This window comes from Rhinatrema bivittatum, chromosome 2 (assembly GCF_901001135.1).
Source record: "Rhinatrema bivittatum chromosome 2, aRhiBiv1.1, whole genome shotgun sequence".
Lineage (NCBI taxonomy): Eukaryota > Metazoa > Chordata > Amphibia > Gymnophiona > Rhinatrematidae > Rhinatrema > Rhinatrema bivittatum.
In genome coordinates this window covers 11,293,641-11,365,729 of record NC_042616.1, presented here as the reverse complement: position 1 = coordinate 11,365,729, position 72,089 = coordinate 11,293,641, and the positions used below count along the sequence as shown (strand labels likewise).

The 72,089-nt window shown below is 46.6% G+C and overlaps 1 protein-coding gene across 1 annotated transcript; it reads left to right on the top strand.

Annotated features, from left to right (window-relative positions):
• Positions 1-19,053: 19,053 nt before the first annotated feature.
• LOC115086122 (oocyte zinc finger protein XlCOF6-like) lies at positions 19,054-71,422 on the top strand. Its single transcript, XM_029592642.1, has 5 exons — positions 19,054-19,324; positions 20,274-20,284; positions 20,616-21,101; positions 45,578-45,701; positions 69,079-71,422. The coding sequence occupies exons 1-5, from the start codon at positions 19,054-19,056 to the stop codon at positions 70,821-70,823; spliced, it is 2,637 nt and encodes an 878-aa protein (XP_029448502.1). The 3' UTR covers positions 70,824-71,422.
• Positions 71,423-72,089: the final 667 nt, after the last annotated feature.

Sequence of the window (72,089 nt, the reverse complement as noted above, 5' to 3'; positions counted from 1 at the left end):
CTAACCCTAAAATATCCTTTAATACTCTCACACTCATCACTCTACTCCTCATCAATGCTCAGTCTATCACCAAAAAAATCCCAATCATTCATGACCTGCTCTCAGACCACCAACCAGACATTCTCTGTATAACTGAATCATGGCTCAAACACACTGACACAGTCCTACTCAATCAACTGCCCAGAAACACATACAACATATTCTCCATACCTAGAAGCAAAAGAAAGGGAGGTGGACTACTATTCCTAGCCCATAAAAAACTTAAATTCTCCTCCTTCCCCCTAAATTTACCTCCTCCATTCGAGACCAACCTATTTAAAACGAAACATCTTCAAATACTTCTCCTCTACGCTCCACCTGGCTGCCTACAGCACAACCTATCCCCCCTGGTCGAAGCCATCACAACACACATCAACCTACAAGAACCAGCCATCATACTAGGAGACTTTAATCTCCACATTGACACCCACCCACCATCTCCCACCTGCGAACTGCTCCTATCCACCATGACTGCCCTCGGATTCTCCCAAATCATTAACACCCCCACTCAGAAATCTGGGCACACCCTTGATTTAATCTTCATTAACAATAAAATATCTACAACTGAACCACCCACTACAACCCCAACTCCATGGTCCAACCATTACCTCATTCAAGCCAAGCTTCAACATCAATCGACCACAGCGAAAGCAGACTCTTGCTTCATTGAATACACCAAACCTTGCTCCAGTGAAGACCTAGCAGAGATGCTCCCGGAAGCACTAAAAGCAATTAACCTACATGATGCCAACTCAGCTACAAACTCATGGATCTCCATCAACGCTGACATAGCCAACACATTATGCCCCACAATAAAAAAGGAAATCAGACCATCTACCAAACAAAATGCTCCTTGGTACACCCCTGAACTGAAAACATCCAAACGAACATTGAGACAAACCGAAAAACAATGGAGACGAACACCTACACCAAACCTGAAAGACAAATACAGAACACTACTTCACAAATATACAGCTGACCTCAACACAGCAAAACGCAATTTCTACACATCTAGAATTCACGAATACCAATTCAACCCGAGGACCCTCTTCTCATACGTCAAAGAACTCACCAACCCTATCCAGAATGACACAACGCCAAACTCCAACAACATCTCCAGTGACAAACTAGCTCAATTTTTCAAGGACAAAGTCGACATCATCATTGCCAAGATTCCCCAATCCCACAACGACTCAACAAACATCCCTCCTTCCACCCACACATGGACCCAATTCACACCCGTTGCATCTACAGAAATTGAACCCATCATCAAAAAAACCAAACCAGCTTCCCACCCCGTAGACTCCATCCCCATCAAAACCCTAAAACTCATCAAAGAGATTATTGCCAAACCTATAACTCAAATCATCAACCTATCTCTCGAGCAAGGAATCTTCCCAGACAAACTCAAAAATGCCATCATCAAACCAATCATCAAAAAACTGCAACTCGACAAATCAGATCCTGCAAACTACAGACCAGTCTCCAACCTCCCATTCCTAGCAAAAATCATCGAGAAAACTGTCAACAATCAACTCACAGACCACCTTGACGCCCACAATTTTCTTCACCCAACACAGCACGGCTTCAGAAAATTCTACAGCACAGAAACTCTCCTCCTCACCCTCACTGACACCATCCTCAGAGGTCGTGACAGTGGCAAAACATTCCTCCTGATCCTCCTCGATATTTCAGCCGCCTTTGACACCATCAACCACAGAACTCTCCTCACCAGGCTTAAAGAAATCGGTCTGCAAGACACTACACTCAATTGGTTCAAATCTTACCTCACTAACAGATCCTTCATTGTCAAGACAAACTCATCTGAATCCTCCCAAGTGCCCCTCACCCATGGCGTCCCTCAAGGTTCTTCACTATCCTCGACCCTCTTCAATATCTACCTCCTCCCACTATGCAAATACCTCTCAGATGCCAACCTCACCTTCTTCGTTTATGCAGACGACATTCAAATTCTACTCCCCATAACCAAATCCATTGAACTCACCATGGAAAGATGGAACAAACTCAGTTCAAAACTATCACAACTGCTATCCCAACTATCACTCTGCCTCAACCAAGCTAAAACAGAAATCATTCACATCCAGGACGACCGTCCCTCTTCCCCCCTCGAGAGCACCCCCTCAAACGATCCAGGAAGCTCAAACAACACGGGGATGCCAAACTCATCAAGAACCTCTCTCACACCATCCACAAAAAACCTAGGAGTTACCATCGACAGCCAACTCAACTTTAAATGACACATCTCCAATACAATCAAAGATGGATTCTTCAAACTTCAAACACTTAAAAAACTCAAACCTCTCCTCCAACCGCATGATTTCCGCACAGTACTGCAATCAATTATTTTCTCAAAACTCGACTACTGCAACTCCCTCCTCCTTGGACTTCCAGAAATCCACATCAAGCCTCTCCAAGTCCTACAAAACGCCGCCGCCAGAATCATCACCAACCACAGAAAATCCTCACACATCACTCCCACTCTCAAAGACCTCCACTGGCTGCCCATCGCACAAAGAATCCAGTATAAAACACTCACCCTTATACACAAAAAAATAAACAACAACAAAATGGTCTGGCTAAACAACACCATCCAACCATATATCACACAAAGAACTCTCAGATCCTCCAACTCAGGTCTCCTCTCCATCCCAAATCTCAAAAATGCCTCACCTCAATGCAACACGCAAACGAGCCATTTCAATTGCTGGCCCTATCCTGTGGAACTCCCTCTCCACACTTCTCAGAAACGAACCCTCACCCCAAGTCTTTAAAAAACAGCTCAAAACATGGCTGTTCTTAAAAGCCTTCCCTCCTGACCCCAACATCCTAAAATACATGTTCTTGAAAGCCTCTCCTCCGCTTGACTACTACCCTGCACTAAACGCATAACCACCCCCCCTCCCCCCCTTCAACCTCCCCCTCCCCCCTCCTTCCCTCCCTCTCCCCCTCCCTGCACTCCCTCATCCCTGTCCCCTCTCTACTCGTAACCAAATCATATTGTACATTTTGTATATAGGCTATAGGCCATTTCTCTATACCCACATTTAAGTATATTCAGCTGTTATAATGTTTCTTGTATTAATTGTTTAATTAATTGTTATCTTGTTACAATGTAAAATAGGGCAGTTCTCGCCCTATTCAACCTGTTATCTGGAAACCGATGTGATATTTCGATCGAATGTCGGTATACAAAATAAATAAATAAATAAATAAATAAAATATATAATGCTCTCCTTTACGCTTTTTTGATGAAACTTGAAGAATAACCTTGTTCTAAATCTATTGCCATCTTCTTAGAGTGATTTTTATATTCAGAAAGACTGGTGCATATCTTTTTCACACGTAAAAATTGTGAAAAAGGTAGATTATCCTTTAGAGATTTTTGATAATGACAGTCATAATGAAGATATGTGTTTCTATCAGTGCTTTTGATATATAATGTATTTATTTATTTATTTATTATATTTCTATACCGATATTAGTGTGGACATCATATCGGTTTTCATCAAACAAAAATTATAGAGTGGAAATTGCATAAAACAGGGAAGAGGGGAGGGAGGGAGAGGAACTAAGAGAACTTAGATTGAAAGTACATAGGAATCAGGCTACTCTGTAACATAAGATAGCCAAGAGAGTTAACATTGAGCATAATAATTGTAACATAAAAGAACTAAATACATGGGTTCAGGGTGGGTTTGCATAGTGTTCAGGTGTGTTTGCGTGGATCAGGTGGGTTTGCATGGAGGTGACTAGGGTAATTATTGTTGATAGGCTTGTTTGAAAAGCCAGGTTTTTAAGTTGGCTCTGAATTTAGAGGTACAAGTCTCAAGCCTGAGATTGGGGGGTAAAGAATTCCAGAGTGTGGGTCCGGCAATAGATAGGGCTCGTTCCCTTGTGGAAGTAAGGTGTGCTTTTTTTAGTGAGGGTACGTGGAGGGTTCCATTATTGGAAGCTCTGGTGGATTTGTTAGATCGTACGGGGCAGAATGGTTCAACGAGCCAGTTTGGAAACTGTTTTTTATTGAGTTTTTTTCAGGACATGGTAGCCATAACATACAGATAACAAGTCAAAACAGAGTATACACAGTGGTAACACTGAGTGCATCATCAATACATTGAACAAGTATGAATATCAACTTCAAGTAACTCCAGTAAAACCACCGTATAAGGGCCATGCTTATTAACAGATTGGGCTAAACATGTCCGTTCCTGTAAACATAGAATAAACCCCTCCCCCCTCTTTGTATTCCCCATTCCCTCCCCCCCCCCCCCCCCCCCCGCTCCATCCGAGACACTGAAAAGCAATAAAACAACTGTCTGCATCTTTGGTCAGGTTTTCAGGCATCACCCCACATAGTCACGCACCACAACCGCCCACAGGTGGTAACCACAACATGTAAGTTAGTTTCGTAGTACAACAACAACACAGCAGGGTACAGCATCACAGAGATTCAATACAACAGTCAGAGTAGTAGCAGTAAAATAGTAAAACTGATACAAAAAATGTCTGCGAGGCATCACGGGCTGCTAGAGTAGGAGAAAATAGTAGGTGAGAGGTAGTCCGTCAAGGGTGACCAAGTAGAAGATACTAAGGCTGAGGCCTTACTAGACAAAGTCCGAGCCACTGCAAGTTCCATTGCACATAAACGTATCAGTTGTTTAAACCATTGGTCGTGACGTGGTGGAATGGTGACTGTCCATTGTTGTAGTATGGATTTTTTCCCCAGAAGGCCCGCTTTGCGTATGAAGAATTGTGCAGAGTCACTTAATGAACAAAGCTCATTCGGCATTATCCCAAAAAGCCATAAGGTAGTGGTAAGGTGTACGCGTTTATGTAACAGTTGAGAGCATGTATTGCCAAGTTGTTCCCAGAAGTGCTGTATATCCTTGCATTCCCAAAAACAATGATAATAATCACCTTCTGTTGCTTTGCACTTGGGGCATTTATTGGTAGGGACAATGCGCATGTGAAATGCTCTAGTGGGTGGTATATACATTTGCCATAAAAATTTGGAGTGAGTTTCTCGAAGCAGTATGTTATCTGAGACGTCATATGTAGCCGCCATACTTCGTTTGAAGTCATCCAGTGTTATCGTGCACAACGTCCATCGTTTCCACTTAAGGTATAGCCCCTCGAGGAATGTTGCCGGTAAGATGTTTAAAAGGGACTTAGTCAATTTTGATATAGAAGATTTTTTTGATGTGCCTGGTTGTATTAAATCCTGTATCTTTTGGGAGGTCTGAAGAGATTGTGCAGTAAATCTGAGATTTCGGATATAGTGGTTTAATTGTTGATATGCAAATTGATCCGACTTGGTAAGTTTGTAGGCCAATTGTAATTCTGGAAAAGTGAGAAGTCGACCAGTGGCTACATCAAAAAGTTGATAGATATAGGTAAGTCCAGTTGCCTGCCATTTATGGAATGTGCCTTTGCAAAATCCAGGCTGGAAAAGTGGATTCCCCGTTATTTGCAACAAAGAGTTCAATCGTGTGTGTTGTTGGAATTTAGTGCAGATTATAATCCATGCTTTTCGGCAGATACGTAGGAGCACATACTTTTGGATACGGGTGGGGATCGAATTAGACGGTAGGTGCACTAATGGGTTTAGAGACGTCACTCCATACCATTCCAACAGATGTTTAGAAGGAACATATTTGGATGTGGAGAATAGCCAGTCATTTACGTATCGTAATGTGCAAGCTAGATTGTAGACAAGTAGATCTGGACAGCCCAGTCCCCCATTGTCTGTTGATGCTAATAAAGTTGCCATAGATATGCGCGCTTTTTTTCCACGCCAGAGAAAAGTCCGTAATTCTGTTGTGAATCGTTTGTGATCCTGCTTGGTGAGCCATACGGGAGTCATTTGCAAAATGTAGAGCCACTTAGGCAACAGAATCATTTTAACCAGATGAATCCGTCCCGTAAGCGAAAGAGGTAAAGATGTCCATTGGCGTAGTTTTGTCGTAGTTTGTTCTAATAAGGGTTTAATATTGGCTGTATACAGGTGTTGTATGTTAATAGGGATCCGGATGCCCAGGTATTTGAGTTCCTTTGTCACCCACCTAAGTGGGAATTCTCCGTCCCATGTATTCCGAACTGTACCCGTTACATCTATGACCTCTGACTTATCCAAGTTTATTTTAAGACCCGCGAATAAGCCAAATTGGGTTTGCAAGGTTAAGACTTCCGGTAGTGAAATCTGCGGTTGAGTGATGAAGACCAATACGTCGTCAGCAAAGCTGCAATGTTTGAAGATTTGCTGAGGGCCTCCAAATCCTTTAATAGATGTACTCTGAGCTAGCTTTCGCAGTAAGGGATCAATAGCTAGAATATAGAGCAGAGGGGAGAGCGGACATCCCTGCCGGACTCCACGCGCCAGCGGAATCTCATTTGAAAGGTATCCATTTGCTAAGATACGTGATACTGGCATTCGATATAGCAGCTGAAGATATTGCAGAAATTCCCCAGGATTCCATATCGCTGGAGCGTGGAAATAAGTATGGCCATGCTACCCCTGTCGAATGCCTTTTCAGAGTCAAATCCAATGGCTAACGCGGGGATATGTTGTGATTGGCAAATTTCCATAGCGGATACTAATTTTATGATGTTTGCATGCGGAGATCTGCCTTTTACAAATCCCACTTGATGCGGGGAAATCAAAGTGGGGAGAAGAACGTTCAACCGCTCCGCCAGGGCTTGGCCAGTATTTCAAATCGCAGTTAATAACGAAATTGGTCGGTAAGAGGAGGCTGTAAGGGTCTTTGCCAGGTTTTGGTAGGACCGTAATATGGGCTGTGTTTAAATGATGGGGGAAATTCCCCTTTGGTAAGTCCTGCGGAAATATTGGGTAAGAGGAACTGTAAGAGACACCTGCAATATTTTGTAGAAATCATACGACAGTCCATCTGGTCCGGTGATTTCCTCGCTTGAGTAGTGCGATTGCTTGAGATATTTCATAGGTCTGTAACGGCCGATTTAAAAATCCCGTTGGGGAGCTGTGAGCGTTGGGAGAGGTAGGTCCTGAAAAAATTGTTTCCTTCTACTTCCCCTCTGCTATGGTCTGGGGTGTATAGTTGTTCGTAGAATTTCCGCGCGCCTCGCAAATTGCACGTGGCTTCCGTAGTGATGGTCCCATTTGAGCAGGTCATCCTGTTTATAAAGGTCTTTTTCCTTGTCGTCCGAACTAGATTTGCTAATAGCTTACCCGATTTATTTCCGAACTGGAATAGGTTTTGTTCACCTTTCTGAAGATAAGTTTGGGTTCTCACATGTAAGAGTGCATTGAGGGTCCCCAGGAAACTGTAATATTCTGTCCTGTGATCCGTGGATGGATTATCGATCAGGTTTCGCTTACATTGAGCAAGTTTGGTTTCATAGCATAGAATGCGGTAGTTTAATTTTTTATTACGTGTGTGGACATAGGAGATTATGTCTCCCCGAATCACTGCTTTCCCCGCCTCCCAGAAAAGTTGAGGATCTGACATATGCTGTTGGTTATGATCGGCATACTCCTTCCATTTTATCTGTAAATAATCCTTAAATTGGTTATCATCTTTTAAGTAGCTGGGGAATCTCCATAAGCGGTCACCTTGGGTAAGTTGAGATGGAGTAAGCGACACCATTATTGGAGCATGGTCCGAAATTACCTGTGATTCAATGGTTGCTTTCTGTATCCGGAAAAATAATGATTGCGGGACAAGGATATAATCAATACGTGACAAGGATAGATGAGAGCGAGATACGTGAGTATAATCTTTTTCTCCTGGATGTAGTATGCGCCAGATATCCAGAAGTTGTAGCTGATGGCAAAGAAAAGCTATACCCTTCTTATGTTTTGCAGGGGTCTTCAGTTGCGGTGGGTTTTTATCGGTGGTTCCGTCGTGCACACAATTAAAATCCCCCATCAGGAATAGTTGACCCTGTACATGTGTATGCAGCAGATTACATAATGATTCCATAAAAGTATGCGAATACTCGTTGGGGGCGTATACGTTACAAATCGTAACCAATAAATTGTTCCAGTGACCAATTAATAAAATAAAACGACCATTGGGATCTACAACACTTTTGATAGTTTGAAAATTTGCCGTTTTGTTGATTAGGATAGCTACTCCAGCTTTTCGGTTGACTGCTGCGGAAAAGACACACGATCCAACCCAGTCTCTCTGTAGCTTTTGACTTTCTGTATCGGTAAGATGAGTCTCTTGTATTCCCGCAATGTCGATATGGAGACATTTAATGTGGTCTAGCACTTTCTTTCGTTTAATAGGGGAACCCAGTCCATTGACGTTCCAGGATAATAGATTATGCATATGGAGATCTGGGCTGTCGGTAGGTCAGGTGTGTGGAACTCAGAATCCATGCGGAGGTAGGGGCTCCCAGCCTAACCCCCATCTCCGGTGCCTGGGAATACCATGGTGCTATGTCCGGAGTGAGCACTATTTGTTGTTTGTGGCCCGCTAGCCCAATTGTGAATATGTGGCGGTATGAGCCTTGTGCAGATAAGGCTAGTAATACATGGTTGGAGCAGTATTCGGATGAAGCACCCCTCCCCTCTCCCCCCCTTAATTCCCCTCCCCGTCTAGTCCAAAATGGATAGAGCCTCATTCTTGGAGGCATGGAGGTCATATGATTCGTGTACAAGTGCAGTAGCTCCGAATCGTGGCCGGAAAGCCTTAAGAAATGTTGGGTTATGTTTGAGAGAGGGTCAATACTTGTTAGAGCAGCTTTGAATTTAGCAGGTTAGGATACATGGAAATACCTTGTCCTGTGTATCAGTACCGTCTGCTCAGGCCCCCTATGAGTCTCAGGTTTCAGAGATAGACTGTAGGAATTCAGTTGCCGCTGCAGGCGTCTGAAAGATATGTTGTTTTTCATCATGCCAGACTCTGAGCTTGGCTGGATATTGGAGAGCAAATTTAATTTTTTGTTGATACAGTTTAGAGCAGATTTGTGCAAACCCTCTACGTTGTTCGGAGACCCGGGCTGAATAATCCTGGAAGATCCGTATAGCGTGTTTCCCATAGGAAAGGTTTTGTTGACGTCTATAGGCCTTCCAAATTTCATTTTTATGTGTAAAGCTGAGAAATCTGGCAATAATTAGTCGTGGGCGCATGCTGCCTGCTGTTTTTGCTCCTAATCTGTGTGCTCGCTCTATTTTTAGGGAGCCTTTGAATTGCTGGAGGTCTAAGGCGTCTGGGAGCCATTGTTCTAATAGGTCTCCCATGCTGTTTTCTTCTAGGTCTTCTGGGAAGCCTAGGAAGCGCAAGTTAACCCTGCGCTCCCTATTTTCCAAGTCATCTACCTTATCTCTGAGCTGGGCTATTAGTTTCCCTTGATTTTCCACCTTAGCTTCAGCTCGTACTGTGTCATCCTCTAGCACTGAAATCCTGCCTTCAGCATGTTCCAGCCGGGGGGGATAATTCAGCTATTGCTGTTTTTACTTCTCCTAGTTGGGCCTTGAGCCCTTCTAACTTTTCATCCAGGGCTGCTTTGATGACCTGCTCGATCGCCGGCAGCGTGAGCCCGCCCTGCTGAATTTCCCCAGCGATTTCGTTCGCGGCGGCCATTTTGGCTTCGGCACCGCGCGTTTTTTCTTTCTCTTTTTTGCCGGATTTAGAGGCCATCGAGGGGGAAGCCCGGTTCATATATCGAGCAATGGACATATGCACTCACGATTTGTTGTTGTTTGCTGGGGTTTAATGCTGGAATTTGCGGTGTGAGACGCGCTGATGGAGCTGTGCACTCGGAGCTCAGGGGTTTTCCGTCCGCCCTGGCTCACCACATCACGTGACCTCCAACGAGCCAGTTTGAATTGTGTGTGTGTATAGCTTTGTGGGTCAGTGTTAGGGTTTTGTATATGATGCGAGAGGGGATTGGAAGCCAATGCAAATTCTTGAGGAGGGGCGTAATATGGTCATATTTGCGGGCGTTAGAAAATGGTTCTTGCTACTGCATTCTGCAACATCTGGAGGGGTTTTATTGTAGAGTAGGGGAGGCCTAGGAAGAGGGAATTACAGTAGTCCATTTTTGTTGAGAGAGTGCGAAAATCACTGGCATGAAGTAAGGGTTTCAGTTTGTTCATGACATTAAGTTTGAAAAAACCTTCCTTGAGAATAAGATTGATATGTTTTTTTAGGTTTAGTTGTTGGTTTATCTGAACCCCAAGATTTTGTGCATCGGGCTGCCTTATGAAGGTATCATAGGCGGGATCATTTGCGATGGCTGGTTTAGGGGGTGATTGTTGGGAGATGAGAAGCAGTTCGGTTTTTGATGCGTTTAGAACTAGGTGAAGGTCTGAGAGTAGAGCATTGATGGAGGCAAGACAGTTTCTCCAGTGGTCCAATGCGTTTGTCAGGGTATCCTGAATGGGTATGATGATTTGTACATCATCAGCCTATAGGAAGAATTTGAGGCCGAGGTTGGATAGGTGTTGGCAGAGGGGGGTAAGGTATATGTTAAAGAGGGTGGAGGAGAGGGAGGAGCCCTGTGGGACTCCCTGGGAGAGTGCGTGGTGGGCGGATTCTGCATTGCCTATTTTAACTGAGAATTTTCTATTGGTGAGATATGATGTGAACCAGTGGAATGCTGTGCCTGAGAGGCCAATATGGGCTAGGTGAGTAAGGAGTTGCTTATGGCTTATAGTGTCAAAGGCAGCAGAGATGTCCAAGAGGGCTAGTATATAGCAGGTTCCTTGGTCCATGCCTCTGAGAAGGAAATCGGTGAGGGAGAGAAGGAGGGTTTCTGTATTAAGGTGTTTGCGGAATCCAAATTGGGAAGCGTGCAGAATCTTGGTTTTCTCCAAATAGTCTGAAAGTTGATTGTTGACAACCCTTTCCATGATTTTTTAGATGAAAGGGAGATTGGAGATGGGGCAGAAATTGGCTGGGTCCTCTGGGTTCAAGGATGGTTTTTTTATGAGGGGTTTTACTGCAGCATGCATGAGAGAGTCAGGGACAATGCCAGTTGATAGTGAGCAATTGATAATGTCAGCCAGAGGTTTGGCTATGGTGTCAGGAATAGAGGGCTTTGGTAGGGACAGAGTCAGAGGGGTGGGTGGCTAGTCTAATCTTTTTGAGGATTGACGCTATTTCCATGAAGGATGTAAGATCGAAGGAACTGAGGGAGGCAGCAGTAGGGTGTGGGCAGAGGGAGATTGGTTGAGGGTCTGGAGTGAATCTGAGAAGAATGTTTGCTATTTTGTTGTGAAAGTATAGTGCCAATTCTTCACATTTGCTGCCTGCCTCCTTGTCTGGGATGAATGGAGGGGCTGGCTTAGTAAGCTCAGTGACATAGGAGAAAAGGGCTTTTGGGTTGTAAATGTAGTCGTGAATTTTTTTGTTGTGGAAGTCACGTTTGGCATTGAGGGTGGAGGTTCTGTATTGATGCAGTGTTGATTTGAAAGCGGATGTCTTATGGGGCGATGGGTCTTTACACCATGCTCTTTCCTTTTGTCTGAGGTTGTTTTTCAGGTGTTTTAATTCAGTCGTGTACCATGGTTTTAGGTTTTTATTGGAGGAGTTAAAATTGCGTGTGGTAATGGGGCATAGTTTATTTGCAATTTCGAGGGTGAGGGAGCTCCATGAGTTTATTGCATCATCAGGATTGGAGCAGTTGAGGTTGGATAGGGCTTTGGACAGAGCAGAGCTAAGGTCCTCACTGGGGCAGGAGTTTCTGAAGGTGATGGTGTTGGTGGCAGGAGGGTGCGATATGGGGGTTTTGATGAGAGTGTGTGGTCAGACCAGGGAACTGGGATGCATGTGGGGGTGTTGGGGGGAGTTGATGAGTGAGTTAATGAATAACAGGTCAAGCGTATGGCCTGCTTTGTGGGTGGGGGAGGAGATGATTTGCTTGTAACCAATAGCCTCGATAGAGTTTAGAAAGGCTTCACAAGATGAGGAGAGGGGGAAGGCGTCGACGTGGAGGTTAAAATCTCCTAGAATGACGGCAGGGATATCAATATTGATGTTGTCATTGATGAATTAGATTAGGGGGGAAGGGTTTAGCTCTAGGACGTTAGTGGGGGCGTAGACGAGGCAGATCTGTAGTTCTTGAGATTTGTAGAGCCCTATTTCGAGTCTGGGGGGGTGTTCAATGTTGATAGGCTTAAGGTTTAAGCGCTTTTTAACTGCTAGGAGGCCTCCGCCCCGTTTCTTGGGTCTCGGAGTGTTGTAGATGTCATAGATGTGGTTAGAGAGTTGGTTGAGAAGGGCAATGTCAGTGGCCTTGAGCCAGGTTTCTGTAATGGCGCATACGTCTGGCTTGCAATCAGTTAGTAAATCATCGAGGATGATGGATTTTATGGAGATTGATTGATCATTGAAGAGAATTATGGAGAGGGTTGCGAGTCCTATGAGTTGGGTAAGCGGGGAGATGAGGATGGGGAGAAGGGACTTATGTTGAACGGGAGCATACTGAGGGGGGGGGGGCGAGGCGGTCTGAGGGAGGGGAAGTGTATGCAGGGGATAGGGAAGCTTAAGTAGCTTGTCATAGCGGGAATGTAGGGGGTCTGCGACGGGTGGTGTGTAAAGATGTCCGTGTGGGTTTGGGGTTACTGTAGGGCGGGGGGGGGGGAGTGGATGAATGGTGGAGCGGGTCTTGGAGCACCGTGGGTGGAGCAATAGAACGACTATGTTGAAGCATGTGTTATGTAAAATTAAACTGTACAATAGACGCTGAGTTCATTTACAAGGTAAAAACAGTAGATAGAGTACATACAGTATTGCTGAGCAGGTAGTAGCTGGATATGTAGTCAGGAAGCAGGATGGAAGCGATATAGTATGCAGTTTGCTCACTTTGGTAGTCCAGCTTTGGAAGAGCTTTACTAGTCCGGGTTGGACTTTAAAAGCTTGCAGCAGGAGGAGCTGATTGAAGTAGAGTTGAGGGACTCCAAGTCGGGACGCACTAAGGGGCAGGCCCCTTAGGTCATGCTCCTTCGTGCGCACGGTTGTCAGTGGCTGTTCCTCATCAAGCCTTACTTGAACGGAATCTCTATAAAACTGTACTGAATTGAATAATTGTGTTGCAAGTATTGAGCCACAAATGGAACTGGTTTAATTCCATAACAGTGCCACGCCACAAGACAAAGATGTCATCTATATATCTGTGCCAAAAGAACATCTTTTCAGAAAAAGGATGCTGATATCCACTCTTTCTCAAAAAGCTGACATGTTTGAATTGGCTATCGATGGGATACTAGCCAATCTCACTATGAAAGAAGATAGATGTCGATCTCACACAGTTCTATCTCGTATGACATCTATCGCTTCATCTTATGGTATGTTGGTATATAAGGCATTCATGTCAAAAGTGGCCAAAAGTATGTATCTCGGTAAATCTTGAAGATCTCTAAATAAACTAAAAAGATTATCTGTGTCACATATATAGGATGGGATTTCCTGGATGAAAGTTTTAAAAAATGTATCTACATAAATGGACAGACATTCTCGTACAGAATCATCAGCTGAGATGATAGGGCGGCCTGGTGGATGTTCTAGATTTTTATGAACTTTGGGTAAATATATGTGGTTGGTATTCGAGGATGCTGAATGTTCAACAATGTAAACTCCTGTGTAAGGACCCCAGCTTGTACTGCTGTGTCGGGGTCTAGCATAGAGACTTTCTCCATCAGCATGGGAACGATGGCCATTTTAAAATCCCTTGCAGGGGAGGCAGGGGAATCCCCACCTCAGTTGTCGCTGGCAGTACCTGGCCCCAGGGAGGTGCAGAGAGCCTCTGGCACAGAGGAAGATCCTCTAGATCTAGTTTCAGAGGATTTGCAGGACTTTTCTTTGGATTTTGTATTACTTATGCACAAAACTTATTTAACAAAAAAGGCAGCAGGAGATGTTTGCTCTCGGCCCCAGTCTCGGTCCATCAAGGATTCTCAGCCAGTGAAGAGACCTGGGCTGGCAAACAGGAAGCGGTCCACAAGCCTTCTGCGATGTTTGAGTCATTCCCCTCAGCCAGAGAGACCGAGAGAGGCACAGATGATTCAGAGGATGGTGCAAGTGTATTAACAGTTGGAATTGATACATAGAATGGAACATCTCACCGTTTAATAGGAAGAATAAAATGAAGATTTTTACTGCCATTTGGAAAGCTTATGAGAGCTGGCGGACCTAATTTGGGGGGGGGGGCGAGGGAGAAATGGGGATGGGGAGGCAAAATGGGATCTGAGGAGGAAACTGTTACGAGTACTGTAAGGTGTGAGATGTACAGAAACCTATTATTATTATTCTATTTGTCTGATTTAACTGTATACTATTTCTTGTTATTGTAGTCTGTTCCTCAATAAAATATAAATGATAATAAAAACAAAAGGTGATGTTTCAGCCAATTTTGGATTACAAGAAGGTAAATGCGGCTCTCAATGTTCCTGGTTTCCGCAAGGAGACTCTGAGGCCAGTTATAGCGGCGGTACACAAGAGGGAGTTCTTGGCGTTTCTTGACTTGACAGAGGCATATCTACACATAGCTATAAGGTCGAAGTATCAGTGGTTTCTCCGATTCATGATCCTAGGGGAACATTTTAAATTCCAGGCCCTTCCTTTTGGACTGGCAATGGCGTCGAGCAACGTTCACCAAAGTGATGGTGCTAGTGGCGGAGGCCCTCAGATGAGAAGGTGAATTGGTGCATCCGTACCTGGACAACTGACTCATTTGGGCGAAGTCGGAGGACCTCTGTCAGCGGTCAGTAAAGCAGGTACTCTGCGGTTAAGGTCTCTGGGCTGGGTTGTAAATCTAGCGAAGAGCCTTCTTGTCCCTCAAACTCTTGAGTACCTAGAGGCTCGGTTCGACACATGGGAATGAAGAGTGTTCCTCACAGAGGAGTAGATACTGAGGTTACAAGAGCAGATTCATCATCTGCTACAGCATTTGGTGCCCAGAGTCTGGGACTGTTTGCAAGTTCTGGATGGCATCAACATTGGAGTTAGTGCCTTGGACATTTGCGCATATATGTCCTCTTCGAGAGCTCTTCTCTCGCTGTGGAATCTGTTATCGGAGGAGTTTCATCTTTCTCTCCCACTAGAGGGGAAGGCAGAGATATGGTGGCTTATTCATGCTAGTCTGGGGCATGGTGTGGAATTGGCGATCCAGCATTTGGTGATAGTCACAACTGATCCCAGCCTTTCTGGATGGGGGGCAGTCTGACAGGTTCAGTTAGCACGGGCCAGTGATCTAAGAAGGCATCCTGGTCTATCGATATGTTAGAGACAAGAATAGCGTGTTTCACATGCATGCCTTTCTGCTGCGATTACATGATTGTCCGGTGTGGGATCTGTCGGACAGTGTAACGATGGTGGCCTACATCAACTGGCAGGGTGGAGCTAAGTGTCAGGCAGTGGCTTAGGAGGCCCAGGACTTGATTCTCTGGGTGGAACAGCACTTAGAGTGACTGGCAGCATCTCACATCGCCAGGGTAGGAAATGTTCAGGCAGATTTTCTCAGTCAGAGTAAAGTAGACCCTGGAGAGTGGGAGCTGTCAGCGCCTGCATTGCAGCTCATTCACAACAAATGGAGATATCCCCATATGGACTTAATGGCAACCAGATAGAACGCCAAGGTATCTCATTTTTACAGCTGCTGGAGAGAACATGGGCAGAAGGAAGTGATGCTCGGTTTCTCCCATGGCTTCGAGGCATTCTTTATCTTTCCTCTATGGTCACTGGTGGGCAAGGTGATACATCAAATAGAAAAACATCCAGGCAATGTGATTCAGGTGACTCCAGAGTGGCCATGTCAACCATGGTTTGCAGATCGATCAACATGGCCATAGATGGGCCGCTGAGGTTCGGCCCTCTGTCATATCTTCTCCAGCAGGGCCCAATATTTTTGGATCAGGTTGCTCACCTCTGTCTTGTGGCTTGGCTTTTGAAAGGAGACAGATGGATTATTCCAAAGATGTTATTACCACTTTATTGGAAGCCACAATCCTTAGGATATGTGAGGATTTGGAGGATATTTGAGTTTATTTATTTATAAACTTTTCTATACTGATATTAGTGGGGACATCATATCGGTTTACAGCAGAACGGCAAGTGGAAATTACATCAAAACAGGTATCAGGGGAGGGAGAACATAGGAACATAGAATTAGCAAAGAAATGTAACCAGAACCAGTAAAACCAGTAAAACCATCAACTAATTGTATAACAATTATGACAGAACTATGTACAAGGATTCAGCTAAATGCTGGCATGGCGGGAAAGAGGAGGGGGAAAAGAGAAGGGGGAGGGGCGGGGAGGTTATTGAGGGTACGCTTGTTTGAAGAGCCAGGTCTTTAAATTATCTCTAAATTTAGAGGGGCATGTCTCGAGCCGGAGGTTGGTAGGTAAAGAGTTCCAGTGTGTAGGTCCAGCGATGGAGGTGGCTCGTTCCCTCGTGGAGGTGAGGTGTGCTTCTTTTAGAGCGGGCACATGAAGGGTCCCATTATTGGAGGCTCTGGTGGGGCAGTTGGAGCGTATGGGTCGGAATGGCTCCTCAAGCCAGTTGGAGTTGTGAGTGTGTACGGCTTTGTGGATCAAGGTGAGGGTTTTATAGAGGATACGAGAGGGGATCGGGAGCCAGGGGAGTTAACGGCATGCAGCCTATACAGACAACAGTGTTGCATATTTTGGCTTTTCTGCAGGAGGGTTTGGTCAAAGGTCTGGCCTTTAATTCTCTGAGAGTGCAGATAGTGCCCTTGGGCTGCCTTTGAGGTTAGGTGCAGGGATATACTCTGTCCACGCCGGATGTGGAGTGCCACAGGGATCGGTTTTGGGTCCAGTTCTATTCAATATTTTTGTGAGCAACTTGGCAGAAGGGATAGAAGGTAAAGTTTGTCTCTACGCAGATGATGCTAAGATCTTAGCATCATGCCTGAAAGACTACAGAGAATGAAAAGTGATTTAAGAAAGCTTGAAGAGTAGTCGAAGATTTGGCAACTGGCATTCAATGCCAAGAATTGCAGAGTCATGCATCTGGGGTGCGGCAGTCCAAAAGAGCTTTATGTGATGGTTGGTGAAAGACTAATGCGCGTGGACTGGGAGAGGGACCTTGGTGTGATAGTGCCAGATGATCTGAAGACAGCGAAGCAATGTGACAAGGTCATAGTTAAACCAGAAGACTGCTGGGCTACATAGAGAGAGAAATAACCAGTAAGAAAAATTGAGGTGATGATGCCCTTGTACAGGTCCTTGATGAGGCCTCACCTGGAGTACTGCATGTATTTTAAAAAGGCTAAAAGACTTATGAGGAGAGGCTGAAGGATCTGAGTATGTATACCCTAGAAGAAAGGAGGTGCAGGGGAGATAGGATACAGACCTTAAGATACCTGACAGGTTTAATGATGCACAATTGTCAAACCCTTTCCTTTGGAAAGAAATCTATAGAACTAGGGGTCACGAAATGAAACTCCAGGGAGGATGACTCAGAACCAATGTTAGGAAATATTTCTTCACAGAGAGGATGGTGGATGCCTGGAATGCCCTGCCGGAGAAGGTGGTGAAGACGAAAACAGTGAAGGAATGCAAGGGGGCATGGGATAAACATAGGAGATCCCTAAACACTAGAGGCTGAAAATAAAGAAGAATGCATAGGAGTAAATGGAGGTAACTTGCTGGTGTGGCAGTTGCTACCCATAACAAATAAGCCTTGATACTGTTAATGCAACTCCAGCATTGCTCTCTGCTTCAATGGCAGAGGGAAAAGGGGAAGTGGAATCAGACAGCAACTGAGGGCCTGGACTTTTACAGTTTGGGGAACAAATAAACATGGGGGTAACTTGCCGATGTGGCTTTTTCTCCCTTAATCACTAACGGGTGCACTGTTAACCCCCCATTGGACGCGCGTTTTCGACGCGCTAGTGTTACCCCTTATTCAGTAAGGGGCCGAAAACACGCGTCCAACCCCCCGAACCTAATAGCGCCCGCAACATGCAAATGCATGTTGATAGCCCTATTATTTTATTATTTCATATACTGACATTTGATTAGGTATTCCCGCGCGATTCAGAAAACAAAATGTGCAGCCAAGCCGCACAGTTTGCTTTCAGAAATTAGCGCCTACCCAAAGGTAGGCGTTAATTTCTACGGGCACCAGGAAAGTGCACAGAAAAGCAGTAAAAACTGCTTTTCTGTGCACCCTCCGACTTAATATCATGGCGATATTAAATCGGAGGTCCTGAAAGTTTCCAAAAGTAAAAAAAAAAATTTGAAGTCAGCCCACGGCTGTTGGGTCGAAAATCAGACGCTCAATTTTGCCGGCGTCCAGTTTCCGAGCCGTGGCTGTCAGCGGGCTCGAGAACGGAGGCCAACAAAATTGAGCGTCGGCTGTCAAACCCGTTGACAGTCGCCGCTCCGGTCCAAAAGGAGGTGCTAGGGAGGCACTAGGGACACCTGTTTTTACCGCCAGGCCTCATTTGAATAGAGAATCGTGCACAAGAGAGTGGCCTGTGCGCGTGCCGGGAGAGCGGGCATTCACAGACTTTACTGTATCGGCCCTTAAGCCTGGTGCTTTTGATGCAACTCCAACATTGCTCTCTGCTTCCACGGCCACAGGGAAAGGAAATTGGATTCCAACAGCATCCGAGGGCCCTGAATTTTACGGTCTGGGAAACCGATAAGCATGGGGATAACCCGCAGTGCAGCAGATACTGGCATAAGTTTGCTGGGCAGGGTCATTTCGTCCTTTTCTGCCGTCATTTCTGTGTTTCTTCTTTGCCTTTCAATATTAGTCCAGGTGTAGTTTTGTCCAATATAAATTACATTTTTTTAATGTGAGATTTTCTAATTTCTTTTTGCATATTTTCTTTAGCAGTAAGTATAACTTCTAGAGACTGAGAGGGGAATCCCTGCTGTGTTCACTTGCAAACGATTATGGCCCCACGGTACTTCGAGCGTTGTTGCCAGATTGGGTTATTTCTTTTCCAGTTCTGCAGGAAAAACCCATTGAAGCGGGTCGGGGTAGTGCTGGGTTGGCCAACCTAGAGGCAGACTGCGGGCAACCCTCGGTCATGTGGGCGCCTTTCTTCTTAGCGGCAGGGCAGAGCTGCCAGGAGTCGCGGAGTGATGACGTCGCAGCAGCCGCAGCACAGCCAATAGTCTCAGTGATGACTCAGCAGCAGCAGCCAATCAGAGGCTGTAGGTCGGCAGAAGGGAGCGGAGCCTGCAGAAGGTGGAAGGGGAAGCCGCGTGCGGGGAGGCAGAGGGCGAGCTCCTCCCCCAGCAATTTCCTTTTCCTGAGCAGGAATAAGCGATTGCAGGGAAGCTCAGCCCCGGAGCCGGGTAAGCGGTGCCTTTCCCTCCTCTTCTCTTCTCCGTGTCCCTGGGACATTTTCTAGCAAAGCAGCAGCTCGGAGTGTGAGGAGCTGCAGGCAGGGAGAGCAAAGCGGGCTCAGGGCTTTGCTTCGCCCTGAATTCAGGCCTCCTGAGGGGCTGCTCTCAGGATTCCCAGCAATTTGGCTTGAATAGGAACTGACGGGCCGATACAGTACAGTGTGCTCCGTTATCCCGCTATTGGACGCGCGATTTTCCTTACCCCTTATTCAGTAAGGGGCCAAAAACGCGCGTCCAACCCGTCGAACCTAATAGCGCCCTCAACATGCAAATGCATGTTGAGGGCGCTATTGGGTATTCCCGCGCGATTCAGAAAACAAAATGTGCAGCCAAGCCGCACATTTTGCTTTCAGAAATTAGCACCTAATTTCTTCGGGCACCGGGAAAGTGCACAGAAAAGCAGTAAAAACTGCTTTTCTGTGCACCCTCCGACTTAATATCATGGCGATGTTAAGTTGGAGGTCCCAAAGGGTAAAAAAAAAATAATTTTAAATGGGCCGGTGGCTGTCTGGTCGAAAACCGGATGCTCAATTTTTCCGGTGTCCGGTTTTCGAGCCTGTGGCTTTCAGCAGGCTTTAGAACCGATGCTGGCAAAATTAAGCGTCGGCTGTCAAACCCGCTGACAGCTGCCGCTCCGGGCCAAAAGGAGGCGCTAGGAACGCGCTAGTGTCCCTAGTTTCTAACAGTGGGCCTGTTCGCGCGCTGGGAGAGTGGGCCTTCGCCTGCTTTCCCGCAGACTTTACTGAATCGGCCCGTGAGAGGGGGCTAAGCACGACCCCGGTGGAGAGAGGAGTTAGCCCACGAGAGGCTCCTCTCAGAGCTGACTATTTTACTGAGATTTGTCTTTTGTTTTCTCTTTAGTGTTATTAATTTGTAATTTTTATTACTTTTTTTTCAGTTCCTTATTGGGTGAGTGAGGGTCTGTCTGTCCCATGTGTGACTGAGGTGAGGGATTCAGCTAATGTGTAGTCTATGTGTAAGGAACAAGCACTCCAGCTTGTTTTTGTTTTCCAATAGCTTTTTTATGTCACATATGACAAAAAGCACATTGTACAGCTGCTCTAGGGCAAGCTGCCTTATTTCCAGTGTTACTGTTTCATAGTTTAGATTCTTGCTGTGTGATTTTTGTGTATTAGTTCTGTTTAGGTGTGATAGCTTTGATACAAAGGTACTGAGTGTGTTTTCTGCAGGATTTTGTAGGGAGTTAACTCTCCAGATTCTCTTTTTCTCTTGTCCTCAGCCTGACCTGTATCTGCTTACTAAATCGAATAGAAAAGGAAAATCTCAACTGTCTCTTACAGCTGTTCCTGTCAAACCAATGGATGGTTTTGTTGGTTCTGGGACTTCAGTGCTGGGGTCCAGACCTGCCGGGGTACAGCGGTCACAGTCTGTAGCTCAGACACCTCGCCTGGAGCAGTACAGGAAGGTTATGAAGACAGCATTGGGAGTTTTGCCTTCTCCAGAGCCCGATCCCTCCTTGGTGAAGCCTCTGGCTGATTCCCCAAAATCAGAAAATGTTACAGGGGTGGCTGTGTTCCCCTTCCCAGATCCATTGCAGCCCAGAACCTTGGACTCTTTGTGGATGGTTCTGGTGCGTCTGGAAGCGACACTTAGCAGCAAGTTGGAAAGGATTCAAGGGGAAATCTCCTCGCTGGAGCTGCGCTCAGTGACCCAGGAGAAGAAAATCTCTGCTCATGCTAAGCGGCTGCAAGTGCTGGAGAACAAGGTGGGACATTTACTCTCAAATTCTTCCAAAAGAAAAATATTTTAGAATTATTAACTTTTCCAAGGGTGATAATATTTCACCAGGGGAGATGATTAAGGGCAGTTTCCTCGCCTATGATTTCAGAAATAGGAGAGGGTGACAGCCCCTACATCCAAGTCAGCTTCCTAAATACCTGCCTCTAGATCCAGGACTGTATTTTGTTGCCAATTGATGATTAATCATTATTTAGGGGAGGCTCTGCAAATATCTTAGGAATCTCTTCCTCCAATTAACAACATTTCTTATCTAATGAAAATTAAATGTATAAAGATCTTCTATGTTTTGTTGCTGATCCACAAATTTCAAGGAAGATGAATTTGAACCGAAAAACTAATTTTCTAAACCTTGGTCATTTTTAGTCTTGAGTTCTCAGCCAGGTCACCCCTACAACCATCTCTCCCCCACTTCTTTCATCTCCCGTTCCCATAGCACCCGCCACCCTCTATTCCTTTACTGAAATCACAGTGACGGAGGCTGCCCATCTTCTCTCCTCCTCCTCCAAACGCACTACTTCAGGGGTGGCCAATTCCAGTCCTCGAGAACCACAAACAAGCCAGGGTTTCAGGATATCCACAATGAATATCCATGGATAGATTTGTATGCACTGCATCCATTGTATGCAGATCTATCTCATGCATATTCATTGTGTATATCCTGAACACCTGGCCTGTTTCTGGCTCTTGAGGACCAGAGTTAGCCACCCCTGCATGTCTTGCTCCTCTAACCCCATTGCCACTCAGCTCCTGAGCTGTATCTGTCCCATCCTCAATCTATTACTCTCCACTGTTACTGTTCCTGCTCCTTTGTAACGCGCTGTGATCTCATCACTCCTCAAAACCCCTCACTGCTCCTTACCTGTCTTGCCAAATATCATCCCTTTCCTAGCGTGTAGCAGATGGACTCAGGACCAATGGGTATAGTGTACTCGTGCTAGCAGTTGGAGACGGATCAGATTTCAATCTGACGTCAGCACCTAGTACATATACCCCTGCAAGAAGTGCAGAAGCTCAGTATTTTCCATCTCCATAGCAGTTAGGAGCTATCTTCACGCTCGCCGAGCGTTAGAACAAATTTAAAGAACAAAACCCTACCTGAAGACGAGCCCCGCACTCCTGCGGTGATACCCTCGGGTCCCCCCCCCCCAGTTGAGTTTCCCGATGTGATTTCCGTGGTCCCTCGGAGGTAAGAGCCTCGGTCGGTGGCCAAATTGCGGCAGGGACCTAGCCCCCGAGCGAGAAGGGTTCGGGCGCGGCACAGAGGCAGCCTCGGTCCGGAGCCGAATCGCGGCGAGGACTTAGCCCCTGAGCAAGAGGAGTTCGGGCGCGGCTGAGAGGTAGCAGGTGCATCCCCTCGAGCGCGGCGATGAAGGTATTTACCCTCTCCCCCCGCAGCTGGAGACCGCCCGGGACGAAACCGGGAAGCGCCGAAGACAAGGTAAGGCAGACATCTTCTATTTAACCGGTCTCCAAAGATCGAGGAGGAGCAGGGTCTGCCTACGTGGAGACCCTCCAAGGAGGTCGCCATATTGCCTGCCCGCTCGCCATGGCCATCTTGGCCTTCTTTGCCGCCCGCCGCCCGATCGAGCGCACAAATTAAGCTAAGTGCATATTATAGGCGCCCGAAAATAGCTGGGCGCATATTTTAAGCTAGGCGCCCAATAATTGGGCGTGTATTGTAGGCGCCGATAGTTAGGCGTGCATTCTTAGGCGCACATTAAATCTTCCGCACATAAGCTTCGCACACAGTACAAGGCGCATACCTACGGCTCGGAGCAAAACCGGTGCGCATATACCAGACGCAATGGAGCGCATAAGAGCTTACGCGTCCACAGAAGCGGCGCCTCCAGAAATAGGCATAAAAGCCCAAGGCCTCTGCCCTGCATGCCGCACAGAGCGAGGAATCGGACGCCCTATGCGCACTCTGTGAGGAGGCCCTGGGAGACCCAGGCCAGGGCCAGTCCCACCCAGGTCCCAGTGCTAGCTCCTCAGGGGGCACCCCGGGCCTAGAATGAACCCCCTGCTGGAGGGCCTTCGACAGACGTCTTGCCATTTTCCTTTCTTATAGGCGGCACAACAGCTAATTGACCTGGAGTGGAATGCGCCGGAGTCTGCATTCAAAGGGGGTCGAGCCTTATCGGCCATGTACCCCTTTGACCCGGCAACCAAGGAGCTGCTGGCGAGCCCCAAGGTAGACGCCATAGTTAGCGCAATTGTGAAGCGCACCACTATTCTGGTGGAGGGGGACGACGGCCCTCAGGGATACACATGACCGGCGCATGGACGCCATTCTGAAACAAGCCTTTGAGGTGGCAGCCATGTCCCCACGAATTACCTGAACTTTCTTCGGCTCCTGACGGACAGGTTTCTGGAATCTCCTTGTTCACCCCTCAAGAGGGCGGGCACTAGAAGTTACCTTGCGGAGGCTCCTGTCCCTAAAAGCCATAATCCCAGTGCCTGCAGGGGAGATACATTCTGGGCATTATTCCATTTATTTCATAGTACCCAAGAAAGAGGGCACTTTCAGGCCCGTCCTGGACCTCAAGTCAGTCAACCGATACCTACGGGTGCCCAGCTTTCGCATGGAAACTCTGCGGTCTGTCAAAAATGCAGTACAGCCAGGGGAGTTTCTCACATCCCTAGATCTGTCGGAAGCCTACTTGCATATCCCAATCCATCAGGATCACCAGCGCTATTTACGCTTCAAAGTCCTGAATCAACACTTCCAGTTCCGAGCTTTACCTTTTGGGTTAGCCACTGCGCCGCAGACCTTTACCAAGGTCATAGTAGTAGTGGCGGCGTCCCTCAGGAAGGAAGGAATCCTCGTCCATCCCTACCTGGAAGATTGGCTGATTTTATTTATTTATTTATTTTTATATACCGACATTCGATCTCAATTGAGATATCACACCGGTTTACATTCAGGTACTGTAGGTATTTTTCTATCCCCAGAGGGCTTACAATCTAAGTTTTTGTACCTGAGGCAATGTAGGGTAAAGTGACTTGCCCAAGGTCACAAGGAGCGACAGCAGGACTTGAACCTTGGTCTCCTGGTTCATAGTCCACTGCTCTAACCACTAGGCTATTCCTTCCTCCCTGATCAGGGCGAAGTCACCGGAGGAGAGCCACCAGGCAACCAACAGAGTTATAGCTCTTCTGGAAAGCCTAGGATGGGTAGTAAACTTGAACAAGAGTTCCCTACAGCCTTCTCAGTCGCTGGAATACCTAGGAGTCCGATTCGACACCCAGGAAGACAAGGTCAGTCTGACCGCCAAGAAGAGAGCAAAGCTCCGGAATCGTCTGCAGGCCCTGCTGAGCGCCACCCAGCCCACAGCTTGGGATTACCTACAGGTCATCGGCCTTATGGCATCCACTCTGGAGGTGATACCATGGGCGCGGGCTCATATGAGACCATTACAATGCGCCCTCCTATCTCGGTGGAGCCCATGATCACAGAACTACACCGTACACCTACCTCTACCAGCCAGAGTGCGGAATCAGATATGGTGGTGGTTGCAGCCCGGCCACATGAGCCGGGGGTCAAGAATGTCCTCCCCAACCTGGACCCTGCTCACTACAGATGCCTGCCTGAATGGATAGGGAGCACACTGCGAAGAACTCACCGCCCAAGGGCGGTGGAACAGAGAAGAGTCGGGGTGGAACATCAACCGACTAGAGGCACGGGCAGTCAGGATAGCATGCCTGCGATTTGCCCACAGACTCCGAAACAGAGCGGTCAGAATGATGTCGGACAACGCCACCACAGTGGCATACATCAACCGACAGGGCGGAACCAGAAGCCGATAGGTATCCCTAGAAATAGCCCCCCTGATGTCTTGGGCGGAAGCAAATCTACAGGACATCTCCGCCGTCCACATCGCCAGGAAGGACAACACCACGGCAGACTTCCTCAGCAGAGAAAGCCTAAATCCGGGGGAATGGCAGCTGTAGCTCACAGCTTTCCAGATGATTGTGGATCAGTGGGGGACGCCGGGCATGGACCTACTAGTGGACAGGTCCAACGCTCAAGTACCCAGATATTTCAGCCGCAGACGGGATCCTCTATCCAAGGGGATTGATGCCCTAGTCCAGCCATGGCCTCAGGGGATCCTGCTATATGCCTTTCCTCCATGGCCCCTGCTGGGTGCCATTATACAAAGATTCAGCGGCACAGAGGCCTAGTTCTTCTAGTGGCCCCGGACTGGCCAAGAAGACCTTGGTACGCAGACAGGAGAAGACTACTGGCAGGGAATCCATTTCCCCTGCCTCCACACAGGGACCTGCTGCAGCAAGGTCCCATCCTCCACGAGGATCCAGCTCAATTCTCTCTTACGGTCTGGCCATTGAGAGGGCTAGACTGAAGAAAAGAGTATACTCGGGGCCAGTAATAGATACACTCCTCCGAGTACGCAAGTTCTCCACATCACTAACATATATAAGGATCTGGAGAGTATTTGAAGCCTGGTGCGAAACTCACGGCACCAATCCACATGCCGCTAAGATCCCTATCATTTTGGATTTCCTGCAAGATGGACTTCAGAAGGGTCTGTCCCTCAATTCCATCAAGGTTCAAGTGGCAGTGCTATCCTGCTACGGTCCCCGGAGTGACGGCAACAGCATCGCCACACACCCAGACGTTTCACGTTTCCTGAAAGGAATCAAACACATTCGCCCGCCACTGAAGTGGCCAGTGCCCCTGTGGAACCTCAACCTAGTTTTGGAATTCCTAGCGGGACCCGCCTTCAGACCTCTTCGAGGCCTGTCCCTCCGTTTGTTAACCTTGAAGATGGTGTTCCTGCTGGCCGTATGCTCAGCACGCCGCATCCGAGAGCTACAAGCGCTGTCCTGCCGTGATCCGTTTCTCAGAATCACTCCAGAGGCTATCCATCTTCGCACGGTTCCCTCCTTCTTACCCAAAGTAGTCTCACACTTCCACCTCAACCAAACCATATCCTTGCCTACCACGGAAGGTTTGAAGAAGTCGGAAGAAGGTCGAATACTACGCCATCTCGATATCGGCAGGCTGCTGTCCAGATACCTGGAAATGTCAGTAGCAGTACGAAAGACGGACCACCTGTTCGTCCTTCACAGCGGGAAGAAGCAAGGGGAAGCGGCCTCACAGGCAACTATCGCCCACTGGATCAAAGAAGTTATCAAGGCAGCCTACGTAGAAGCGGGAAAACCACTACCTCTACGGGTCAAGGCTCACTCTACCAGAGCTCAAGCGGCCTCTTGGGCAGAAACTAGGATGCTGTTGCCTGCAGAGATATGTAAAGCGGCGACGTGGTCCTCCCTCCATACCTTCTCCAGATTCTACTGACTGGACGTCCAGGCCAGGGAGGACACAGCATTTGCGAGGGCAATCCTGAACGGACCTCGGGCAGCCTCCCACCCAGTCCGGGAGTAGCTTTTGTACATCCCACTTGTTTTGAGTCCATCTGCTACACGCTAGGAAATGTAGAGATTACTTACCTGATAATCTCGTTTTCCTTAGTGTATGCAGATGGACTCAGCATCCCGCCCGGCTGCCGGTATACATGGGGATTCACCGACTCACGGTAAGCCATGTTTTCTTATATAGGACATCCACCCTGCCTGGTGTCGACGCCTTCCGGTTGAGAACACTGGCGGTCTCCAGCTACTATCAATCGGTCAGGGTAATCCTGTTCATTTAATCGATCGGTCAGTTACACATATATCCATAAAGCTTTTGCAAGGAAGATTACTGAATTGCTGCACTTCCTGCGGGGGTATATGTACCCGTGCTGACGTCAGATCCGTCTCCAACTGCTAGCACGAGCATACTATACCCATTTGTTCTGAGTCCATCTGCATACACTAAGGAAAACGAGATTATCAGGTAAGTAATCTCTACATTACAGATGTGAGGATTCTGTTACATATTTTGGGTGCTTGACTATTTATTTTGTTTATATGAGATTGGTTATTTTGTTTTTGTGAAATACATGTAATTTGTGTGATATTGTATTTATTATTTTTATGTTTTCATTATGTATGTTAATGTTGTAAATCGCCTAGGCCTCTCTGTGATAGGCGATCAATAAATTTTAATAAATGAAAAAAAAAAAAAAGAGCCTCGGTCCAGTGGCCGATTCACGGCAGGGACTTAGCCCCCGAATCCTCGGGCGCGGCGTAGAGGCAGCGGGTACACCCCCTCGAGCGCAGCGGTGAAGGTATTTGCCCTCTCCCCCCGCAGTCGGAGACCGCCCGGAGCAAAACCGGGAAGCGCCGAAGACGAGGTAAGGTGTAAATCTTCTACTTAATCCGGTCTCCGAAGATCGAGGAGGAGCACAGATCGTCGATTGGAATCTGTGCCACCGGGTTGATCTGCCCTAGCAGGGCCAGGCCCCGGCTGTTCCAGGGTCTGCCCACGTGGAGACCCTCCAAGGAGGTCACCATATTGCCTGCACGCTCGCCGTCACTATCTTGGCCTTGTTCGCTGCGCCGCCCACCGTCCGATCTGAGCGCACAAATTAAGCTAAGTGCACAAAATTATTTGTGCGCATATTCTTAGGCGAACATAAAACCTTACGCGCATAAGTTACGCGCACAGTACAAGGCGCACATCTACGGCTAGGCGCACTCCTGCGTGCACATATCAGACGCAATGGAGCGCATAAGAGCTTACGCGTCCACAGAAATGGCACCTCCAGAAATAGGCATAAAAGCCCAAGGCCTCTGCCCAGCATTCCACATCAGAGCCGCACAGAGCGAGGAAGCAGACGCCCTATGCGCGCACTGTGAGGAGGCCCTGGGAGATCCAGGTCAGGGCCAGTCCCACCCAGGGCCCAGTGCTAGCTCCTTAGGGGGCACCCCGGACCTAGCAGGCCCCAGTGAGTCCATCCCACAGACGGAGACCCCCAGGGATCCGGCGCCCCTCAACTTAGACCCAGCATCGATCTCCTGGGTAGAGTTATTTAAGGGGATTCACGCGTTTGTCAAGATGCAGACTGAACCATATGCGACACCGGAAGACCCTCATGCCCCAGGACCCTCGAGGCCTAGGCACAGGCTCCCACCACCCAGAAGCCCCACCTACGGGGACACGGATTTGTCCGAGGAAGAAGTTGAGCCCCTTGAGGAGGGAGAACTTCCCTCGGGGACAGAGCCACACCGAACCATGAGACACTTCTTCTCAAAGGACGAGCTTCCAGACCTGGTATCCCAATGCCTGTCGGAACTCGCTATCCCGGGCCAAGGCGCCCTGGGGGAACCTAGAATGAACCCCCTGCTGGAGGGCCTTCGACAGACGTCTCGCCATTTTCCTTTCTTATAGGTGGCACAACAGCTAATTGACCTGGAGTGGAATGCGCCGGAGTCCTCATTCAAAGGGGGTCGAGCCTTATCGGCCATGTACCCCCTGGACCCAGCAACCAAGGAGCTTCTGGTGTGCCCTAGAGTGGACTCCATAGTTTGAGTGGTCGCTAAGCGCACTACCATCCCAGTGGAAGGAGGAGCGGCGCTCAAGGATGCAGACGACCGGCGCCTGGAAGCCATACTAAAACAAGCATTTGAGGTGGCAGCCATGTCCCTGCAAATTGCGACCTGCTGCACCGTGGTGACACGTTCCTGTTTATCCCAAGCCAGGAACAACACCCCGGGAGAAGACATGGAATCGGCACTATCATTCCTCACTGACGTGGCTTCCGATCTAGTGCGCACAGCAGCCAGAGGAGTGTCATCCACAGTGGCAGCCAGGAGACAACTCTGGCTTTGAAATTGGTCGGCCGACGCCTCCTCCAAGACACGCCTCACGAGAATGCCCTTCAAAGGATCCCTCCTGTTCGGCAGCAAACTAGAGAAACTGGCTAACAAATGGGGCGACTCCCCATTACCTCGTCTGCCGGAAGACAAGACGAAGAGAAACCAGCGTCCCTTTCCCAGGGCCACCAGAGGCAGAAGCTCACAGCGCTTCAACCCTTACAAGAATAACTATCAAGCGCCCCGCCCTACGGGCAGGAACCAGTCCTTTCGGAACAAACACAACAAGAGGGGAACCAGCTCGGGTCCAGGCCCCAGCCGCACCCCACAATGAGATTCAGCCGACCCATCCAAGGGAAGAAGCCATAGGGGGCAGGCTAACCGTATTCTACCGCAGATGGATCGAGATAACTTCGGACAAGTGGGTCCTAGCCATCATCCAAGAAGGGTACTACCTGGACTTCCTTCGAACCCTTCCGGACAAGTTTGTGTAATCTCCCTGCCACGACCCCCCGCAAGAGGGCGGCAGTGGAAGCTACACTGACCAGACTTCTGGACCTCAAGGCCATAACCCCGGTACCTACTCGGGAAACAAATACTGGACATTACTCCATTTACTTTATCGTACCCAAGAAAGAGGGTACATTCAGGCCCATCCTGGACCTCAAGACGGTCAACCGACAGCTAAGGATCCCACGCTTCCGCATGGAAACCCTACGATCGGTCATACACACAATACAGCCAGGAGAGTTCCTCACATCCCTGGACCTGTCGGAGGCCTACTTACACATCCCGATTCATCAGGAACAGCAGCGCTACCTACGCTTCAAGGTCCTGAATCGTCACTACCAGTTCCGGGTACTACCCTTCGGATTAGCCACTGCGCCCCGGACGTTCACCAAGGTAATAGTAGTGGCGGCGGCAACACTCAGGAAGGAAGGAATCCTCGTTCATCCTCACCTGGACTATTGGCTGATCAGAGTAAAATCACCAGAGGAAAGCCACCAAGCAACCAGCAGAGTCATAGCTCTACTGGAAAGCCTGGGATGGGTAGTCAACACAAACAAGAGCTCCCTACAGCCCTCGCAGTCGCTGGAATACCTAGGAGTCCGATTCGACACCAAGGAAGGCAAGGTCAGCCTGACCCCCACGAGGAGATCAAAGCTGTGGGACCGGCTCCAGACCTTGCTGAGCGCCCCTCGTACCACAGCATGGGATTACCTGCAAGTCCTCGGACTAATGGCATCCACACTGAAAGTGGTGCCATGGGCGCGGGCCCACATGAGGCCCCTGCAACGCTCACTCCTATCACGGTGGAGCCCACTATCCCAGAACTACTCCGTACGTTTACCACTACCAGGCAGAGTCCGGACCCAGCTAAGGTGGTGGCTACAGACCAGCCACTTGAGCCGGGGACCAAGACTATTCTCCCCAACCTGGACCCTGCTCACCACAGATTCCAGCCTACACGGGTCGGGAGCACACTGCAAAGTGGAATGAAGAAGAGGCGGGGTGGAACATCAACCGCCTAGAAGCACAGGCGGTCAGATTAGCCTGCCTGCAGTTCGCGTACAGACTTCGAGACAAAGCGGTCAGAGTGATGTCAGACAACGCCACGACTGTGGCCTACATCAACCCGCAGGGCGGAATCAGAAGCCAACAGGTGTCCTTAGAAATAGACCCTCTGATGGCTTGGGCGGAAGCAAATCTCCAGGACATCTCTGCCATCCACATCGCAGGGAAGGACAACACCACGGCAGACTTCCTCTGCAGGGAAAGTCTAAACCCAGGAGAATGGAAGTTGTCACCCACAGCCTTCAAGATGATAGTGAATCAGTGGGGGACTCAGACATGGATCTTCTAGCAAACAGATCCAACGCTCAAGTACCCAGATACTTCAGCCGCAGGCGGGATCCACAGTCCCAGGGGATCGACGCCCTGGTACAGGCCTGGCCACCGGGGAGCCTGCTATACGCCTTTCCGCCGTGGCCCTTGCTGGGCGCAATCATTCACAAGATTCAGCGGCACAGGGGACTAGTTCTTCTGGTGGCCCCGGACTGGCCAAGAAGACCCTGGTACGCAGACAGGAGAAGACTACTGGCAGGGAATCCACTACCCCTGCCTCCACACACAGACCTGCTACAACAAGGTCCCATCCTCCACGAGGACCCAGCTCAATTCTCTCTTACGATCTGGCCATTGAGAGGGCCCGCCTGAGGAAGAGGGGATACTCGGGGGCAGTAATAGATACTCTCCTCCGAGCACGCAAGTTCTCCACATCTCTAACATACATAAGGATCTGGATAGTCTTTGAGGCCTGGTGCAAAGACCACAATGTCAAACCACGTTCCTCCAAAGTTCCCGTGATCCTGGAATTCCTACAGAACGGACTACAGAAGGGTCTGTCCCACAACTCCATCAAGGTACAGGTGGCCGCATTGTCATGCTACGACTCCAGGAGCAAGGACGACAGCTTAGCCTCGCACCCAGATGTATCTCACTTCCTGAAAGGAGTCAAACACATTCGCCCACCACTAAAGTGGCCAGTGCCCCTGTGGAACCTCAACCTCGTCTTGGAATTCCTAGCGGGATCCGCCTTCAGACCCCTCCGAGGCCTGTTCCTCCGTCTGTTAACCTTGAAGACGGTGTTCTTGCTGGCTGTGTGCTCGGCCTGCCGCATCTCAGAGCTATAGGCCCTGTCCTGCCGTGAGCCATTCCTCAGACTCACCCCGGGGACCATTCAGCTACTCACGGTTCCCTCCTTCCTCCCCAAAGTGGTCTCACACTTCCACCTTAACCAAACCATCTCACTACCAACGATGGATGGCTTGAAGTCGGAAGAAGCCCGTAGTCTGCGCCATCTCGACATCGGCAGACTCCTATCCAGATATCTGGAAATGTCGGAACCAGTACGAAAGACGGACCACCTTTTCGTCCTTCACAGCGGGAAGAGGCAAGGGGAAGCGGCCTCGCGGCAACCATTGCCCGCTGGATCAAGGAAGTCATCAAGGCGGCCTACGTAGAAGCAGGAAAACCACCACCTCTACAGGTCAAGGCCCATTCCACCAGAGCCCAGGCGGTTTCCTGGGCAGAAACTAGAATGCTGTCACCTGCAGAGATCTGCAGGGCGGCAATGTGGTCCTCCATCCATACCTTCTCCAGATTCTACCGTCTGGATGTTCAGGCTCGGGAGGACACAGCATTTGCAAGAGCAATCCTTAATGGACCATGGGCAGCTTCCAACCCAGTTCGGGAGTAGCTTTTATACATCCCATTGGTCCTGAGTCCATCTGCTACACACTAGGAAATGGAGAAATTACTTACCTGATAATTTCGTTTTCCTTAGTGTAGACAGATGGACTCAGCAGCCCACCTTCAGCTGCCACTACACATGGTCCTTCAACAATCAAGGGTAAGCCATGCTTTCATTTCCCTAGGGCATCCATCCTGCCGGGTGTCGACGCTTTCCGGTTGGGCACACTGGCGGTCTCCAGCTATAGTCAACCAACCAGTTCAAGTTAATCAAGTTTTTAACGTTCTAACAAAAGTTATCTAAGTTAATCAGTCAGTCACACATATATCCACAATGCTTTGCAAGGAAGAATACTGAGGAGCTGCACTTCCTGCAGGGGTATATGTACTAGGGGCTGACGTCAGATTGAAATCTGATCCGTCTCCAACTGCTCACAGGAGTACACTATACCCATTGGTCCTGAGTCCATCTGTCTACACTAAGGAAAACGAAATTATCAGGTAAGTAATTTCTCCAATATACATTCTGCATCCTCAGGAACCCCCTCGACCCCCAAAACTGAGTGGAGAGCAGAACTAGGGCATTATCCATACAACTCGCCATATAAAAAAACATATTCTGGTTCTGATGACATCTCAGTAAAAGCAAAATAAACTCCCTTTATTTTCAGGCACAATAGCCCTCCTTATGAAAAGACAGTAATTTACCACGAATGCATGCCGATTGAGAAAACACAACAAATAAGATTGATACAAATGCCTACATGCTAGTAAAATACCTCACCTCCTTCACACACCCAGAACTGACTTTCAACGCAAATCATCCAGCACCCATTGCTTCTACTTCCTTTATTAGCAGCACTTTCCTTCCTTTCCTCTCGCCCCCCCTCTGATGTTAACGCTTTTGCAACTTAACACTGGTCTAATATTTTGTATATTGTCTGTCTCTGTTTTTCCAGTTACCGAAATTGCATATCTTTTACGATTTGCCTCCTTACCTTCCTAGTCTCCAAGCTGTAATTGAGCAATTTGTCTCTGTCTTTTGTAAATATTATTAACCTGCGTATTTAGATGTTTGCTGTTCCTTAGTTCACAGTTACTGTTCCATGTAAAGGCAATGCCTAAAAGTTTTTAGTTATCTGTAAACCGATACGATGTGCCAAACGGTTGTCTGTATATAAAAGTTTCTAAATAAAAGAAATAAATAAATAAATTATAAATATGGAGACAAACTGGAATGGGAAATCAAGACAACCACTCTGCAGGGCGACCAAAATGATAAGGGGAAAGGAACAGCTCCCCTATGAGGAAAGACTAAAGAGGTTAGGACTTTTCAGCTTGGAGAAGAGACGGCTGAGGGGGGATATGATAGAGGTGTTTAAAATCATGAGAGGTCTAGAACGGGTAGATGTGAATCGATTATTTACTCTTTCGGATAGTAGAAAGACTAGGGGGCACTCCATGAAGTTAGCATGGGACACATTTAAAACTAATCGGAGAAAGTTCTTTTTTACTAAATGCACAATTAAACTCTGGAATTTGTTGCCAGAGGATGTGGTTAGTGCAGTTAATATAGCTGTGTTTAAAAAAGGATTGGATAAGTTCTTGGAGGAGAAGTCCATTACGTGCTATCAAGTTCACTTAGAGAATAGCCACTGCCATTAGCAATGGTTACATGGAATAGACTTAGTTTTTGGGTACTTGCTAGGTTCTTATGGCCTGGATTGGCCACTGTTGGAAACAGGATGCTGGGCTTGATGGACCCTTGGTCTGACCCAGTATGGCATGTTCTTATGCAGTGCGAACCTAGAGAAAAGGAAAGAGAAATATAGCACCTAACAAATAATGCACACAAACTAACCCGCACAAGTTACACCTGTTTTATGGAACACACTCTCACGGTAACAACCCTATCTATGAAAAGGCAACACTACAAATATTTAACCAGGCCCTAAACACTAATACACCTCCTATTTATTTATTTAACATCTTTTCTATACCGTCCTTAAGTTTTATGTACCATCACAACGGTTTACAGTAAGGCACAAAATACTAATGGGTAGTATGTTTCAAAAGTTACACAATTATAGAAAGTGCCCTCAGGGTTCCGGTTACAGAAAATTTCAGTATAAAGACTATTTGATAATTACTTTTATGTTTTGTCCATTTGAAACATGTATCCTTGATAATTTACATGTTGCTTGTTCTTGTTTTATATCTAACTTTAAAAGTGTATTTTAAAATAAAAACAACTAGAGACTTGGTGCCGAGTGCTGATGTTATCTTGTCTGCTTTTATTTACTTTCCTTATCTCCGTTTTCTTTGTAAAAAGCTTGTTTGTATAGCCAGGTTTTTAGACTTCCTTTAAATAGTTTGAAGTCTCTCTGCAATCTTGTCTCCAGTGGCATTGTGTTCCATAGTATGGGATCGGCCAGTGACAATGCTCGCTCTCTGACCTGGGTCAGTCTTGCTGTTTCGACAGAGGGGACAGTTAGTAGTGCTTTGTTAGCTGATCTTAGGTTTCTATGTGGGACATTTACTCGCAGAGCTGTGTTAAGCCACTCAGCTTTATCATCATGGATTAGTTTATGTATTGTGCACAGCGTTTTATATTGTATTCTTTGTTCTATGGGTAGCCAGTGTAGTTCAGCTAGTGTTTCGGTAATATGATCTATTTTCCTTTTACCAGCAAGTACTCTAGTGGCAGAGTTGTGAAGTATTTGGAGTGGTCTTATGGTTGTGTATGGTAGCCCCAACAATAGGGCGTTGCAGTAGTCGGTGCTTGCAAATATTAGAGCCTGCAGTACTGTTCGAAAATTATTTCGTGTTAATAAAGGTTTTAATTTTCAACTCTGTGTGCCTGCGTGTCCATTCCCGCGCAGGAAAAGACAGATTCTCCTCAATCTGTTTTTTCCGTGCTCGGGAACGCACACGGAGCACCAGATCTCCTCATAAGAGAGAAGTTCTTCACGTTGTTCTAATAAATAAATAAAGGAAAAACCGGAAATGAAGGAAGGTAAAGTCCCCAGGCCTTCAGGGTTTAAACCTTGTTCCTCTGGGAAAATGTCAATTACCAACGACCACTTGGCCTGTTACGTGTGTCTGGGACCAGACCACGATCAGGCAAATTGTAGATACTGCGGCCAAATGTCGCCTAGAGCAAGGCGACAAAGAGCAGAAAAAATAGAAAGACTGAAGCGAGCGAAGAGCTCCTATGTCGTCGTCCCCCCCCCCCCCCCCCCCTCGGAATCGCACTCTTCTCTGGGACCGGAGAAATGGCAAACACAGACGCCAAAAAGGGCATCCTCACTAGGCCCTGCCTCCTTGGGCATGGGTGAGGGAGATGGTAGAAAGGAGACAAGCCCTAAACGAGGGCATACACACAGGAAACAATCTGAACGCACTTCTACCCTAAATACACATACCTTTCCTTCGGCGTCGATGCCAGATAAAACTTCGATGCATGTGTCAACCACACTGCGCCCTTTGACGCAGGCACCTATGCCGACGCGCCCGGCAACGCCGGCACAGCTACTGATGCCGAAGTGCCTTCCAACGCTGGAGCATACTCCGACCTCGACACACCCAGCGATGCCGGTGCATTTACCGACGCCGAAAACATCAAAACAGCTGCAGAGTTCAAATACACCTCACTACTCAACGCATTCTTCGATACAAAATCGATGCGCAAAAAACAAAGGCTCCATAAATGCAGCCACGGAATATCAGAATTAGCAGAGGTATCTCAAAAGAAGAAACAAAGAATAGAAATATCCCCTACTCCTCACTCTGAATATATTCCAAGAAAACATTCACATAAGAGGAAGCATATCTCACACTCGCATTCCTCTGGTGCCTCTCTGCCTACTGATCATGCACATATTTCACCTTTAAATTTGAGCTCTATTCATCATAGCTCTCCTACTTCAGGAGGAGTCTCCGCTGACGATTGGGTGAATATATCTTCTCAATCTTCTCAGTCATCGCATTCTTCCCAAAGGTCATTAATCTTATCCTCAGCTTCACATTCACAGGACAAAGAATCAGTATTTAGTAAACTGTCTCTCAAAAAACGACCATGAGAGGTGCCTTTAACACCACCGCCTGCGCAACCACATCCAAAAGGTGGGGAAGACTTGCAAACTCCAACTCCCATACCACTACCATTAAACATACTTCCACCTCAAGTGCCAGAGCTGGCACAACAAGCTTTGGCGCAGATTTCCATAGCGCTTACAGGTCTTTTCTAGATGTGTCTAGAGGACGTGTATGAAGAGGAGGCAGCAAAACACTGCACGGAGCGGCAGTAGCCACAGAGGCATTCACGGAGAGGGATGCCAGTCACCTTCATGGAGCGGAAGGATGGAGGGCTGCCATCTCCAAATTAAAAAAAAACAAAACCCAGGGGTGGGTAAGAGTATGTAAAATTAACGGAGAGTTCATAGGCTATAGGTATTACCAATTATTAGGCTTATTCAATATTTTTGATAGTTAATGTGGCTTTCAATGCATACTTCACTTTCAATGCATATCCAGCATAGCTCTCTGCTTCAACGGCAGGGGAGAAGAAAAACAACCAATAAGGGCTGAATAACATAGTCTGGGTAAACAATAAGTATGGGTGTAGCTTGCTTGTTGCGGCGGTTACTACCCCTAACTAATCAAGCTTGATATTTCACTTGGATGCAGCTCCATCACTGCTCTCTGCATTAAGGGTGGGGGTGAAAGGGAAATAGAACCAAGGGTTGCTAAGAGCCAAGAGAAACAGATAAGTATGAAAGGAAAGAAGTGTGAAGCTTGCTGGGCAGAGTGGATGGGTCGATTGGTCGTCTTCTGCCGTCATTTCTATGTTTCTATGTTTTCACGTCAATACAGACGACATATCAACCTCCTCAACCCTCGCCACATAGCCCTCCACAATCTCCTTCGGATTCGAGAAGACACTCTCTCCTAAAAAGCCAAGAAGTACATCGCCAGGGTCACCAATTCCGACTTCTCCCTTGCCGGTACAACCAACAAAACCAGATCCTTCCTCAATTCCACAACAGCCAATTTCCTTACCATCTTCACCTACATCATCAATGGGATACCCATCAGATCCTACTGAAGGCCCACAGGAGCCTTTTTCGCCTCCTGAAGACCTTACCTACCATACATTTATTAGTAAGGAAGGTTCGGCTCTACAATTGGAAATTCAAGCGGTACCTGATCCACGATTGGAAACCTTAGGTCTCTTAAAAACGTTTGACCTGCCTACGGAACCGATCAGCCTACCATCGCATAAAGTTCTCAATACCTTACTTGAAAAATCCTGGAGACTCCTTTCAACATAACTTCCATTTCTCGAAAGATTGACCTCAAACATAAGAATTAGCAATCAAAATATTATTCCACCCCACAACTGCCACATCAATCCCTCGTGGTGGAATCAGCTATGCAGCGGGCTAAGGGGAATAAAACTCATTCCAATAACTCCCCTGGTAAGGACCATAAGTACTTGGATGATTTTGCAAAAATGTCATTCCAATCAGCAATGTTAGGTGCTTGGATTGGTCAACAGAGCAGATAAATCTGTTGCCAACATCAGACACATCTTCAGTGATGCTTCAGCCTATACAAGATATGGAGGAAGGGTTACGCCATCTTCTCAGAACAATATGAGTCCTTTTGAGACATCCTCCTGTACCTCTGCATCAGTGATAGCGGCGCGAAGGATAGCGTGGCTCCATTTTAGTGCCATTAGGGAGGATGTGCACGATAAACTGGCCAATCTTCCTTGCACAGGGGACAATTTATTTGGTAGCCATTTACAGGAAACGGTTTTACAATTGAAGGAACAATCGGCAGCAGTACAATCGCTGGTTACCCCTCCTACATTCTCTGCCAGGCGTTTTTACGTACCGCCTCGACACCCACCATACCAACGGAAACCATTCCGTTCATATCCACACTATCGGCCCCCGACCTATCAGCAACCACAAAGGTCACAGGTTCTGCAACAACAAAACAGACTCAGAAGGGCTCGGAACAAACGTACACAGAGTCAAACAACTGCATCCACGTCTAAGACTCAATCATCTTTTTAAATATGACAGGGATTCAGTTTTGTTAGGACCTGGGGAACCTTTTGGGGAAGGGGGAGTATCTTCTGAAGGGATGGGCTCCACCTTAACCAGGGTGGAACCAGACTGCTGGCGCTAACCTTTAAAAAGGAGAGAGAGCAGCTTTTAAACTAGAACAAAGGGGAAAGCCGACAGTCGCTCAGCAGCGCATGGTTCGGAGAGAGGTATGTTCAAAGGATACTAATGATGCATTAGAATTAGGGCATCCCGACAGTGAGGTTCCAATAATAAGAAAAGTCCAAGTGCCTGTAACTAAAAACTCACCTGAGCTAAAAAATTCTAACTTATCCCTATCAATTAAAAAGCAGAATGAAAATACAAACAAAAAACAAACTTTGAAATGTTTGTATGCTAATGCCAGAAGTCTAAGAAGTAAGATGGGAGAATTAGAATGTATAGCAGTGAATGATGACACAGACTTAATTGGCATCTCAGAGACATGGTGGAAAGAGGATAACCAATGGGACAGTGCCATACCGGGGTACAAATTATATCTCAATGACAGAGAGGAGCACCCAGGAGGAGGTGTGGCGCTTTATGTCCGGGATGGCATAGAGTCCAACAGGATAAACATCCTGCATGAGACTAAATACAAAATTGAATCTTTATGGGTAGAAATCCCTTGTGTGTCGGGGAAGACTATAGTGATAGGAGTATACTACCGTCCACCTGGTCAAGATGGTGAGACGGATAGTGAATTGCTAAGAGAAATTAGGGAAGCTAAACAAAATAGTAGTGCAGTAATAATGAGAGACTTCAATTACCCCAATATTGACTGGGTAAATGTATCATCGGGACACGCTAGAGAGATAACGTTCCTGGATGGAATAAATGATAGCCTTATGGAGCAATTGGTTCAGGAACCGACGAGAGAGGGAGCAATTTTAGATCTAATTCTCAGTGGAGCACAGGACTTGGTGAGAGAGGTAACAGTGGTGGGGCCACTTGGCAATAGTGATCATAATATGATCAAATTTGATTTAATGACTGGAAGAGGAACAGTGTACAAATCCACGGCTCTCATGCTAAACTTTCAAAAGGGAAACTTTGATAAAATGAGAAAAATTGTTAGAAAAAAACTGAAAGGAGCAGCTACAAAAGTAAAAAATGTCCAAGAGGCGTGGTCATTGTTAAAAAAAATACCATTCTAGAAGCACAGTCCTGATGTATTCCACATTAAGAAAGGTGGAAAGAAGGCAAAACAATTACTGGCATGGTTAAAAAGGGAGGTGAAAAAAGCTATTTTAACCAAAAGATCTTCATTCAAAAATTGGAAGAAGGATCCAACAGAAGAGAATAGGATAAAGCATAAACGTTGGCAAGTTAAATGTAAGACATTGATAAGACAGGCTAAGAGAGAATTTGAAAAGAAATTGGCCGTAGAGGCAAAAACTCACAGTAAAAAGTTTTTAAATATATCCGAAGCAGAAAGCCTGTGAGGGAGTCAGTTGGACCGTTAGATGATCGAGGGGTTAAAGGGGCACTTAGAGAAGATAAGGCCATTGCGGAAAGATTAAATGATTTCTTTACTTCGGTGTTTACTGAAGAGGATGTTGGGGAGGTACCCGTAATGGAGAAGGTTTTCATGGGTAATGATTCAGATGGACTGAATCAAATCACGGTGAACCTAGAAATGTGGTAGACCTGATTGACAAACTGAAGAGTAGTAAATCACCTGGACCGGATGGTATACACCCCAGAGTTCTGAAGGAACTAAAAAATGAAATTTCAGACCTATTAGTAAAAATTTGTAACTTATCATTAAAATCATCCATTGTACCTGAAGACTGGAGGATAGCAAATGTAACCCCAATATTTAAAAAGGGCTCCAGGGGCGATCCGGGAAACTACAGACTAGTTAGCCTGACTTCAGTGCCAGGAAAAATAGTGGAAAGTGTTCTAAACATCAAAATCACAGAACATATAGAAAGACATGGTTTAATGGAACAAAGTCAGCATGGCTTTACCCAAGGTAAGTCTTGCCTCACAAATCTGCTTCACTTTTTTGAAGGAATTAATAAACATGTGGATAAAGGTGAACCGGTAGATGTAGTATACTTGGATTTTCAGAAGGCGTTTGACAAAGTTCCCCATGAAGAGGCTTCTAGGAAAAGTAAAAAGTCATGGGATAGGTGGCGATGTCCTTTCGTGGATTGCAAACTGGCTAAAAGACAGGAAACAGAGAGTAGGATTAAATGGACAATTTTCTCAGTGGAAGGGAGTAGGCAGTGGAGTGCCTCAGGGATCTGTATTGGGACCCTTACTTTTCAATATATTTATAAATGATCTGGAAAGAAATACGACGAGTTAGATAATCAAATTTGCAGATGACACAAAATTGTTCAGAGTAGTTAAATCACAAGCAGATTGTGATAAATTGCAGGAAGACCTTGTGAGACTGGAAAATTGGGCATCGAAATGGCAGATGAAATTTAATGTGGATAAGTGCAAGGTGATGCATATAGGGAAAAATAACCTATGCTATAATTACACAATGTTGAGTTCTCTATTAGGTGCTACACAAGGTCAACGGTCCACAATGGAAAGCACATACCAGATAAACCTCTTGGAACTCAGAGCCATCAGAAATGCCCTCAGGACATTCCTTCTCAATTGCAGGGCAAAAGAGTCATGACTTACACGGACAATCAAGTCTCCATGTTCTATATAAACAAGCAAGGAGAGTCAGGTTCATGGATCCTCTGCAGGGAAGCGATTCTAATTCTGGAATGGGCAATTCTTCATTCCATACAATTTCAGGCGACGTACCTTCCAGGAATAGTCAATACCAGAGCAGACGATTCGAATTTTCCATCCTCCCGAATGGACGTTGCACCAGTAGATTGCAGACAAGATCTTCCGCCAGTGGGGTACTCCATTCATAGACCTCTTTGCAACAGAGCACAACGCAAAGGTGAACAGATTTTGCTCACTATACCGCAGCCCTCGAAGGATAGCTCCGGATGCCTTTCTCATTCCCTGGACGGGAAACCTCATGTACGCCTTTCCGCCGATTCCTCTTCTCACTCGCACCACTCAGAAGTGCATTCAGGACAAGGCAAACCTTCTCTCAATAGCACCAGCTTGGCCCAGACAATGGTGGTTCACCTACCTACTCAAACTGTCAATCGACAATCCATTACGATTGGAAGACCGCAGCGATCTCCTGTCACAATAAGAGGGCTTACTTCTACATCTGATGCACCATTCATTACACCTGACAGCATGGAGATTGAATGGTCATTATTAGAGGAAATGGGTTTCTCATAAAGAGTACAAGATGTAATACTATCGGCTGGACTCACACATCTTCGTCCACCAGTTTCAAAACCACCAATTTCATGGGATTTAAATATAATATTGGAACAACTCTTATTGCCTCCATTTGAACCTATGGAAACCTCCCATGTTAAATACTTTACATGGAAGATAGTTTTCCTAGTCACTGTGACTTCAGCTGGACGAGTCGGTGAACTTCAGGCATTAGTTCATAACAGTCCGTACATGGAATTCTACCACAATAAAGTGGTACTTCGTACTCACCCATCCTTTATACCAAATGTAGTTTCTGCTTTTCATCTCAACCAATCCATAGAACTGCCGACTTCTTTCCCAAAACCACATCGGACAGACAGAGAGAGACTATTACACACATTAGACTGTAAACGAGCATTAGCCTATTACAAGAGTAGAACCGTAAGTAAATCACACCATTCTCAGCTGTTCCTCACCTTTAACTCTAATTTTCCCGGCTTGCTAGTGTCCAAGAGAACCATCTCTAGCTGGATTGTTCAATGCATACTCTTTTGCTACCAGAAAAGGAGTCTACACCTTTCTCATCACCAAAGGGACATCAAGTGAGAGCAGTGGCCACTTCACTAACCCATCTGCGAAATGTTCCGCCGCTGGACATTTGTAAGGCAGCAACTTGGTCATCTCTACATCCTTCACATCACACTATTGCCTTGATCAAAAAACAACAACAGATGCTAAGTTGGGTCAGGCAATACTCAATACCCTTGCAACTTAAATACATAGTGGCCAGTCCACATTCTAGGTCACACTGTCTCTAAAAACAGAGTCAACACATACTTGGAACTCCCAAGACAGCATGGCTGATTCAGCCTGCTATCGATGGGAAAAAGCAAGTTTGCTTACCGTAAACGGTGTTTCCGTAGATAGCAGGATGAATCAGCGATGTGGACTTGCCCATCTCCCTGGACGGCCACCTTCACAACAAGTTCAAGTCATACGACTAATATTACAGACTGAGGAGAAACTGTCTTTTCCTGCATGGGAACGGCCGCGCAGGCACACAGAGTTGAACTCTGTGTAAAGCTTTATCAAGCTCCGCCTTCCCGGGCCTGATGGACAGCCCAAGACAGCATGGCTGATTCATCCTGCTATCTACGGAAACACCGTTTACGGTAAGCAAACTTGCTTTTACTTACCCTCTCCAGCAACTCTCCTACTCCTTTCCCTTGCAGGCCAGTAGCACTAAACCAGAAGCAGCTAGTGGCTGCTTCTGCTCTGTCCTCAAGGTCCTCTTCTTTAGGGCCCACAACCAGTCACTCATACACAGTCTGTCTCTCACACGCAGACACCAGTCACCTCGCTGACCAGTCTCTGTCTCTCTTTCACAGAAACACATCGCCTCTGCCCATGGTCTCTCTCAATCACACACATGCTCTCTCATTTACATACAAGCTCTCAATCACACGCAAATGCTCTTGCTCCCATTCTACCACAGATAGAGCATGTAGAGTGAGAGCTTGTGTGTGTGGGTGTATGATAGAGCATGTAGAGTGAGAACTTGTGGGGGGGTGTGATGGAGCATGTAGAGTAAGAGCTTGTGTGGGTGTGTGTGATGGAGCATGTAGAGTGAGAGCTTGTGTGGGTGTGTGTGATGGAGCATGTAGAGTGAGAGCTTGTGGGTGTGTGTGATGGAGCATGTAGAGTGAGAGCTTGTGGGTGTGTGTGATGGAGCATGAAGAGTGAGAGCTTGTGGGTGTGTGTGATAGAGCATGTAACTCCCTGTTAACATGTAATTTCTATCTGCTGTTCAAATGTATGATGTCCCCACTAATACCAGTATATAAAAGTCTTTAAATAAATAAATGTAGAGTGAGAGCTTGTGTGTGTGTGTGTGTGTGTATGATAGAGCATATGAGAGTGAGAACTGGTGTGTATGAGGGAGTCTGTGAGAGTGTGAGGGAGGAAGGGCTCCAGCAATAATCTTAGGAGATTTTAACCTGCACGTAGATAACCCCACACTTTCAACCAGCTGTGAAGCCTTTCTCACAGCCCTCTCAGCCATGGGATTCAAGCAGATAGTTAACAAAACCACGCACAAAGCCGGTCACACGCTGGCCCTTATCTTCGTCAACCCAGGCATCAAGCACAAATCTCGCCTTAGTTGCAAGAAGGTCCCTTGGTCAGATCACACACTTATTTCAACCTCTTTCTCCTGAAAGAAACCAACACCTCCCACGTACCCTCACCCTCTTTTCCTTACAGAAGATCATGCTCCTCTGAAGACCTCAGTAAACATCTGGCCTCACAACTTCCCCTCATAGACCTCACCAATCCGAACACTGCTCTCCGTTCCTGGAACGACATTACAGAATCTATAGCTAACAAGCTATGCCCACTAGCAACAAAAAAATCCTACTCAAACTCTTCCAAAAGACAACCGTTGTTCACTAAAGAACTTAGAAAGCTAAAACAAAGTTTAAGACAGAGAGCAAATGGCGTAAAGCCCCATGCGCCAGTACACTGTCCGCCTACAAACTTACCCTACATCAGTTCAAGTCCTCTACCTTAAGATCAAAAAGGGACTTTTACGCGTCCAAGATCCATGCCTGGTCTTTGACGCTAAAGCCCTCTTTGCCTATGTATCTAATCTCACACAAATCGACCCCCCCGGAGATTCCCAGTAACCTAGCACAATCTAAAGGTGAAGAATTAGCTCTGTATTTCCGAAACAAAATCATCAGACTCTTAACACAGCTGCTCTCTAACACCTCCTCTCTCTCGACATCACTTCAGCCCACCATCAAAAACATTTGTCTTGAAGCATTTGAACCCATTTCTGCCACAGAGATACAAGTAGTTTTAAGGAGAATGAAACCTTCCTCTCATCCATTGGATCATATCCCCACCAAACTTCTCTTGACAATTCCTGACTCCATCTCCAAAACGCTGACGGTCCGCTAAAAACTCTAAGCGGGGAGATGGCGTCGGGTTCGAAAAATTGACGGACCTACAGCACCATTGAAGTTTTCTTGCATGAAATAACATTGCTTAAAGATTTGCTTGTATCCCCGTGAAAAAAAAGGGGGAGTGCTGGATCAGGAGAGCTTGAACGGATGTCTCTGAAGCAGCTTGTGTTGCGAAACGCGCGCGTCGGACGAGTGACCCCGACAGCTACGGGATGAATGACCCCGACAGCCTATGAACAAGGGAAGTTGATTCTTTTTAAATATATAGCAAAAAACTTATAAAAATTGAACTTTGGTGTCTTGGATGCAAGCTATTTGGACCAATTGATTAAAAGTGACCCCAATGAAGTGCATGAAATGCAAGTTTAACTTGTGATCACTGGGAGTGGTATGATGGTTCTTAAATTCACATGAAAATATTGATATGTACAGCGTTACAATTTCTTCAAAATTTTAAATACCACGTGTTTCAATTTAGTTCATTTCAATCGTGGGATTATTTATTAAGAGAATTTTTGTATTAGATTTCAATTACCCCAATATTGACTGGGTAAATGTAACATCAGGACTTGCTAGAGATACAGAGTTCCTGGATGTAATGTGAATGGTTGCCTGGGTGAGAGCTGGTGTCATCTTTGATGTTGTTCCCTCCTTCTGCACATCCAAAACACTGCTAAAGTGAGTCAGTTCTTCCCCTATAACACTGCTAAAATTTATCCCTTCCTCGCAGTGTTTTGGATGTGCAGAAGGAGGGAACGACATCAAAGATGACCCAAGGTTAGGGACTGAGCAAATCAGGAGGATGAGAGCACAGTGAGCTCTCCTGATGTGACAGAATCAGATGTTCCTGATGTTCTGGATAATGCTGTGTTTGATCTTGGGTTTTATTATTCACTGATTTATCCAGGCAGAGAAGTTTGATATCCTGTGTCTCTGGGATCAGAGAATCTTTTTATAGTTAGACTTGCAAAGCCTAGAAGTCCAGAAAGGAAACTGACACCAGGAAAACAGTTCCTGGGGATGAGGAGTCCTGGTGTCCTCTCTTCTATTATAAAATGTTATGAGATTAAAGCCAGCTGAGCTCCTCCAGGTGTCACTAAGTTTGTTTCTGGTTTGTGTTTCAGGTGCCGATGACGTTCGAGGACATCGCTGTCTCTTTCTCCCAGGAGGAAGAGGGATGTTTAGATGAAGGACAGAAGGAGCCTTACAGAGATGTGAAGGAGAATTATGAGACCCTGAGCTCTCTAGGTAAGGATTGCATTATCTCTATTTCTACCGTGTTTCTCTGATAATTAGACAGGTTTTATATTCTTTTTTAGCTCTGAAAAAACAGCTAGGACTTATTTTCAGGGGATGTCTTATATTTTTTCCATGATTGGTGAATGAGGACAAGGCTAAGCCCACCTCCTCTTTCATTCACCAGTCAGATTCAATTTTCGGCTGAACCTTTTGATTTGGCCTTCGTTATCGGCCCGTCGCGGGAAATTTCATTTTCCCGTGGTTTGGGGCGATTTTATTTTGTCTGCCCCTCCCCCCGAAATGAAGTCTGAAACCCGGGGGGGGGGCAGATGGGGGGGTTGTAAAAAAAAACAAAAAACCCCCAAACCCACCCCAACCCTTCAAATTTAATTCATTGCAACTCCCCCGCCCCCCAAGAAACATAGAAATGACGGCAGAAGAAGACCAAATGGCCCATCCAGTCTGCCCAGCAAGCTTCACACATTTTTTTCTCTCATACTTATCTGTTTCTCTTAGCTCTTGGTTCTATTTCCCTTCCACCCCCACCATTAATGTAGAGAGCAGTGATGGAGCTGCATCCAAACCGAAAGTCCCTAGGGGGGGGGCACACACAGGATTGTAAAAATAAAAAAACAAAAAAAACCACCCCCAAACCCACCCCACCCTTCCAAATGTAATTTATTGCAACAACCCCCCTCTAAAAAAAAAAACAAAAAAAAAAAAACAAAACCTTGCCGAAATTCCCTGGGGGTCCCGGGAGCGATCTCCCACTCTCGGGCCGTCGGCTGCCAGCAGTCAAAATGGCGCTGATGGCCCTTGACCCTTTCCATGTGACAGAGGCCGGCCAATGGCACCGATAGTCTGTCACATGGAAAGGGCAAAGGGCCATCAGTGCCATTTTGATTGCTGGCAGCCGACGGCCCAGGACCCCCGCTGGACCACCAGGGAGTTTCGGCAAGGTTTTTTTTGGGGGGGAGGGGGGGTGTTGCAATAAATTACATTTGGAGGGTTGGGGTGGGTTTGAGTTTTTTTGTTTTGTTTTTTATTTTTACAACACTCCATCTGACCCCGCCCCCCCCCGGGACTTTCGGTAAGTCTTTGTGGGGGAGGGGATTGCAATGAATGAAATTTTGGTTGGGTTGGGTTTGGTTTTTTTTGTTTTGTTTATTTTTACAACCCTCTGCCTACCCTCCTGGATCGGCCCCACCCCCCAGGGACTTTCAGTAAGTCTTGGGGGGGGGGCTCAGGAGGGAGGTCAAGTCTTGGGTGGAACTGCTTGTCTTAAAAGCTAGGGCTTATTTTTGGAGTAGGGCTTATATTTCAAGCCCTACTCCAGAAATCCTGAAAATCAAGCTAGGGCTTATTTTCAGGGTAGGGTTTATTATTGGAGAAACACGGTAGTAAATACAGGGGATGTTTTACTAAATGGGTCCAGCTCCATACCAGAGATGTGTAAGCAGGCCTGGATTTACCAGTAAATGCACAAGGACTGTCCTCTCTTCCTCTCCTCTCTTCCTCTCCTCTCCCCACACCTGCTCCTCACTCTCACGGCTGCTCCTTTCATTCCCCTTCCCCCCCCAATCCTGAGATCTTCTCTCTGTGTTGATGCTTGAAATCCCTTTTCTGCCTGTGTTAAAATATCATCACTGGCTCCCTGTGCAGAGTCGCTCTTAGGTGAAACTGATGGTGATATTCAGAAGAAAAGTGTTTGTCTTCTCAGTTAGGATGTTATGAGCCACTGATATCACTGAGGGCTGAAGGGACAGGGATAAGTCTGTTCCCTCTGTTTGTGAGTACTGATTGCTTCAAACACATAAGAGAGCCTTTTCTTTCTCTGCATCTTTTATGTAGAAAGCTTCTCCAGTATGCTTTAAAATAATTGACAGAGGTTTTCAAAACTTTGTGTAAAGATGTTTTTAATTTATCCATTTTATGTTCTGTTTTATTTGAGTGAATGTGCATGTATCTTTGTAATCTATCCTAAACAATTGCATTGGAGGAGGTAGGCTATGAGTTTTATTAATATCTAAATAAATAAAATAAATGCTACACAGTATGGTAAAGAGAACCACAGGAGCTCTAAAAAGTCTTCACACGCAGTTTTCACAGGCATCTCCTAAAGCTTCTCCAACGTCACAGAATTATCTAATATCAGAGATCCCATGTGGTCATTGTATGATGCTTCAAAAAGTCTGATCCCAGGTGATTGATATCTTTCCATTCTTTGTCGCTGACACATGATTAATTCCTTCTTTTTATAACCAGCAGACAATGAGGTCATACAGGAAGTGAAGAGGGAGGAGAATAGAGAACACCCTATACTACTGGCACTTACACCAAGACAATCAGGAAACATCTGTGAAAATCTTTCCCAAAGGACTGAGGAGGGAGACATTAGCCAAAGTCAGAATGAATCAGAGAAGAAGCAGCAACACCCTGCAGGAGAGTCACCAGTTGCAGTCATTGCATGTGAGAGAAGTGACAGGGATATCACAGACATCCCTGAGCACCAGCGACACCTGCGAGCAGAGAGACCCTTCCAGAGTAATAACAGTGATCACATGACTTCTGACCTCCACCTTCGAATAGAGAAAGAGAAAAAATCCTTTCACTGTGACACCTGTGGGAAAACCTTTGATAGGAAATGTCATTTTGTATTGCACCAGAAAACGCACACAGGAGCGAGACCTTTTCCATGCTCTCAGTGTGGGAAATGTTTCAAACAGAAAGTTACCCTGAAGTTACACCAAAGAATCCACACTCCAGGGAAACTTTCACTTGTGTTGAATGCAAGAACAACTTTTCTAGCAGGGAGTCCTTAGTAATACACCAAAGGACACACACAGGTAAGAGACCCTTTCATTGTCTTCGAGATGGGGAATCTTACAGCTCTGCGTTCTCTTTATTAAATCACCAGAAAATGGAGACTGAAGAGAGAACATTTTCATGTTCTGAAAGAGGAGAAAATGTCATTCAAAAGAAAGACCAGATACTAAATCAAACAGCACCGAGAGAAGAAAAATTATTCATGTGTACTTATGGTGACAAAAATGTCAATCAGAAAGAAAACGACACAGGACAATTAAAATTCCAACCAGGAGAGAGATGCAATAAAATCATATGCTACGGAGAAGTCTTTTCAAGTGATGGAAAAAAATATACTGGTGAGACACTATTGTCTTGTATTCAATTTAAAAAATGTTTCAGTAGGAAGTTAGATGTTGCACAACAAGAAAAAATCCCCATAGTAGAAAATCAATGTATATGTACTGAGTGTGGTAAATGCTTCAGACAGAAGAGCAAACTCATAACTCACCAAAGAATCCACACTGGAGTCAAACCATTTACGTGTAGTGAGTGTGGTAAATGTTTCAATCGGAAAGGAAACTTAAAATGCCACCAGAGAATCCACACGGGAGAGAAACCGTTTAAATGTATTGAATGTGATAAATGTTTCAGTCAAAAAACATATCTCAAATATCACCAGAGAATCCACACAGGAGAGAAACCGTTTACATGTAATGAATGTGGTAAAAGTTTCAGTAAAATAGGAACCTTCAAATGCCACCAGAGAATCCACTCTGGAGTCAAACCATTTACATGTAGTGAGTGTGATAAAAATTTCAGTCAAAAAGCATATCTCAAATATCACCAGAGAATCCACACGGGAGAGAAACCGTTTAAATGTATTGAATGTGATAAACGTTTCAGTCAAAAAGCATATCTCAAATATCACGAGAGAATCCACACTGGAGTCAAACCGTTTACATGTAGTGAATGTGGTAAAAGTTTCAGTGAAATAGGAACCTTCAAACGCCACCAGAAAATCCACTCGGGAGTCAAACCATTTACATGTAGTGAATGTGGTAAATGTTTTACTCGGAAAGTAAGCTTAAAATGCCACCAGAGAATCCACACAGGAGAGAAACCGTTTACATGTAGTGAATGTGATAAAAGTTTCAGTGAAATAGGAGCCTTCAAACGCCACCAGAGAATCCATTCGGGAGTCAAACCATTTACATGTAGTGAGTGTGGTAAATGTTTCAATCGGAAAGAAAACTTAAAATGCCACCAGAGAATCCACACATTAGGGAATTGATTTACTTGTAATGAGTGTGGTAAAAGTTTCTAAAATGAAACTTCAAATATCACCAGAGAATCCATGCATGAGAAAACCCAATTACATGTAGTGAATGTGGTAAAAGTTTAAATCGGGTTAGATCTTTCATATGTCATCAGAGAATCCACACTGGTGTGAAACCAAATCCTTATATTTTGTGTGGTAAAAGCTTTAGAACAAAGGAAGAAGTAGCAAGCCACCAGAGAACTACATAGGAGTCAAATGCAATTCATGCACTCCTATAATTTATAGAATTGTGAAATGTCCTGCTGAAGATATTAAAGAGTTGGATGCAAGAATATTAAAACCTCTTCATATCCATTAAGTAACCTATCAGAGTCATTGTATGCTGAGATAGTACATTCCAACAGCTGAAGGTGGTATGGGCCTTACACATGCAAATACTCAAACAGTGCTGAAGTACAAGAGTGAATGGCCAAAACTAGTCTCCATCCTTCATCTTGGACAACTGTTATCATGAGTGGCAGGAATAAGTGAGATTACCAGTCCTTGAGGGGAAAGGAGCTATAGAATTTGCAAAGCACTAGAAAACTCTTTGTAAAGAATCAACCATCAAACAAAGAAAATCTATTGACAAAAGCACAAATATAGTGGGAAATAGTTACTTCAGAAACCCCACTTGGATCAAAACCTGACAGGAATGGTCCTGGAACGGTGAGTTTAAACAGAGATGAGATATTGATAATTGCAGCACAGGATAGTGGCTGGTTCACAGCCAGCAGAGAAAAAAACTGGTAAAACAGACAAATGCAGATTCTGTAAAATAGAACTAGAAATTGTTACACAGTCAGTTGCTGATGTGAGAAAACCTGGATACAGAAAGGCATAATAAGGTGGCCCGGCTCATCCTCTGGCAATTGTGTAAATATTATAATGTCGCTGTTCCAGGAAAGCACTGGGATCATGATCCTGAGAGAAAAGCGGACATTGCAGTAAAGGAGAACATCACATGGAGAAAATTGCTGATAGAATTGTCAGTAGCAAGTGTACATTCTGTAGATCATAAGGAGAGATCAAAGATCCTTGAGTACTATAAGATGGAATCAGAGACCAAGAAAATGTGGCAGAAGGAAACAGAACTGGCCTGATTAAGAAGAATTTTCAGGCACAGCTAGAGGCTCTCTTTGGCACAATGCAAGTAATATGAAGGGCAGTAGCAGTGATTTGAGAGACTGAGATCTTATTCCACAAACCCTGACTTAGCATTTGTCTGTACTTATTATAACAAGCGTTTCACTCAGCTCCACACCTTAAAAGGCATCAAATGCTCCATTTACATCTGAGAGACACAATAATGGAACAGAGCAACTCCCGGACATCCTTGCTCAGTACTTTCACTTGGAGTCCACAAGACCAGCCCACGGGGAATTATGAAGACCCCTATTATGTCATGTAAGACTCGGTATAAACAGTATGCTAGGCTATGACGGGTAAGATCTCTTGGGAATATTATTAGAATATTTTGCAGGGGACAACCTAAGACAGCCAGATACGGGCCAAGACTTTTTGTGAAGGATCTCTAAGCAGAATCCTTCAAGAGGGGAATGTATATAACTGCTTATGCTGAAAAGCTAAAAGACACTGAACTGTTGGACTTTGCACGCTGAGCATGATAAAGGATGAAACAAGCTAAAACAAGGAAAGTTGCATGTACACAGAAACCTGAGCTGAAAACTGGCAACCTGTGATTGGAGAGATGTTGAAATCAGCCAAGGCGTGGAAAGTGAAAAACAAAGAAGTTGTAAAAATAAATTACATATAAGTAAAGGCTACATAGAGGTAGAACTGAGTAGGCTTGGGACTTCCCCTTTTGTTGGCGAAGCCTGCTACTCCCAAGAAACTCTATTACTTGCCTTTCTTGCTATAATAAAGAATGTTTCACAGATATTTTTGGGTCGGTATTGAATGAGCGCATACCGAACAATCTTCAGGTGCAGATCACATCCCTGCCACAGTTATAGGCCCTAGGGAACCTGCTCAGGGACCCATTGAATCAGGAAATAGTCCTCAGAAGTTAATAACAAAATGAACAGAGGCTGGGATGGAGACACATTTCTCTGAGGCTGAGCAGGAGATAGGGCAGCATTCCAGTCACTTGTTTTATTAGGTATATGTTTGTTTATTTAATTTGAAGTTTTTTATATACCGAGGTTTAGCAGTTAGCCTTCGCCCCAGTTTACAGTAGAACAGAACTTGTTATATAGAACAGGTCATCGAAACTTTTAAATGAACATAGAATAGCAGATGTTGATCACGTTTAGCTGGGGGCTCACATGGTCAACTCGGGTTTACAGTGGAACAAAACTTGTTACATAGGGCAGGTCAATGAAACTTTTAACTGAACATAGAATAGCAGATGTTGATAACATTTAACTAGGGACTCACATGGTCAACTAGGGTTTATAAAAAGCCTAGACTGATGGCAGGTTTCTAAGGTACAGGACAGGTAGGCAGGGAGAGGGGGGGGAGGGGAAAAGCGGGAGATGGGAGTGTTGACTCGGGCGACGTTGTAGAAGATCTTTGCAGGGGGGAATTGGAGTGGGAGAATGGGGAGGAGGGCAGGGGGGGGAGTGAAGCATCGATAATAATAGAGCGATCATCTGTTATGGACGTTGTTGACGGAGGTATTTGAAGACAGGGTGAAGTGGTTTAGCCTATTCCATCTCTGAAAGTTTGGCTGAAGATCCATGTTTTCAGTTCTTTTTTAAAGGATTTGCTTTCAGTAATGGAGCTGAGGTAATATGGTAGGGCGTTCCATAGGTTTGGTCCAGCTATGGAGAAAGCTCTGTTTCTGGTGCTTGTAAGCTTCACCATGGGATAAGGGGGTATGTCTATTAGTAATTTGCGGGCAGATCTGGTGTTTCGTTGAGGTTTGTGAAGGTGGATCATGTTGTTGAGCGAGGTGTTGTCCGTTTTGTTTAAGGCATTGTGTACAATTGTAATGGTTTTGTATTCAATTCTCTGCGCGATGGGTAGCTAGTGGAGACTTCTTAAAACAGGGGTGATGTGATCCGATTTTTTTTTGCCGGTTAGTACTCTGGCAGTGGCGTTTTGCAGTAGTTGTAGTGGTTTTATGGTAGATTTAGGAAGGCCTAGCAGTATCGAGTTGCAGTAATCAAGGCTGCTGAATATCAGTGATTGTAGAACTGTTCGGAATTCCTGGTGGTGGAGAAGAGGTTTTAGATGTTTCAGAAGGTGCAGTTTGTAGAATCCTTTTTTGGTTTTGGTTGCAATGTTCTTTTTTAAGTTGAGATCTTTGTCAATTGATATTCCGAGGTCTTTAGTCGTGTTTTTTAACGGGATGTTGATGTTTTCAATTTGGAGGGAGTGTTGAGAGATGGTTTGTTCCGATATATTTCTTCCTATGAGAATGCATTCAGTTTTATTCATGTTCAGGCAGAGCTTTAGCTTGTTTAGCATGTTTCTTTTTTTTTTTTTTAATTTTATATTTTTCAAATTATAACATTTACAAAATGATATAATCAAGTATAACATATCTCTTACATCACAATTTTATAAAGAAGAAAAAACAATGTATTCTAGCCCACATTTTTGAAGGAGGAAAGTGTTATTAACTCTGTAGCATTGACATTTCTCTTACACAATCATATATTCCCTCACTACCCTTTCATATAGCTTGGGATTTATCCAAAATAAAGCGTTGCAGGTGGGAAGGATCGAAAAATATAAATTTATTATTTTGAAACAAAATCTGGCATTTACACGGAAATTTTAAGAAAAAACTAGCCCAGATATTTAATACCGATTGTTTCATTGATAGGAAAAGTTTCCTCCGTGCTTGTGTCGCACGGGAAGACTTGTAATTTCTGTCCACAGAAATTTCGATCTTTGTTTTGGAAATATTTATGAAAAAACAATTCTTTTTCCCGTCTCAAAGAAAAGGAAATGAGCAAAGTTGCTCTAGAATTTATCAGGTCCAGGGAATCTTCCAGAAAGGTAGAAACCCCTGGACTTTCTAAATTATCTATTCCACCCTCCTGGTTTTGCTCTAATGAGGATGTTGGGGAGATACCAGTTCCGGAGAGGGTTTTCAGGGGTGATGACTCAGACGAACTGAACGAAATCACTGTGAACCTGGAAGATGTAGTAGGCCAGATTGACAAACTAAAGAGTAGCAAATCACCTGGACCAGGTGGTATGCATCCTAGGGTTCTGAAGGAACTCAAAAATGAAATTTCTGATCTATTAGTTAAAATTTGTAACCTATCATTAAAATCATCCATTGTACCTGAAGACTGGAGGGTGGCCAATGTAACCCCAATATTTAAAAAAGGCTCCAGGGGCGATCCGGGTAACTATAGACCAGTGAGCCTGACTTCAGTGCCGGGAAAAATAGTGGAAACTATTCTCAAGATAAAAATCGTAGAGCACATAGAAAGACATGATTTAATGGGACACAGTCAACATGGATTTACCCAAGGGAAGTCTTGCCTAACAAATCTGCTTCATTTTTTTGAAGGGGTTAATAAACATGTGGATAAAGGTGAACCGGTAGATGTAGTGTATTTGGATTTTCAGAAGGCGTTTGACAAAGTCCCTCATGAGAGGCTTCTACGAAAACTAAAAAGTCATGGGATAGGAGGCGATATCCTTTCGTGGATTACAAACTGGTTAAAAGACAGGAAACAGAGAGTAGGATTAAATGGTCAATTTTCTCAGTGGAAAAGGGTAAACAGTGGAGTGCCTCAGGGATCTGTACTTGGACCGGTGCTTTTCAATATATATATAAATGATCTGGAAAGGAATACGATGAGTGAGGTTATCAAATTTGCGGATGATACAAAAGTATTCAGAGTAGTTAAATCACAGGCAGACTGTGATTCATTACAGGAGGACCTTGCAAGACTGGAGGATTGGGCATCCAAATGGCAGATGAAATTTAATGTGGACAAATGCAAGGTGTTGCATATAGGGAAAAATAACCCTTGCTGTAGTTACACGATGTTAGGTTCCATATTGGGAGCTACCACCCAGGAGAAAGATCTAGGCATCATAGTGGATAAAATCGTCGGTTCAGTGTGCTGCAGCAGTTAAAAAAGCAAATAGAATGTTGGGAATTATTAGGAAGGGAATGGTTAATAGAACGGAAAATGTCATAATGCCTCTGTATCGCTCCATGGTGAGACCGCACCTTGAATACTGTGTACAATTCTGGTCGCCGCATCTCAAAAAAGATATAGTTGCGATGGAGAAGGTACAGAGAAGGGCGACCAAAATGATAAAGGGGATGGAACAGCTCCCCTATGAGGAAAGGCTGAAGAGGTTAGGGCTGTTCAGCTTGGAGAAGAGACGGCTGAGGGGGGATATGATAGAGGTCTTTAAGATCATGAGAGGTCTTGAACGAGTAGATGTGACTCGGTTATTTACACTTTCGAATAATAGAAGGACTAGGGGGCATTCCATGAAGTTAGCAAGTAGCACATTTAAGACTAATCGGAGAAAATTCTTTTCACTCAACGCACAATAAAGCTCTGGAATTTGTTGCCAGAGGAGGTGGTTAGTGCAGTTAGTGTAGCTGGGTTCAAAAAAGGATTGGATAAGTTCTTGGAGGAGAAGTCCATTAACGGCTATTAATCGAATTTACTTAGGGAATAGCCACTGCTATTAATTGCATCCGTAGCATGGGTTCTTAGTGTTTGGGTAATTGCCAGGTTCTTGTGGCCTGGTTTTTGGCCTCTGTTGGAAACAGGATGTTGGGCTTGATGGACCCTTGGTCTGACCCAGCATGGCAAGTTCTTATGTTCTTATTGGCAAATAGTACAGTTTAGAGAGTGACGGTATTTTCTCTACTTCAAATTGCAATATAACCCCAGGGCCCTTTTCTCTATGGTAGCTGACATTACATCTACCTCCCACACTCAGCAACCTGCAAATGCATCAAAAAATCGGTGTAATGAATTAGCACAATTCTTTAAAAATAAGGTCACAGCTATCACCACACAATTCTCCCACAATAACTTCGATTTTAGCTTCCCCAATCTTAGTGCCACAGGCTCACTCTCCTCCTTTGACTCTTCATCCTCCCTAGAAATAGAGAATATACTAAAAAAAATGAAACCCTCATCACATCCCTCTGAAACCATTCCTACTAAACTCCTGCTTTCTATACCTAAGTTGATTGCAAAACCGCTATCGAATATTATCAACTACTCTCTAGAGCACGGCACAGTCCCAAATTTCCTAAAACAAGCAGTAGTCAAACCACTGCTCAAAAAAGCCAATCTTGACCCCTCTGCCTTGTCCAATTACAGACCTGTCTCCAACCTCCCCTTTCTAGCTAAAATCATTGAAAAACTAGTTAACTCTCGCCTCTCTGATCACCTTGAACAAAACAATATCCTCCCTTCTGGATCAGATCATCAAGTCCCTGGGGGAAAACGCTGTTCACCGTCTCCCTGAGGATAGACACCGACCTTCAAGGGCCTTTGCTTCTTCCCGGACCAGAGCCAGGGCACAGCGGCGCTACAGAAGTTACAGACAGGCTGGGCCTCGGACTTACGCTCCCAGATCGCAGTCCTGGCCGCGCTCCTTTCGTGGGCGCAGGCCTGCGCGAGACGGGTCAGGATCGGGGAACCCCCCTCCTAAGTCCACTCAATGATGCCAGCCTCGCCCACTCCTCCACCCCCAGGATTGGGGGTCGTGTGGCGAGTTTCTACGAGGAGTGGGTACGTATCACCTCAGACCAGTGGGTTCTGGATACCATAAAACACGGCTACGCCTTGGAGTTTGTCCGCCCCCCGAGGGGGAGGTTGATCTTCTCCCCCTGTGGCTCGGACCTCAAGAGAAGAGCGGTGCAGCAAACTCTGGACAGGCTACAGGGCATAGGGGCCATTTCTCCCGTCCCCTTAGGCAAGGTGGGCTTGGGCCATTATTCCATCTACTTCGTCGTGCCCAAGAAGGACGGATCCTTCCGGCCCATCCTGGACCTAAAAGACGTCAACAAGTCACTGCGGGTTGTCCGGTTCCGCATGGAGACGCTCCAGTCGGTGATTGCGGCAGTGCATCAGGGGGAGTTTCTCGCCTTCTTGGATCTGACGGAGGCCTACCTACACATTCCCATCCTCCCGGCTCACCGACGTTTCCTCCGTTTCAAGATTCTGGGCCAACATTTTCAGTTCAAGGCACTCCCGTTCGGGTTGGCGACCGCTCCTCGAACTTTCACCAAGATCATGGTGGTCGTGGCGGCGACCCTAAGGAAGGAGGGCATTCTTGTTCATCCCTATCTGGACGATTGGCTCATACGTGCGAAGTCCTTCAGCCACGGACAGTCAGCGGTAGCCAGGGTCGTCCAGGTTCTTCATTCCCCGGGTTCGGTAGTGAACTTCTCCAAGAGCTCCCTCGTTCCTTCGCAGCGCTTGGACTTCTTGGGGGCGAGCTTCGACACGCATCAGGGCAAGGTCTTCTTACGCCCGGACAAGGCTCAATCCTTGCGGGACCACATATGGCGATTCTCTGCATTGCCAGAACCCACCTCCTGGGACTATCTGCAGCTCCTGGGCGTGATGGCTTCCACCATAGACCTCGTGCCCTGGGCGTTTGCGCACCTGCGGCCTTTACAGGCGGCGCTTCTTTCTCGTTGGAAACCAGTCTCGTGAGATTATCAGATGATACTTCCCCTTCCGCAGACTGCCAGGGACAGTCTGGGTTGGTGGTTGGACCCGTCGAATCTGGCTCGGGGCATCTCCCTCGAGGTCCCCAATTGGGTGGTGGTGACCACGGATGCCAGCCTCATCGGCTGGGGAGCCGTCTGCGATCGAAGCACCACGCAAGGGACGTGGTCAGTGGTGGAGGCGACGTGGCCAAACAACCGTCTGGAAACCAGAGCGGCCCGTCTAGCGCTACGACATTTCCTCCCGCTTCTTCGGAACCGGGAGGTCAGGGTCCTCTCGGACAACGCCACCACCGTAGCCTACATCAATTGGCAGGGAGGTACACGGAGCCGGCACGTCTCGATCGAGTCGGGGCTTCTGATGCAGTGGGCAGAGCGGCATCTCATCCGTCTTGCGGCCTCGCACATTGCCGGAGTGGACAACGTTCAGGCGGATTTCTTGAGTCGTCAACAGCTGGATCCCAGAGAGTGGTCCCTCTCCGAGGCGATGCAACTTCTCGTTCGCCAGTGGGGGGTCCCCCACTTGGACCTGATGGCGACCGCTCTCAACGCCAAGGCCCCCCGCTTCTTCAGTCGCAGAAGAGAGCGCGGCACAGAAGGAGTGGATGCCCTGGTCCTTCCGTGGCCTCCACATCTCCTGCTCTACGTCTTTCCACCATGGCCCCTGGTGGGCAGAATTCTTCGCAGAATAGAAAGCCATCAGGGTACCGTGATCTTCGTCGCCCCGGAGTGGCCCCGACGACCCTGGTTTGCGGACCTGCTACAGCTGGTGATAGACGGGCCAATAAGACTAGGACATCTTCCCCGTCTCCTCCATCAGGGCCCGGTATTTTTCGAACAGGCAGAACTCTTCTGTCTTGCGGCTTGGTTTTTGAGCGGCGTCGCCTCCGGTGCCGGGGCTACCCGGAGGTGGTAGTCTCGACGCTGCTGCGGGCACGGAAGACTTCGACATCGGTGGCCTAGGTTCGAGTTTGGAAGGTCTTCGAGATGTGGTGCACCAACCAGGGCACGAGGCCCACGCGGGCTTCGGTGTCCCAGATTCTACAGTTTCTCCAGGATGGGGTGGATAAAGGACTCGCCTATAATTCGTTATGAGTTCAGGTGGCCGCCCTGGGCTCGCTATTGCAGTATGGTGGCTCTCTCCTACTTCAGCCGGACATCGCACATTTCCTCAAGGGTGTCAAGCATATGCGTCCTCCGTTGCGGGATCCATGTCCCTCCTGGAGTCTTAATCTCGTGCTTCGCACCTTGTCAGGACCGCCCTTCGAACCGCTATGCAGCGCAACGATTAAGGATCTCACTCTTAAGGCTGTCTTTCTCGTGGCCATCTGTTCTGCTCGGCGCATTTTGGAACTTCAAGCTTTGTCGTGCAGAGAGCCTTATCTTCGGTTCACGGATTCGGGGGTTTCCATCCGCACCGTCCCATCCTTTCTCCCAAAGGTGGTGTCGTCTTTCCATTTGAACCAGACGGTGGAACTTCCGTCCTTCGCTTCCTCCGAGCCGAAGACCCTCAGGCTTTTGGATGTCAAGCGCAAGTTGCTTCACTATCTGGAGGCTACTAATGATTTCAGGATTTCTGACCATCTGTTCGTACTTTGGTCCGGTCCCAGGAAGGGTTCCCAGGCCTCGAAGACTATGATTGCTAGGTGGTTAAAGGACGGTATTGCCGCTTCTTACAGTGGAGCGGGACGGACTCCTCCTCGCGGCATCATAGCGCATTCTACGCGCTCTCAGGCAGCCTCCTGGGCGGAGGCCCGCTCTGTTTCCTCCCAGGAGATTTGTCGTGCAGCAACCTGGAAATCACTGCACACGTTCTCGAGGCACTATCGCCTGCATCTCGCCTCTTCAGAGTCTGGACATTTTGGCGAGCAGGTTCTCCGAGCAGGCTTCACAGGACCCCACCCGATTTAGGGAGGCTTGGGTACATCCCACCGTCTGGACTGATCCTGGTACGTACAGGGAAAAGAAAATTATTCCTTACCTGCTAATTTTCGTTCCTGTAGTACCATGGATCAGTCCAGACGCCCACCGCTTTTGGGTTCTTAGTCCTGCTCCGCTCTACCGCTCTATAGTAGTCTTCTGTGTCTCGCAGTTCTCTTTTCTTTTTCTAATTTCACAACTCCCTACAAGTTGATTGGTTACCTTCAGTTAACTGTTGATGTTACAGTTGTCGTTCAATGCATGGTTAAGCAAACTTGATCCAGATTGCTCTTGTTCTACTCGGGCTTTGATATACTCGATACTGAACTCCTGCAGAGGGGGTACTGGTATATATGGTTACGCCCCCTCGAAGTTTGTTCTGACTCAATCTGCTGGACGGGGGACATAACCCACCGTCTGGACTGATCCATGGTACTACAGGAACAAAAATTAGCAGGTAAGGAATAATTTTCTTTTGAACTTAATATGGCACATGTACTATAAGCAGATAATAATAAAAGTTTTTAAATAAATCAGTAGTAGGTAAGGACAGAGGAATCGGACCCACAGGAATCCTAAAGGAGGGACCTGTGAGATCTCCAGCGTTCCTGTATTGCTACAGCTTTATTGCTGCTCGGATAAAATATCACATCACTAGTGGCAGGGGAAGGTAGGATCCCAACCTCCTGTGTTAAACGATCGTCACTGGCTCCCTGTGCAGAGTCGCTCTTAGGTGAAACTGATGGTGATATTCAGAAATAAAGGGTTTGATGTCTTCTGAGTTAGGACGTTATGAGCCAATGATATTATTGAGGGCTGAAGGGACAGGGCTGGTTCTGTTCCCTCTGCTAGTCCACACTGATTGCTTCTAACAAGTAAGGGGTCCTTTTTTTCCTTGGCATCTTTTATATGGAAAGCTTCTCTAGTGTGATTTAAAATAATTGAGATGAATGTGGATAGAGGAAGTGACGTCGACAGATCTAATGGCAGCGTGACTGAGGAGCTCCCGATCCCATCGAGCATAATCCCCCCTGCTATCTCGCCATCGGAGCTTCATAGCTGTTCATCGGTAGCTGGATCATTATTGGAAGCAACTGGGATGGAGGGAAAGAAAAAATCAGTAGACTTGAAGTGTTTTTCTTTTGCTTATGCGGCGGCAGCGTTGGAGGGCGAGAGCGGAGCTGAAATGGAGGTGGATCGTGAGTCCTTGGATGTTCAAACGGAGGAGGCGGCTGAGACAGTAAAATCATGTGAAGCTTTGCCGACCTGCGAAGAGTTCTGCTCCTGGTTCAGTGATCCCTGTAAAAATATGAGGGCCATGAATTCAGAAGTTGTTGAAATGGGGGCAGAGCTTCAGGAGGAGCTTTGGACATTGGCTGCAGAATGCAGGAAGTGGAAAACAGGGCTCAGTGCGAAAATGGGGCAGCGAAGAGCAGGTGATATTAGATAAATGGGAGGATCTGGAGTATGGGCCCGGCCGATGCCACTTACCATTCAGAGGGGTCCCTGAGTGTGCAGATAGCAGCTCTGTGGTCGCTGCTCTCAGTAAAGCGATCCTTGCTGACCCCTCGGGGGCTGCGGCTAAGACGGAGATAAGATTGGAGCGTGCGCATAGAGCTCCGGGCCCCCAAACTGCTAAGAGACCCCGAGATATGTTGGTCTGGTATCACAGTTTTGCACTGAAGGAGAAAATAGTCTCTTTGGCCAGGAAGAAGATGTCATGGGAGTGGCAGGGGCCTGCGCTCTCGATCTTCCCGATTTGGCTCCCGCTGTGCCTCGCAGAAGGCAGGACTTAAGGGAAGTCACCAGAGTTATGCAGAAGGAGAAAATCCGTTATCGGTGGCTTTCCCCGTTTGGAATTGCGTTCTCCGTCAATGGCGTCGGTACTAGGGCGAGATCTTCTGCTGAGGCAGCCCCTAAGGAAGCAGGTTTCTAGGTTCCTGAAAGACTGCCAGCGCCGACACCGGCCAAGCAGCCTGCCAGCAGCACTCATTCGAAATGGCAGAGAGCTGGCAAGGTGGGGAAGCGGCTGGTTAGACAATCTGGTAGTCCCAGATCCCCTACTGGGCACAGAGCATAGCATTTGAAGGTTCAGCTTCCTGCACAGCTCCTAGCTTATTGGATCACAGCTGTCATAAAAGATAGAGCTGTTTAGGGGAGATCAATATATTTAGATATTTTCTATGTCTACTACTACGCCACCACACTGGTAGGAATTATTCATTTTATTCTCAATCCCATGCATCATACTCACGGATTGACTTCCTTTTAGTGGGAAAAGAATTCATGCCAGCAGTAATTAGTGCAGAAATAGGACCGGGTACTACTATCTATCATGAGCCTGTATGGTTAGATTTTCAAATTGGAGACCGAGATAAGGGGGATGGACCCTGGCGCCTTAATGATCGTCTATTAGATGATGATGATTTCCTTGCAAACCTGGAATTGGCAATCCAGGTTATCTTTCTTCTAATGATGTGGAAGGAATTTCCTCAGTGGTCCTCTGGGACTGTTTAGAGGCTGCTGTTAGGGGTAGACTGATTGCGAGGGCGTCATACAATGCAGCGGAATATCCTCGAGGTAGGACATGCAGGCTCTCCTCACTTACAGAAATCACTGAGCTTGAAGACTTGCATAAAAAATCTCTATCCCTGAAGATCTGTAAGAAGCTACTGCCGCTCGTCATACATTGCATTCCCTGCAATTAGAAGTTATTGCCCACCAATAAGACCTGACTAGACAATCGTTTGGAATAAGGCCTGTAAGCTGTTAGCCAGGTGCCTTAAGAGTCTGTTTATGCAATCCCAGGTTGTGAAGATTAAGGCTCAATCAGAGGAACTTCTTTTCTCTAATGCAGATATAAGGAATTATTTTATGCAATTCTGTGAGCACTTGTATAGCTCTGAACTCTCGATTAATGATAGCTCCATCGATGCCTGTTTAGCAGAAATAGAGTTGCCAAAGCTTTTGTCAGAAGAACAAGGCCAGGTTGGACAAGCAGAGACAGTAGAGGTGCTTCAAGTGATAAAAACATGGGGAAATCCCCTGGTCCAGATGGCTTTACTGCAAAGCTTTATAAATGTTTTAGCCTCCAGATTACTAAGCCTGCTTACTAAATTGTTCAGTTATTTAAGATTGGAGGTAATCTCTCACGAGATGCTAACACAGCGGTGGTATCTGTGATTGCAAAACCAGGGAGGGTTCTAGAATTATGTGGTTCATGTCGACAGATTTCCCTTAACATTGATTTGAAAATATTAGCCAAAGTTTTAGCAGACAGGTTAAACAAGGTGATCAGCTCAAGATCATGAGGTCTTGAACGAGTAGATGTGACTCGGTTATTTACACTTTCGAATAATAGAAGGACTAGGGGGCATTCCATGAAGTTAGCAAGTAGCACATTTAAGACTAATCGGAAAAAAATTCATTTTCACTCAACGCACAATAAATCTCTGGAATTTGTTGCCAGAGGATGTGGTTAGTGCAGTTAGTGTAGCTGGGTTCAAAAAAGGTTTGGATAAGTTCTTGGAAGAGAAGTCCATTAACTGCTATTAATCAAGTTTACTTGGGGAATAGCCACTGCTATTAATTGCATCAGTGCATCAGTAGCATGGGATCTTCTTAGTGTTTGGGTACTTGCCAGGTTCTTGTGGCCTGGTTTGGCCTCTGTTGGAAACAGGATGCTGGGCTTGATGGACCCTTGGTCTGACCCAGCATGGCATGTTCTTATGTTCAATCCACAATGATCAGGCAGAATGGCCGCAGATAATGTTAGAAAATTGCAGGATTTAATTTGGTGGTGCACAGAGAGAACAATCCCGACTGTGCTTCTTTCAATTGATGCTGAGGCAGCTTCTGATATCATGCACTGGCCCTTTCTCTTTAAAACATTAGGGAAAATGCAGTTTGGGAGCCAGTTTTTGAATTGGATCTGTAGACATTAAAGTGAATGGGGGCTACTCAGGAAGGTTTGGAGAGCAGAGGGGCACACGTCAGGGTTGCCCACTGTCTCCTCTCCTCTTTGCAGTTTTCCTCGAACATTTGCGACCAGGATTCCTTCGGCTGGCAATATATCTGGGATTTCAGTGGGGAGTGAGAACTATAAGATGGCCACGTCTGCAGATGACATCCTATTCACGCTTACACCTTAAGGGGTGTCCTAACTGAAATGACTACATTTAGTAGTGTGTCAGGGTTTAAAGTCAATGTGGAAGAATCAGAAATGCTGGATATATCTTTAACGAGTGAGGACATCGCATTGTTAAAAAACAACTTTTTCCTGTCGTGTAGCCAGATGGACTCAGAACAGATGGGTTTAGTATGCTTGTGCTAGCAGTTGGAGACGGATCTGAAGTCAGCACGGGTATATATACCCCCACAGGAAGCGTAGTAACTCAGTAATTTCCGTCTCCAAAGCAGTTTGGAGAGCCTGCACGCTCGTGGAAGCGTGTTTTCCAATCTACTTTCTTCTTACTAAAATTTCTACTGAACTATTGAGCCCCGCGCTCCTGCGGTGATACCAATCGGTCCCTCCCCCAGTGGAGCTTCCCGGGGTGATTTCCGTGATCCCCCGGAGGTTAAGACCTCGGTCTGGTGGCCGAATCGCGGCAGGGACGTAGCCCCCGGGCGAGGCTCGAGTGGGGCGAGTGAGGCGCCTCGGTCCCGGCGTGGACGAGGCAGCGGGTGCATTCCTCTAACGCGGCGGTGAAGGTACTTGACCTCTCCCCCCGCAGCCGGAGACCGCCCGGGTTTTAGCCGGGAAGTGCCGATGATCAGGTAAGGCGTATATCACTTACTTTTTGGTCTCCGAGGAAGGAGGATCGGCGGCGTGGCTTATAGGCGACACGCCGTGGTGGGTGCCATTTTGTTGGCCTTGTTCAGGTATTGTGCGTACATGATAGGCGCCTGCCTATGACTAAGCGCATATGTATAGCTAGCATGTTGCTGAGCGCATGTTGCTGGGCGCATATTGCTTATCATTGGATATATATATTGCTGCCGCATATTATCAAGCGCCTGTTATATTAAGCGTATATTGCTGCCGCGTATTATTGTGCGCCTGTTATATTAAGCGTATATTGCTGCCGCGTATTATTGTGCACCTGTTATATTAAGCGTATACTGGTGACGCGTATTTTGTGCGCTTAAGCGTGTATTGCTGCCGTATATCATCAAGCGCTTACTTTTCAATGGAACAGAACGCCTCAGTGTCTTCAGCGGGGGCGCCTCCTGCCCCCGGCATTAAAGCCCTCGGCCTCTGCTCCGCATGCCAGCTTAGAGCCACGCATAGTGAAGACCCAGACTCCCTATGTGCCCAATGTGAGGAGGCCTTGAGACGCTCAGGCCAGGACCAGTCTCAGCCACGATTTCCTGACAGTTCCCCAGTGGCTACCCCGGAGTTAGCGGGCAGTCTCGACCAATCTGGAATCCCGGGGGATCTTGTACCCCGGCGATTAGAGACCGCCTCCATTTCCTGGGTGGATCTCTTTCAGGGGATTCATGCCTTCGTACAGATGCAAACGGCTTCCCGTCCAGGCCCTGCTGTTCCTGTTGTTTCTGCTGTTCCTGCTGTGGCTGCGACTGCGGCGGCGGCTGCTGCGGTTGCGGTTCCAGCAGATCCTGTTCCTGGGCCCTCATGCCCTTTTCGGGAGCGGGACCTCCCGCTGCTGGACAGTCCGGATCAGTCGGACCAGGAGGTTTCACTGGACGAGTCCGAACTCCCGGACGAAGGGGAGCTCCCCTCAGGGATCGAGCCATATAGAACCATGAGGCGGTTCTTCCCGAAGGAGGATCTCTCCGACCTGGTATCTCAGTGTCTGGCGGAGTTGGATATTACAGGTCCTAGTGCCACGGTACCCTCTGCGCAGAACCCCCTGCTGGAAGGTCTTCGTCCTACCGCCCGCCATTTTCCATTCTTGCAAGCGGCACAGCAACTGATAGATTTAGAATGGGCTGCGCCAGCGGCCTCCTTCAAAGAGGGTCGGGCCCTGAACCCCCTGGCAGCGGCTATCCAGGAGCTGCTGGCGTGCCCTCAGGTGGACGCCTTAATTAGCGCTGTGGTCAAGCGCACTACAATTCCAGTTGAAGGGGGGGCGGCCCTCAAGGAGCCTCATGACCGGCGACTGGACGCCATTCTGAAACAGACTTTCGAGGTGGCGGCTTTATCTTTGCGGATCGCAACCTGCTGCACAGTGGTGACGCGTTCCTGTTTGTCGCAGGTCAGGAACAACGCTCCGGCAGCAGACATGGAGTCGGCATGTACCCCCTGGCAGCGGCTATCCAGGAGCTGCCAGGGGGGTCGAGATTACGTCGGACCAGTGAGTCCTCGCCATCATCCGAGAGGGGTATTATCTATATAGATATATATCTATCTGGGCGGCGGGTGGACGCGCGTTTATCCGGACGCAGGGAGCCGGCGGTGAAAGCGGCCTCCAGCAGCCCCCGCCGGCAGTGAATGAATGCACGCCTGTGTACGACCGTGAAATTTCGGCGCTCAAGGAAGTCACATGCCGTGACGTCAAGCGTCGTGACGTCACGCCTTGAGCACTGAAATTGCACGGGCGTGCATTCATTCACTGCCGGCGGGGGCTGCTGGAGGCCGCTTTCACCGCCGGCTCCCTCCGCCTGGATGAACACACGCCCGCCGGCTCCCGCCGTTTCCGCCTGGATAAACGCGCGTGGAGATGGGGGATTCGGAAACTGACATCTAGGTATATATATATATATATAATACCTAGATGTCAGTTTCAACCGGCGGGCGGGTGGACGCGCGTTTATCCAGGCGTAGAAAAGGGATAGTCAGGGCACGCGTCACTGTATGGAAGGGAATAGCTAATTCGCTCGTTTACATTTAATCTACATGCCGCATGCGGAAGGGGTTACCCGGGGATTTAAAGAGGCGGTAGGGATGGGTTAAAGGGGATAGTGTATTGCAGGAAGGGCTAACGCGGCCGGCAAGTGAGTAGAAGGCGAGTTAGGAGCAGGGTAACCGCGGTTGCACTTTACTGTATCGATCTGTAAGTCAGGACAGGTTTGATGGGGGTGATTTGTGTGAAAAGGAATGAGTTTTCCCTCCTTATTAGCTGTTCTCGGGTTATGAGTATTGTTTATTTATATCATTGAATTGTTATCCTTGCCTCCAGTCATTTATCTGTTTAACAGTTTAGTTACTGTCTTATTCATTCCATTATTTGAATAATCATTTAGAACATAATAAATTGCCATTTTGGGTCAGACCAAGGGTCCATCAAGCCCAGCATCCTGTTTCCAACAGAGGCCAAACCAGGCCACAAGAACCTGGCAAGTACCCAAAACTAAGAAGATCCCATGCTACTGATGCAATTAATAGCAGTAGCTATTCCCTAAGTAAACTTAATTAATAGCAGGTAATGAACTTCTCCTCCAAGAACTTATCCAAACCTTTTTTGAACCCAGCTACACTAACTGCACTTACCACATCCTCTGGCAACAAATTCCAGAGCTTAATTGTGCGTTGAGTGAAAAAGAATTTTCTCCGATTAGTCTTAAATGTGCTACTTGCTAACTTCATGGAATGCTCCCTAGTCCTTCTATTATTCGAAAGTGTAAATAACTGATGCACATTTACCCGATCTAGACTTCTCATATCCCTCCCTCATCCGTCTCTTCTCCAAGCTGAACAGCCCTAACCTCTTTAGTCTTTTCTCATAGGGGAGCTGTTCCATCCCCTTTATCATTTTGGTCGCCCTTCTCTGTACCTTCTCCATTGCTTACTTACAGCTCGATACAGTAAAGTTCAGTTGAAGATTTCTCGTCTGTAACGAGCTCGCTGCGCACAATTCGGACGCGTAAGGCAAACCAGCGATACAGTCTCCAGTTTTGCGTGTCCGTAGCGCTTCTTAAAACAGACGCGTAACCCTTCCCGCACCCGGCATGTAAATGAACGAATTAGCTGTATAATGAAGGAATTAGCTATTCCCCTCCGATACCGTAACGGGCACTCAGGTTCTCTCATTAGTAACGCACTGTTTTGCCGCGGCCGTAACGTGTTAGTTTACCGCCTCCCCCTAGTAGGAGTTAGGACTGTGAGTCTAGTAACAAATCCATCGACACCGCTTAAGATACTCAAAAACAATAAAACACAATTTAAAAAAAAGCGATACAGAGATGATCGAGAAAATGTAATGATGTGGGACACATAAAACCTGTCAGAAGAAAAAATAAAAATTTTTAATACCTGTCGGACGGCCGCGTGGGTCCAGGCGGCCGGCGGCGGCGGGAGCCGGGTGGTCGCGTGTTAAATCTAGGCCGGGTCCGCACAGGCGCGCATTCATTCACTGCCGGAGGCAACCCCCACCGGCAGTGAATGAATGCGCGCCTGTGCGACCCCTGCGATTCGGCGCTCAAGGCGTGACGTCACGGCATGTGACTGCCTTGAGCGCCGAATCGCAGGGGTCGCACAGGCGCACATTCATTCATTCATCCAGGCGGAGGAGCCGGCTGCTTTCGCTACCGGCTCCTCCGCCTGGATGAATGAATGCGCGCCTGTGCGACCCCTGCGATTCGGCGCTCAAGGCAGTCACATGCCGTGACGTCACGCCTTGAGCGCCGAATCGCAGGGGTCGCACAGGCGCGCATTCATTCACTGCCGGTGGGGGCTGCCGGCAGTGAATGAATGCGCGCCTGTGCGGACCCGGCCTAGATTTAACACGCGACCACCCGGCTCCTGCCGCTGCCGGCCACCTGGACCCACGCGGCCGTCTGAAACAAACGCGCGTCCACCCGCCGCCCGGAACAGGCGCCCACCCGCCCGCGGCCTAGATTTAACACGCAACCACCGGCCCCCCGGATCCCGCCGGCCGCCTGGACCCACGCGGCCCACCGACAGGTATTTAAAAATTTTGTTTTTTACACTTCCTGGTACCTGTCATTTCAAATGTCATTTGAAATGACAGGTACCAGCGCACCCAGGTTACTGTATAGGCGCTGTATTAAGCGCCTATACAGTCAAATGGGTTACGCGGGCATAACCCTTCCCTACCGCTTTAAAGCCGCGGCATGCATTTGCATGCGATTAGAGGAGAGTATCGGGGAGTTAGTGAAGAGAACTGTGCGAGCGGGGAGGAAGGGTGCGCCTGACACTACCTCACTGTTTCTACCTCGACCTTACTGTATCGACCTGTTAATGTTCCAGGGTGGGAAAAGGGTGAGTGAGAGAGGGGAGGGTATTCCTCTTATATATTGGACACTACTCAGTTTTTGCTGATGTTGTGGAAATTGTTTGTTTGCTTATTGTGGCGGTTGGACAGTCTGTTATAAAAATTGTCAAATTCTAAAGAACAGGAATTCCGATAGTGTGAAAAATTTGTGTAAAGATGTTTTTAGTTTATCTATTTTATGTTGTTATGTTTTATTTGTGATTGAATGTGTGTGTATCTTTGTAACCGACCCTGAACAATTGCATAAATAAATAAAATAGATCCTACACAGTATGATAAGGAGAGCCACAGGAGCTCTCTAAAGACATCACACAGGAGTTTTCCAGGTGTCTCCCAAAGCTTCTGCTAAGTCACAGAATTCTCTAATATCAGGGATCCCATGTGGTCATAGTGTGATCCTTCAAGAAGTCTGATCCCAGGTGATTGGTAGCGTTAGGTTCCATTGTCACTGTCACACGATTTATTCCTTTTTTTTTTTTTTTTTTTTATAATATCCAGCAGACAATGAGAAGAGGGAGGAGAATAGAGAAGAACACCCTACAGTACTGCCACTTACAGCAAGACAATCAAGAAATGCCTATGAGAATCTTTCCCAGAGGACTGAGGGGGGAGGCACGAGCCAAAGTCAGCAGGAACTGGAGCAGAAGCAGCGACCCCCTGCAGGCGATTCACTGGATGGAGTAATTGCATGTGAGAGAAGTGATAGGGAGGTCACAGACATCTCTGAGCACCAAAGACAGCCGAGGGCAGGGAAACCCTTTCAGATTAATAACAGTGATCAAATGACTTCTGCTCTCTACCAGAAAGACCTGAGAGTAGAGAGACCCTTCCAGAGTAATAACAGTGATCAAATGACTTCTGACTTCCACCAAATAGAGGAGAAGGGGAAGCAACCCTTTCCCTGTCACACCTGTGGGAGAACATTTGATAGGAAATGTCATTTTGTATTGCACCAGAAAACCCACACAGGAGTGAGACCTTTTCCATGCTCTTGGTGTGGAAAATCTTTCAAACAGAAGGTAACCCTGCAGTTACATCAGAGAATCCACACTCAAGGGAACACTTTCACTTGTACTGAATGTAAGAAAAACTTTTCTAGCAGTGAATCCTTAGTAAGACACAAAAGAACCCACGGGGGTCATAGACCCTTTCCTTGCCCTCAAGATGGGGAATCTTATAGCTCTGAGTTCTCTTTATTAAATCACCCGAAAATGGAGACAGAAGAGGGAACATTATCAAGTCCTGAAAGTGGAGAAAACATCATTCAAAAGGAAGACCTGATAAATCAAAAAACAGAGAAAGAAAAAACATTATTCCTGTGTACTGATGGGAACAAAAACTTTTATCAGAAAGAAAACTTCAAAAGACAACTAAAATTCCAACAAGGAGAGAAGGCAAATTTAAGTAATGAATGCAATAAAATCTTATTGTGTGGGAAAGTCTTTTCAGGAGCTGGAAAAAAATATACTGATGAAAGACCATTGTCTTGCATTCAGGCTGAAAAACATTTCAGTTGGAAGGCAAATGTCCCACAGCAGAAGAAATTCCCCAAAGTAGAAAGTCAATTCATACATACTGAGTGTGATCAAAGCTTCAGGAATGAGCACAACCTGATAATCCACCAGAGAGTCCACACTGGAGTAAAACCATTTACATGTAGTGAGTGTGGTAAAAGTTTCAGTCACAAACGCACTCTCTCAGTTCACCAGACAATCCACACTGGAGTAAAACCATTTCAGTGTAGTGAATGTGATAAATGGTTCAGACATAAGGGAAACCTCAAACTCCACCAGAGAATCCACACAGGAGAGAAGCCATTTACATGTAGTGAGTGTGGCAAAAGTTTCAATCGGAAAGGAAACTTCAAATGTCACCAGAGAATCCACACAGGAGAGAAACCATTTGCATGTAGTGAATGTGGCAAAAGGTTTAGTTGGAAGACATATCTCAAGTGGCATCAGAGAATACACACAGGAGAGAAACCATTTACATGTGGTGAGTGTGGCAAAAGTTTCAATGAGAAAGGAACCTTCACAAGCCACCAGAGAATCCACACAGGAGAGAAACCATTTACATGTGGTGAGTGTGGCAAAAGGTTTAGTTGGAAGAAATATCTCAAGAGGCATCAGAGAATCCACACTGGAGTGAAACCAACTCCTTGTACTTTGTGTGGTAAAAGCTTTAGAACAAAGAAAGAACTTGCAAGCCACCAGAAAAACCACACAGGAGTCAAATGTAATTAACAAAATCTCTTATAGTTTTTGAAATTGTAGACTGGTCTGATAAAGTTCTTAAATAGTTGGATGCAAGAGGAATAAATCTACATAATCCCATCATTTAACCTATAAGAGTTTGTGTACACTGAGATTGTACTTTCGAACAGCTGAAGGTAGTGTGAACCTTACAGATGCAAATACTCCAACAGTGCTAAAGTACAAAAGTGAATGCTCAAAACTTGTCTCTATCCTTAAGCTTGGACAGTTATTACAATGATTGGAAGGAATAAGTGAAACTCTACCAGTACATAAGGATAAGAAGGAATGGAATTTGCAAAACGATAGAAATCTTTTTAAAGAATCAGACCAGTAAACATGAACAATTAATTGCCAAAAACATATATAGTGGGAAATATAAAGAGTTATTCCAGAAATGCAACACAAATCAAAATCTGATACATGAATGGCCCTGGAATGGTGAGTTTAAACACAGAGATGAGGGATTGATAATTGCAGCACAGGACGTGGATGGTTCACAGCCAGCAGAGAAAAAAAACTGGTAACAGACAAACGCAGGTTCTGTAAAACAGAACTAGAAATAGTTTCCTAGCTTGTAGACAGATGGATTCAGGACCAGTGGGATATGCTCCCCTGCCAGCAGATGGAGACGGAGCAAGCTGACCTCACAGAATATACCCCTGCAGTGACCTCAGCCTGCCAGTATTCTCCGTCTCCAGCAGATGGTGGATGTGCATCTCCCTACTTGGGGATTGCTTCGATTTGAAAAAGGAGAACTAAGGAAAATAAATTTGCCCTGCTCTCCTGTGGTGATACCAAAGGTCCCTCCTCAGTTAAGAATTCCCGAGGTAATTTCCATGGTCCCTCAGATCTGTGCCTTGGTCCGGTAGCTGGTTTTAACCGGCGTGGACTTAGCTGATTGTACAGCTTAAAGGCAGCGGGTGCAGGAAGTCTATCGTGGCGGTGACAGCAGATGCCCTCTTGCCCCGCAGCTGGAGACCGTCTCTGTACTCAGCCATTAAGGGCTGAGCTCGGGTAATTTAAAAAAAAAAATTATAAGGCAGAGACAGTGTAGAGGAGTTTGTCAGCACTTCCTCCAGTCTCCGTGCACCATTCCGACGTTCATTTCCACTCCCACGTTCATTTCCACTCCAGTGGGGGTTAGGGGAACTGGGCAGCCTGGCGAGTTGAGAGGCCATGGTGGGCTAGGCCCCACTGTTAGGCTTTCTCCTGTGCGCCACGTGGCGTTTTTGCGTGTTTGACTGCCCTCTACTG

Coding starts and splice junctions, on each gene's coding strand:
- LOC115086122 (XM_029592642.1), top strand. CDS start 19,054: ATGTGGGCGCCTTTCTTCTTAGCGGCAGGGCAGAGCTGCCAGGAGTCG. Junction 21,102..45,577: donor TGCAAGTGCTGGAGAACAAG/GTGGGACATTTA, acceptor TTTGTGTTTCAG/GTGCCGATGACGTTCGAGGA. Junction 45,702..69,078: donor TGAGACCCTGAGCTCTCTAG/GTAAGGATTGCA, acceptor TATAATATCCAG/CAGACAATGAGAAGAGGGAG.